At 40.6% G+C, this 72089-nt stretch overlaps 1 protein-coding gene and 2 long non-coding RNA genes across 3 annotated transcripts; 2 read left to right on the top strand and 1 right to left on the bottom strand.

Annotated features, from left to right (window-relative positions):
* Window positions 1-31667: 31667 nt before the first annotated feature.
* Window positions 31668-43760, top strand: LOC133247220 (uncharacterized). The gene is made up of 2 exons (XR_009736324.1): window positions 31668-32852; window positions 41577-43760. It is a non-coding gene; the product is annotated as an uncharacterized LOC133247220 (long non-coding RNA).
* On the bottom strand, window positions 32887-42127 carry LOC133247219 (uncharacterized). The gene is made up of 2 exons (XR_009736323.1): window positions 42041-42127; window positions 32887-36827 (listed from the first exon to the last, which is right to left on the bottom strand). It is a non-coding gene; the product is annotated as an uncharacterized LOC133247219 (long non-coding RNA).
* A 2063-nt stretch (window positions 43761-45823) lies between the features above and the next one.
* BTG1 (BTG anti-proliferation factor 1) lies at window positions 45824-48555 on the top strand. The gene is made up of 2 exons (XM_061415734.1): window positions 45824-46298; window positions 47244-48555. The coding sequence occupies exons 1-2, from the start codon at window positions 46151-46153 to the stop codon at window positions 47609-47611; spliced, it is 516 nt and encodes a 171-aa protein (XP_061271718.1). The 5' UTR covers window positions 45824-46150; the 3' UTR covers window positions 47612-48555.
* The last annotated feature ends 23534 nt before the right edge of the window (window positions 48556-72089 follow it).

Genomic DNA, 72089 nt, shown 5'->3' with positions numbered 1-72089 from the left:
ACTTGATCTCAGAGAAAATCTGCAACCACGGACAACAAAACTTTAAGAATTCACTTTCTCTTTGCCACATGTGGAAAACATTATAGCCAACATCTTTGGAACTTTACAGCTCTGAGTAGAAAGACCAGCTTATTTTCTTTGTCCCAAGGGGAAAAAAATATCCCACTTCATTAGCCAACCCCAAACCAGTCACCTCTGACCTGGGATCAGAATTACAATGTAATATGTTTATCTTTACTATACCCTGTGGATAGAAGCAGTAAGAAGAGAGTAAAGATTCTAGAAAAAGGGAAAGGGGGCAAGGAAGCTAATAAATATCACCATATAGATTCATTATATCTCCAAAACATATCACTGTACAATTTCTCAATTCAGTGAAAGAGGGGAGGCAGGTTTAGCTTGGAAAGCAGCTCTAAGATTATAACCTTATTGTGACAGAGAGTGTGTGTGTGTGTGTGTGTGTGTGTGCGCACGCTCGCACATGCACAACCCAAAGGAAAAGGATGGAAAAGATAAAGCAGGAAGTAAAGTCTGGTTCATTGGGGAAGCTAAAACTTGCCTCACTTAAGCCGGAAATTAATTTCTTCTTGATGACGATGACTGAAGGAGATTGAAAGAGTAGGTAATGAAAAAGCTTAAGATACATTTTTCTGATGGTATTGTGCATGAAATTCTAAGAGAAATTAAGAAGCGAGCTTATGCCTCCCTTGGAAGTGAGTTAATAATCAGATATATACTTTATTAACATAGGCTTCAAACCATTTCCACTCCAGCCTGGCCCAAGGGGCTCCCCAGAGGAGCAGGGTTTCTCTCCAGGCCCAGCTGCGGACTGAGTCGCACACCCACCTTCGCACTGCGCAAGAGAACAAAAGGGCCTTTCATTCCGTCCTCCCTAGAAGGACTCGAGGTGGAAAATGGCTATTTGTTCCCTCTGCGACATATATGTCTGATAATATGCGTGGGCATGCATACTGACTGCCTGCATTATGTATGAATCAGACCCCACTCCTGTTCAGCAACAGCTGGAGAGATTTTTCTCCTCCAGATACCCAGCTGCAGTAGAGCCCCTCCCCCCAACACGTGCCTGCGCCACACACACACCCTATACATGGGCACTGGGGACAATTGCCCTAATTTACCAGAACCTAAGGACCACTAGAGCCAGCGCATTGTGTTTTTGAGTTGCTTTCCTTTTATTAAAATGTGTTTTTCTTCCATAGTGACTGCTGCCATTTTATTAATGGAACAAAGACTCTGGCCAAACAAGCACCCTAGTAATCACCTCAATTCATTCTCACAACCAAAGGCTTCTAAAAAACAGTTTTTTTTCAAGCTATTGGTTGGATGATCCCCCTGGGGAAATGCTTGCCACTTTTAAAGATGTTTTGAGCCAAGAGAAACTAGGATAAAGGCACTATTGGGTAGTTTTTCTTGTTGCTGTGTCTTTGTTTTCACAATCCATTATCACCAAGTTCCTGAACTCTTTTACTGAAAACAAGATGTTGTTTAAAAAAAAAAAAGAATTATAATACCACTTACCCAGGCCTAAGTTGAAGCACCATCTAAATGATATTGTTTTTAGGATGAAAGCTGCAAAACCACTGTAAAAAACAGTGGTCTCCCAAAAATTCAAATTATCTGGCCATTTGCAAAATATTTTAATGAAATGAATATTAAAATATTTTGGGGTTAGAAGATCTGAGTAAATTGCTTGAATTTTGCAATTCCTGCTGGATGTGTGCCATCTTACAAAATTGTATGTCAAAGAAAGAAACATTATATGTTAGAAAATGTTATGGAGAGTGATGTAAGTTTGTTTCACTCTATTTAACAGAAAGGAATGTGTTTGTGGGCTTATAAACAACCTAATCTATGGGCTGAAAATATCCTGCCAAAACTGACCCCTGGCCATCTTCTCTCCCCAAGAAAGCCTCCTAGAGTAAGCTCCTTGTAAAATGTTTCCCAAATAGACGAGACTTTATACAGTGGCCTCCTGAAGATTCAAAGGAAAACATAATAATCCTTGATAAACTTGGCTGCCTAGTTGAAAAAGCTATATGAAGAGTCTAATGACCGTTTTCTTGCTGGAATGTCCTCTATAGCAGAGGTCAATCATCCATCCACTTTCTCCATCAGACAGCTCGAAAAAATAAGATCATAAAGGTAATCTCCTCTATCTCACCAGATTTCTGAGGTCAAAGCATTTATGCAGTGAGGTCTTTCAGTGCCATTAACCGTGAAAATAGCCAATATCAAAATAATTCTGAATTTCAAAACCAATTTGAGTTTTAATCTGAGTATTCAGGCTATTCACCCTTGATACTGACGCATCCAGCCATTGGTTCACCTTAAATTGGTCAAATTGATGAGGTCAGTGACATTCGATAAGAGACTGCAAGGTACTGTCTCCATTGTTTGTATGACTGTTTTGCTTTTCTCATTCTTCCCTCAGTACAGAGCTTTGAGATGGTGGATTGGGAATATATTAGAAACTTTGGAGGCTTCTGGCTGTTTGGGCTCTGGGCCTTCCTCCCTTTCAGCAGCGGTGTGAGGGTTGTGGAGAAGGTGAGCCTCTTGGAGAGGGAAATGGGGACAGAGGGTTATTTAATGTCGGCGGGAACATGGAATAGCGCTCATCAACATGGTGTTGAGCCAGACCATCCTTGGAATTAAAAAAGACATGAGTTTTAACGTTTAGCTTCACTCATAACAGATTTTTCTCTGAGCCTCATTTCTTTTTTTTTTTTTTCCCTGCTGCAATGGGTCTTCGTTATAGCACATGGGATCTTTGTTACCCAGTAGTTGCCTGGTGGCATATGGGATCTCAGTTCCCTGACCAAGGATCAAACCCAAGTCCTCAATGTTGGAAGGTGGCCTCTAAACCACTGGGCCACCGGGGAAGTCCTTGCACCTTGTTTCTAAAACAGAGATAATATCTTCCTTTTTAAGTATTAAATCTGATCTTGGAAGGGAAGTGCCTAGCATGGTGCTTGGCACGGAGTAAATGCTCAATAAATCAAAGTTACTCTCTCCACTGCCGTTCAGCTGTCTGCTGCCACCATCTAGAACTCCAGCCTATTTGTCTAGGGCCCTGTAAATCACCACTTTTATATATCGTCTATTTTAATTCTTACAGGAATCAAAAGAAACAATTATTATATCACCATATTAGAAATTAAGATGCTGAAACTTAAATAATTTGCCAAACTTGAATCCAGACGTTTCTCTCCAGAGTCAGGATTCTTTGGTACTGTAAAAATTTTACGTGATAGATTTCACCACTTCTCCTTGCCATTATAACCCTTTCCTTCCATGTTTTCTAATATTGGATGTATAATGCTTTTGAATACAAATGGATAAAAGGCTACAACTCATTGTATATATTGTAAAAGGGTCTCCCTGGATAACTATGCAAGGGACCAGTTAAATTCATTTACTAGTCTATTGAGGCCAACTTCTCCATTCTCAAGCTCAAAACACATTGTATTCTAAGCCCATGCTTTGAAGAAATCTAGTAATAAAGAGTTGTCTGTGGGAGGTCTGTTCCTTGTTGTTTCCGAATTATCATTAAATGGACATATGGTAAGTTGAATTCAGACCAACATTTCTGAACCTATTCAATTTCTTTGAGTGAATTAAAGGGTAACATCAGTTTGTAAGCATTTTCAGAAGTATTCCACTGAAATTAGGTTTTACTGATCCCAGTTCTTCTCATGATATGAATTAAGAGTTGAGTATAAAAGAAAATGGATCTTTTCAAAAAGAGAGCCAAATGAAACATGCCAGGTATAGGATTTGGGATTATGTATGTTGCTCCTAAATTAAATGCTTTCAATGGTGAGCTGTCATTAAAAATTACAGCTTTAGCATTGCTTTTCCAGCATTTGCAAATCACGAAGATGACTTATGGAAAACAATTTTCTTCAGTGGCTGGGCTCTCCAGCTGCCTGTAATTTGATTATAAATTTCAAATATACTTTGTGTGGCAGAGGGTATATGCTGAGAAAGGAGTGTTAGTGGGGAAGGAGACAGGGACTATAGTCTTTCCTGAGTAACTGAGTAACAGAAGTGAGCATTAGATATTTACATTTAGCATTTCAAAGCCTATAGATCAAGGGCGAATTTTCACCATCTTGATAACATTAGTCTCAGTAAATACTATTCCCTTTGTGCCCCAGAGGAAAAGATCAAATTACCCCAAGAAACTTATACAGTTGAGAGATTTTAGTAATTTTCCCATCCTATTTTCTTTCTCTCCCTCTTTCTCTCTCTCTCTCTCACAGACAACATAAATTGCTCTTACGGAAAGTTATAATGTGATGAAATTAGATTACTCTTCAATAAGAAATGATTATTCAAACCTTTTGGAGACATGTCATTCTAGTGTACACAATAGTAGATCTCCTTTGTGTTTTTGGAGAATGAGAAAGGGCTTCTGAAAGAGACATGGAGTTCCAGCCTTTAATGGGCTTTGAAAAATACCAGACTTGAGGGTAGTAAGTTGACGCCATTAGGAAAATTCAATAATATTCTTATTTTCCTATTATCATAGAGGCATCTGCTGCTTGGGGGGAAATAATGAAATAAAGGTTTCTTTCCTACACATCAGTGCCATTCAGAGATCTCATGGAAACCTGTTTCTGCAGCAAAGAAAGTGTAATTCTGCAAGTCAAGAGCAGACCGTGTCCTGTGTGACCAGACACACTGACTCCTGCTTGCCTAATATTTAAGGGGAAAGTTGACACTTGGCTCTCTGACACAAATTCTGACCTGACAAAGCAATATAATCTTCTCAAATAAGGTCAAAATATCTAGAAAAACTCAGCTATTTACTATTGAGCTGATTTTCAGAGCCAAAGAGCCTGTTTGTTTTAAAACAACATACTCCCGTCAACCTTGCCTTAAAAAATCAATAAACTTGGAGAATGTCTGAGATTTTTTTTTTCCAAATTATGAACATCCTTTTGATTTTATTCTCTAATTTGTATAGCACAATAAATATAAGTGTAAATGCATTTCTTTTCAAAATAGAGTCTCAACCCAACCAGAATTCACTGTTTTCAATTATGATTTCCAATGGATCTCTTTTCTGGGGATCAGGTTTTAGAAAGCAGAATAAATTAATGGCAGATACTAGTCAAAATTTTGTGTTCCTTCAGGACCCAGTTTCTGCAAACTCTTCTTGGTAAAAAAATTAAAGTTCACTACAGTAAAGGGAACATATCAGTAAAAATCCCTGCTCGGGGCATTTCATTAATATGTTTGGAATTGTAAGAGAGAGGGGATTTTCTCTTCAAACTCCAGCCTCACATACCTTGGAGCTGATGAATTCTGCACATCTCTGGGATTTGCAGGAGGTTACAGAACAAGATTACGCACCATGGTGATATATTTACTGCAAGGACAACCCGGGCACAGCTGCAGCTTGAAACCAGAAATGTGTGGAAAGAGTCTAACCGTGAAATACTTAAGGCTATTATTTCTTCAGAGCATCATTCCGTACCCAGGAAATGAAACCGATCAATTCTGCTTTTCTTTTTCATTGTTGTTGTTAGTTTAATGCAATTTAGTCTGAGAGGATGGAAACTGGTACCTGACTTTATTATTTACTTATGTAAAATCAGGGCCGAGGAAAAGTTGGGTCCAGTTGATAGAGATGATATGTAATTAACTGATTTGCAAAGAATGAGAAGGAGGCAAAGCTCTCTGTTTGTGGTGCAAGAATGGATGGTTTGCCTCTCCTTTCAGGATTAAATTGCAAATATCATTTAATGTTGAAAGGCTTTTTGGAAATAATATCACACTGAATTTCTCAAGTGGACTCCCCAGACTTTTTTATTTCCTGGTTCCTAAATAATTGCCGAGGGCACCACAGATAGAGCAGCTAACAAAGACAGACAATGCCCTCATGGAATCCATAACCTTGCAAGGAAAAGAGACTTGAGAAGGAGAAGAAGGACATAGATAATAATAGAGTTACAAGCCTTGATAAAGCTAGAAAGACTAAGTACTCCAAGAGAGTGCATTATAAGCCTTGCATATTCGTGTTAATTTGTCTGCTTTCTCTTATCAGTCTATAAGATTCTTGACCAAAACAATGTGTTATTTAAAATAATTGCTTAAAAACGTCTATTTGTTAACAATCTGTTCCTAGAGCCTTGCACTGTGCATGGCACACAGCAGACACTTAGCAAACTTGGTTAGTTGTGTTTGTTGAGGCAAAGGAAATGGCAACCCACTCCAGTACTCTTGCCTAGCAAATCCCATGGATGGAGGAGCCTGGTGGGCTACAGTCCCCGGGGTCGCAAAGAGTCGGACATGACTGAGCAACTTCATGGATGGAGCATTACTCATGGAACCCTTACAGAAATCCCAGGAACTAAATTTCAGGGATTGAAAGTGAAAGTGTTAGTAGCTCAGTCGTGTCTGAGTCTTTGAGACTCCATTGAGCCTGCCAGGCTCCTCTGTCCATAGAATTCTCCAGGCAAGAATACTGGAGTGGGCTGCCATGCCATCCTCCAAGGGATCTTCCAGACCTAGGGAATGAGTCTGGGTCTCCTGCCTTGAAGGCAGATTCTTTACCATCTGAGCCACCAGGGAAGCCCTTTTCAGGTATTAATGATCTTATTTTGTTGTTGTTCAGTTCCTTAGCTGTGCCGGACTCTTTGTGAACCCATGGACCATCAGGCTCCTCTGTCCATGGGATTTCCTAGGCAAGTATACTGGAGTGGGTTGCCATTTCCTTCTCCAGGTGATCTTCCTGACTCAAGGATCGAACCCATGTCACCTGCAGGCAGATTCTTTACCACTGAGCCACCCGGGAAGCTGGCCTCATTTTACTGATAAGAAAACAAAGGAAAAATGAACTGACTTGCTCAAACCATCTCAGCTAATAAAACAGAATGAAAACAGGTCTTTGAATTCTGAAACCAGTGTTCTTTCACTACACAACACTGCCTCCAGAAAAAAATAGATAAGATAAAGAATGGAAATAATACTAAGACTATATACATATATTTGTTTGCATGTTCATGAAAGGGGGAAGAAAAAGGGGAGGGAGAAACTTCAGAGTTGTACATGAATTAAAATGAACTCAATTCATCTTCACATAAAAATACTATGGGATAAAAGCCAAAAACTTTTCTGAGAATTTTGTATCTCCAGCAACCTATATTTAAACAGTTGTAATTCTTTTTAAAGAGCCCTTCTATTCAAACTTTTCAAAGAGAAGATTTGCCTTTTAGTGGGAAATCTCTTTTCCATCATAGAGTTAAAATAAAACTTCACAAGTTTGGTTATTTGTTGTCAATTTTAGCAGACTTTTTCCCCCCTAAACTACTAAACTTAGTATATAAAAGAAAAAAAAAGTACAGGCTACAATATATTTGAGGCCAGACTGGAAATGTCCATAGGAGGTGTCTTAGTCAACTTGGGCTTGCCATGACCAAGTACCAGAAACTTGGTAGCTTAAAAAACAGAAATTTATTTCTCACAGTTCTAGAGACTGGTGAGTCCAAGCTCAAGGTGTCAGCTGATGGGAGTTCTTTTCCTGGTTTGCAAAGCTCCCTCTCTTGCTGTATCATTATGTTGCAGAGAGTTGTCTTTCTCTTCTTCATCTAAAGCCACTAATCTTATCATTCAGTTCAGTTCAGTTCAGTCGCTCAGTCTTGTCCGACTCTTTGCAACCCCATGAATCGCAGCACACCAGGCCTCCCCTGTCCATCACCAACTCCCGGAGTTCACTCAGACTCACATCCATCGAGTCAGTGGTGCCATCCAGCCATCTCATCCTCTGTCGTCCCCTTCTCCTCCTGCCCCCAATCCCTCTCAGCATCAGAGTCTTTTCCAATGAATCAACTCTTCATATGAGGTGGCCAAAGTACTGGAGTTTCAGCTTTAGCATCATTCCTTCCAAAGAAATCCCAGGGCTGATCTCCTTCAGAATGGACTGGTTGGATCTCCTTGCAGTCCAAGGGACTCTCAAGAGTCTTCTTATTTGAAACATCTTCTTCTTAATGATCTTATCATTAGGTCCTTACACTCGTGATCTACTCTAACTCCAATTACCTCCCAAAGGCCATTGTTCAGTTGCTCAGTCCTGTCTGACTCTTTGCGACCTCATGGACTGCAGCATGCCAGGCTTCCCCGTCTTTCACCATCTCCTGGAGTTTGCTCAAACTCATGTCCATTGAGTCGGTGATGCCATCCTCTGTCACCCCCTTCTCCTCCTGCCTCTTCGCATCTGGTGCCCACAGTATTGGAGCTTCAGCTTCAGCATCAGTCCTACCAATGAATATTCAAGGTTGATTTCCTTTAGGATGGACTGGTTTGATCTCCTTGCAGTCCAAGGGACTCTCAAGAGTCTTCTCCAGCACCACAGTTTGAAGTCATCAGTTCTTCAGCGCTCAGTCTTTTTTACTGTCCAGCTCTCACATCCATATATGACTCCTGGAAACACCATAGCTTTGACTAGACAGACCTTTGTAGGTGCCTCCCAGGATTGCTGTTGCCAGAGACTCTATCCTCCCTGTAGGACACTGCTGACTTATGCTCTGCCTCAACACTTAAAGGCAGGTCAGGCTCAGTCTCTGTGGGGGTCACTGCTCCTTTCCCTGGGTCCTGGTGTGAACCAGGTTTTGTTTGTGCCCTCCAAGCGTCTCTGGTGAATATGAAGTTTGATTTTAAATGCAGTTGTGCCCCTCCTACCATCTTGTTGTGGCTTCTCCTTTGCCCTTGGTCATGGGGTATTTTTTTTTGGTGGCTTCCAACATTCTCCTGTTGATGGTTATTCAACAGCTAGTTGCAATTTGGGTGTTCTCACAGGAGAAGATTAGCACACATCCTTCTACTCTGTCATCTCCTATCCCAGATTTGCCTACAAAGGTCCCAAAATCCACATCTCCAAATATTATCCCATTGGAAGTTAGCTCTTCAAGATAAGGCTTGGAAGTCGGCCACAGGGGAGGCAGAGGGGAGACAGAAACATTCAGTTCATAATAGGATGTATAACTAAAAGAAATAAAACCAGTTCTATTTTACAAACACCCACACATACATACTAGACTTTGTCATACTCCACACCTTTGACAAGAAAAGTCAGGGATGAGATTATGCCTAATCTTGAGGAACTACATCTGAATAATTGAAATAAACAATCCACAATGGAAGACCAAAGAAAGCTAAACTGGAATGAATCATGCATTTAACATTATTTTTAAAGAAATCAGAAATATTCAGACATAAATAAGTCAGCGGGAAAGTCAAACACTGATATAACTGGCCCAGAAGAGCCTTTTGAATTTAACTTGAGTATTTTGGAGCTATAAGAACTGAAACATCTTTATTTTAAAAGGGTACAGTATTCATCAGAGAAGGCAATGGCACCCCACTCCAGTAGTCTTGCCTGGAAAATCCCATGGACGGAGGACCCTGGTGGGCTGCAGTCCATGGGGTTGCTAAGAGTCGGACATGACTGAGCGACTTCACTTTCACTTTTCACTTTTATGCACTGGAGAAGGAAATGGCAACCCATTCCAGTGTTCTTGCCTGGAGAATCCCAGGGTCAGGGGAGCCTGGTGGGCTGCCATCTATGGGATCGCACAGAGTCAAACACGACTGAAGCGACTTAGCAGCAGCAGCACAGTATTCATAGAAATAGATAAGGTTTGAAATTTAAAACTACTCTCTCAACTATTACCAAAGTGGAAAAAAAATGAGCATGTTTTACATTTTGCTGTCTTCTACCTAATTAGCAAAATCCAAACAAAGAGGGACTTCCCTGGTGGTCCAGTGGTTAAGAATCTGCCTGCCAATGCAGGGGCCTCGGGTTCAACCCCTGAACTGGGAAGATTCCTCGTGCAGCAGGGCAAGTAACCCCATGCGCCACAGCTACTGAAGCCTGGGGCCCCTCGGGCTCACGCTCTGCAACAAGAGAAGCCCCGCAATGAGAAGCCCGTGCACCACAACTAGAGGGTCGCCCATCCACCACAACCAGAGAAAGCCCGCACGCAGCAACAAAGACCCAGCACAGACCTAAACAGTAACAATAACCACAGGAAGCATATACTGTAACGCTGCTTTATTTTGGGCCTTGTAAACAAAGGTTGATGACCAATATAACCACCAGATAATCAAAAACTTGTCTTGGTTAGTTGTGATATTAAGGATAAAACCTTGCACATAATGTGTATTTATTTTGATTTGTGTCCTGCCTGCTTTCAACTAGAATTTGTGGTGGTAAAATAAATAAATAAATAAATCACTATATTTGTCAACACATATTGGATTGCACAATCCAGAAAACCCCAACCCCAATGCGTTAAGCATAAAAGGGCATTTATTGGCCCACATAGTTGAAGTCTTGAGGTAGAACCCACATCTAACACAAGAATTCAAAGAGGTCAACTGGCCTTGGTCTGCCTGTCTTCATATCTCAGATCTGCTTTCCTTTGGGCTGGCCCCATTCTCAGGCATTCTACTGAGGAATAAGATGGGGGTCAGACGCTCTGCTTTTTTCATCCCACCCTGTTGGCCATTCTACTGGAAAATCAACACTTCCTTTACAGTGATGCTCATAAAAACATTTGAATGCCCTCTGATGGGCCTGATTTGTGTCATGTCATGGCTTCATTCTTGATCCAATTACTGAGGCCAGGGCAATACAGCACAGTCAATGGCCTGGCCTGGGTTAGGTTTCCACCCTCGGCTCTAAAAAACCAGAATGAATTCCCTCTAAGCCACAAGGACTAAGATTGGGATAAAGACAATAAGCAGGAAGCATTGAGATTCCATTATCACAAAAGAGGGAAATATCCTTAATGTAGTTGAACGCTTTGGGTGTCTACCACAACCCAAGTACAATAAAACTGAACCACTGACAAACTCTAGAAAGTGGAAGTCATGCATAAACGAGGGGGTAGTCTTGAGAATAAGGGGAAGCAGGGGAGATGGTATGTCGTAGAAATATGGATTGAGAAAATCCGGAATGATCACGTATAAAACTTTGCTCTGAGTTTCTTAGAAGCCAAGGCAGAGTGACATTCAATGGAAAGAAAACACCTCATCTAAACAAAGGAAGTTCCCAGCTTGCTGGATGATATAGATACTTTTCTGGCTCTGAATTCTCAAAAGAACTTGTCTCCAAGACCTTTAAATAAGACTGAGCAACATAATGAGGTCCTATTTTTTTTTTAAAGTAAGTTTTTAAAAAGAGCTGGTACACATTCTGCTCAGTGAAAGCCAAGGACATAGCATTACACAGTGGCTCTGGAAAGTCAATTATTCAAAAGGCTGTAGTGACTCTGTCCAAGTATGTAACCTAATGAAGCACTCAAAGGTAGAAAACCGGCAATGAAATACTAGCCCTGCACTTATTAGCAGAGCCACCATAGCTTAGTCCCTCTCATTCTCTGAGCTTATGTTTTTTTAAGTGTAAAGAAGTGGTAATAATACCAATACTTGCTTTGTGTGAGAATTAAATTAATATATAAAAGTACTTTTAACTCTCTAATGTATGTGCAAATAGGTAACATATTTTCATCAAACGATACTCTAGGATCATCTAGATAAAGGATAAAGTCAGATCAGATTATACATAATTTATAATTAATTGCATAAAAAGTTCAACCAATGAGTCATTAAATAGTAAAAGGTTTTTAAGTTTTCATTGCAGCTCTAATAAAAAACCTTTTTTTACTCCTCCATATTTATTATTATTTTATTATTTCCCATGTTTCAAATAGGTGAGATGTCATCCACCAAAAAAACAGTTGTTTGAGGACATTATTACCAATGTGATCCCTACCACCACCATTACTTCTACCAATTGCTACAATTTATTGAGCATTTACTATGGGTGAGGCAGGAAATGAAATGCTTCATATACATTTCAAACACAATCCCGGAACTAGGAGTGACAAGGTGAATTTTATAATGCCCCTCAAGAGCAGTAAAACATTAAACTAGTTACTTATCTCTGGTCCTGCTTTTCTCTAGGCTTGGATCAATATTGATTGTACATCTTAGAAGTTTCCTTCCAGACTTTAGTATTCTATTACTTTGTTAGGGTCAATTTTATGGTACAAATTCTCACATTCATGTCTTTTTTTTTTGCTATAAAGTGAGGCATATGGGATCTTAGTGCCCCAGCTAGGGATCAAACCTGAGCCCTGTGCAATGAAAGTGCAGTGTCTCAAACATTGGACTGCAAGGGAAGTCCCTGTGTTATATGATAAGTGCTTTTACCTCAATTATGAATGTATACTTTTCTTAGAATGTTCTCTTTGGTAGTATATCAAAAGCAGCACCATCATTTTTATTCAACAAACCTGATGGGGTATTCTTCCCTAAGAGTGAAGGGCATATTTACCACAATTTGTGGAATTTTGTGGAATGTTTTCCCTGAAAAAAAATAGCAAGGAGTCAATGAGTTTGCATTATTGCCTTAAATTAGTGAGTGGACATTCTATTTCAAGAAAAAAAAAAAAACTTATTTTTTTGCCTTTATTTAAAAATTTGAGATATAATTGGCATAACATGATTTCTTAAACCCCCCAGCAGTTCAGCGGCTTTCATCAGTTAAGATCACAGCTATCAGTAGTATACCAAAACGGTACCTATCAATGGTTTCTCAATTTTGGTTACACATTATAGTCACTGAGGAATTTTTAAAAAATATGAATGCCTGAATCCCACCACAGAGATTCTGCTGATATTGGTCCAGGGGGCATTTTGGATATTGGGATTATTTTTGCCAGCGCTTTTCCAGATGATTTTAAGGTAGAGTCAAGACTGAAATTGACCGGCCCATCTGGTGTTATCTGTGAGGCAGGGCATCACATACTTAAAGAAGATCTGCCAATCTGGAAGAGGTGGGGGATGCTCTGTTGGAAAAAAATCAGCAGGATCAACCAGTTGAGCCTCATCCAATACTTACATGCTATGCAAAACAGGCAGTATAGAAAACATTTGCTTTTTAAGAAGGATTTTTTACTTATGTGTGTTACTTGGGAAGCTCATTGACTGAGTGGAGAAGAAACGTGATGTCATTTTGTCAGTGGGAACCTGTGTCCTTTTTCTTTTTCTCTACTGGTTTTTAATTGTCAAAATCCAGAGGTTAAGAAGCTGCCTTCCAATACAAGGGACACTGGTCTGATCCCTGGTCAGGGAACTAAGGTTCCACGTGTCACAGGGCAGCTAAGCCTGAGCACAATTCACAACTCCACAACTCCCTATGGGCTCTGGAGCCTCTGTGTTGTAACAAAGACCTGGTGCAGTCAAATAAACAGATAAATATGTATTTTTAAAAAGACTTAAAAAAAAAAAACAAAAAGCCAGAGGGGGCACCTGGGTAGGGTGATTTTTATTTACCACATTCTCCTGACCCTCTAACCCTTATTGGGCATCAAATTTCTTTTTCTCATTCCAAGGTTTTTTGGACATGGTATATAATAACTTTGTTTCCTGCAAGCTCTATTTTAATTGACAGAACCAATAGACACAAGAAATCATGACCAAAATAAGAAACCAACTCAAGTAATCCCTTGGGGATTGCTTTGCTTTCTTAAATAAAATCCAACCCATGGTCCTGCTCAGGCATGTTTGGGAAATTACACCCATTATGTCTTTTTGTTTGCTTTTAAAACCTGCTTCTTTCATTTCTTGCAAATTTTTCTGTCCAAAGCTAAATTGATTCTGCACAGCAAAGATAAACTCCAATCCAGAAACTGGAAAGAAAATGTTTATGTGGTTGAGGTGCACATTTATAGAATTCCTGATTGGGTGGTGAGACCTAGAAGATCAGCAGTCCAGCTTCTGGTGGATACAATAGCCCTTTTTCAGTTCATTGACATGAGAAGTTTTCATCTCCACCATGAAGCTTGTCAGGTCTAGTCTACGGATGGCTGATATTTTTGTTCTTATATCTGCTTGTGACTTCTTAGATGAAATTTTGAGGTTACATGTATAAATAATATGGAAGGAAGTGAATGCTTGAGGTTAATGTTCACAGGAAAAACCAGGGAGGGGACTTTTTGCTAAAGGTTTTTTTTGAAAAGCTGCTCTACTTTCTACAGACTGAGGTAGTAACCCCAAGATAAGGGGTTTTCACAAAATTTTTGTCAGTTTTTATAATGAACACAAAACTATATCCCATAATCTGAAGCGGAAATATTCAAATTAGTCACAGTGTTATACAAATTTTTTGTCTTTCCATTTTACAATATGATTAGAGAAAACTAAGATGTTTCAAAGAGCAAAAGCAAAATAAATAAATAAATAAATAAATGTCCTCCATTTAGGGGTAAAAAAAAAAGGCCACTAATAATAAGTCATATACTCACCGACTACTTGAAGATTTCAGAATTTTTCTTTTCTTGTATTGATTTTCCTATTGGTAAGAGTCCTTAATAATTTTCTCATGTCTCAGCCTTTATCACTATTAAATAATCTGTTAGATATGTGTGTGTGTGTGTATGTGGGTGTGGGACTAACATAGTGTTGTAGGTTGATTGTACTTCAAAAAGCAAATACACAGATTTGTAGAAAAAGAGATCAGAGGACCTTCCCTGGTGGTCCAGTGCTTAAGTTGCTGAACTTCCTTTGCAGGAGACAAACGTCCAATCCCTGGTCAGGGAACTAACATCCTGCATGCTACACGGTGTGGCCGGAAAACAGAAAAAAATTAAAATTTTTATAAAAATGTAAAAAAAACCCCAAGAGATCAGACTTATGGTTACCAGAGATGAGGGTGGGGGAAAAAAAACTCAATAAAGGCAGTCAAAAGCTACACATCTCCAATTATAAAATAAATAGGGATGTAATGTACAACATGATTAATAGAATTAGTACCGCTGTATATTATGTATGAAAGTCATTAAGAGAGTAAATCCTGAGTTCTCATCACAAAGAGAATGTTTTTCTTTTCATTGTATGTATCTATATGAGATGATGGATGTTCACTAAATTTTTGTGGTAATCATTTTGTACTGTATGTAAGTCAAATCATTACGTTGTACATCTTAAATTTATACAGTGCTGTATGCCAATTACTTCTCAAAAAAACTGTAAGAAAAAAAAGTTTGGGCTGTAAATAATAGAAACCAATTTTTGGTTAGTTTAAGCAAAAAATTAAGCTTCATTGTAGAGTAACTGGGATTATTTCATGGTACCTAAGAGCTAAGATACGTCTCTTAGTGTTTTAGGGTGCCTTTAAAATGGTCTCAATGATCCCTGACTTCTGGTATTTACACCGTGTATTATCTCCTCCTCATAAGTGTAGACTGGAAATGCTGACTTCTAACAAATAAAGTACAGCAAAGTGATGGGATGTCTCTTCTAAGATCAAGTTATAAAATTCTGTAGCTTCCACCTTGTTCTTACTCTTTCCACTCTGATGAAGGCAGATGCTGTGATGTGAGCTGCCCTCTGAAAAGCTTATATAGCAAGGAGTTGACGACAGCCTCTACCCACAATTTAGAGGAGCTCAGATTCTTGATGTAACAGTCTGCGAGGAACTGAATCCTGCCAACAACCATGTGAAAGCTTGGAAAATATCCTTTCCGAGGTGAGAATTCAGATGAAGCCACAGCCGTGGTCAGCACCCTGACTGTAACCTTGTGAGAGACCCTGAGATGGAGTGTCCAATTAAGCCGTGTCTAGATTCCTGACCCACCAAAATTGTGGGATAATACATGCTGTTGTTTTAAGTCACTTCGTTTTGAGATAACGTGTTACCTGACAATAGGTAATACAGTCAGCAACAGAATGCAGGAACACTGGGGGAATCTATAAAATATTTCTTTCTGCTCCTTGATTCTCTTTTCTTCTGGTTGTCTGTCTCACTGAGCTCTCGTTACCAAACCACTTTGCTTTCTCCTCAGTGCAAAATATACCAATAGTTCCCGCATTTACCTGCTCTCTGTTTCTGTCATACAGAAAGAAATCAATGTCTTTTTAGGCACATTTTCAAAACTATCATGGCAGGAATCAGACTGGCTGACCTAGGCTCAGAAGCCCATCTCTGAACCCATCATCTCTCTCAGGAGGGAAACACAAGGAAGAGATTGTGATTGATCTTGCTTGGATCCAGTGTACTAATGCAGCAGTGTTTATAGTAGGTATGAAGACTGGAAAAGGTAGATTTGTAATTTGCTTCACAATTTTGCTCACTTTGGCCTATTTAAATAATTTGAATTGCTAATATGTGTTCTATTTGAATGAATAATCTAACAGGCACCATTACTCTAAAAAGTAAATAAAGGGGGGAAAAAAGACCTTTAAAACATTTCCCACCTAGAAAATGCATCATATAAAACTTGGCATTTGTGCAAGGTACATGCCAAGAAGTGGAAAGTAATGGACACTGACATGCTTGATTATTCAGGAAGGATATGGTTTGACATTTACGCCAACTGAAGGTTCTTACTCCCATTGTATCACAGGCTCCTTTGGGCCTCCACTCTCTGCCTATTGTCCTACATGTGTAGAAAAACTGATAAAATTCCAGCAAAGTGGGGGTGGGGGGTGGGGGCGGATGTACGATGAGTTGTTAAACCAGGATGGTGAGCACTTACCAAGCTACGGTGTTTCTCCAGTTACACTTGTGTAATTGTGACACATGAAAAGATCCCTTCAGAACTGCCAGTACATAAAAGAGCAGAACACTGACTACGATCAAACAATGTACACAAAACAAAGTGGCTTTGCTGCCCTCTCAGTGGGATCCAAACGAAACAAATGATGCAAGGTTGTATGTTTATTTATTTTTTCTTTTTTGGAGGGGACACCCAGATGGTTATATTTTGACCATCAGACTTGCTTTGTGTATCAATACACCCGTGGCGGATTCATGTTGATGTATGGCAAAACCAATACAATATTGTAAAGTAATTAGCCTCCAATTAAAATAAATAAATTTATATTTAAAAAAGTGTTTTATAAAAATTAGCTCTGAAATCAGAGAAAATAAGCATATTTTTTCCTGCACTTTTGGTGTACTAGGAGTATCAGTGAGAGGTTTCCAAAAAAAAAAAAAGCATCCTGTTGAAAATGGATAACCTCCATTCCATTTCCAACCATCCTGTTGGAAATGGAAATTATATAACCTCCATCCGAGGTTATGTAATTATGCGTGCATGATGCTAAAGGGCAGTTAGTCTGTGCATGGGCTGCCCTTGGAATCAGAGGTAGGAATGGTGGGGTGACGAGCACACAGCATCCGTATACAACACAGCGGACATCTGAGGCACCTGGGCTGTAGAACCACTTGGGTACAAGTCCTGCTTTTGCCAAGTACTAGACTTCAGGCACATAGTTTATATTCTGTGCCTTGGTTTCTTCATCTTTGAAGTAGGGAAAATTTTCAGAGTACCTACCTTTACACTCTTGTTGTTAAGATGAGATAATATAATTGATACAGAGAGTCTGGCACAATGCCTAATATACACCAAGCACTCAAATGTTAGCTAATGTTATTACTTACTTTTGATGATATCAGTTATTTAAACTCCCTCAACCCTAATGTCCTCATTTGTCAAATAGGGAACTGAGTGTAGCAATGGCACATACAAAGTTACGTGTGTGACTCAGCATATGATATTATGCACACATTTCATATGTTTTCTTAATTCTTTGAAAGTGAGATGGGAAACTGAGCTGAGAGTTGCTTTGCAATGATCTAGGGTCACAGCTGCAGTCAACATGGTGGTGAATTAGTTTTCATGACAAAGGACCACAAACTAGACGGCTCGAAACAACAGAAGTGTATTCTTGCTCAATTTTGGAAGCCAGGAGTCCAAAGTCAAGGTTAGGTTATAGCAGGGCCATGTTCCTTCTAGAGGCCTTTGGGGAGAATCCTTCCTTGATTCTTCCAGCTTCTGGTGGTTTCTGGTGTTCTTTGGTCTCTGGCTGAATAACTCCAGTCTCTGTTCCTGTCTCCACATGGCCATTTTCTCCGTATGTTGTAGTGATGGTGTAGTTGCTAAATCATGTCTGACTCTTGTGACCCTATGGACTGTCAATTGCCAGGCTCCTCTGTCCCTACAATTTCCCAGGCAAGAATACTGGAGTGGGTTGCTATTTCCTTCTGGGGATCTTCCCAACCCTGGGATTGAACCCGCATCTCCTGCATTGCAGGCAGATTCTTTACCGCTGAGCCACCAGGGATGCCCTCTTCCCTGTGTCCTGTCTCCAACCTCCTATCTGTTCACTAGTCTCTTATAAAAACACCAGTCATTGGATTTAGACTCCACCCCAAATCGAGTATGGGCTTCCCTGGTGGCTCAGAGGTTAAAGAGTCTGCCTGCAATGTAGGAGACCTGGGTTCGATCCCTGGGTTGGGAAGATTCACTCGAGAAGGAAATGGCAACCCACTCCAGTATTCTTGCCTGGAGAATCCCATGGATGGAGGAGCCTGGTAGGCTACAGTCCATGGGGTCGCAAAGAGTCAGACATGACATCGAGTACAGTTTCATCTGGAGATTCTAAACTGATTACATCTGTTAAGACTTTATTTTAAAATAAAGTCACATTCTGAGGTTCTGGGTGGAAATTAATTTGGGGGAGGGCACTATAGTATCTAGCTCACTCAGTTCAGTTCAGTTCAGTTCAGTTGCTCAGTCATGTCCGACTCTTTGCGACCGCATGAATTGCAGCACGCCGGGCCTCCTTGTCCATCACCAACTCCCGGGGTTCACTCATTTCCAGACACCTCTGACTCTTTGCCATTTATCTTACTTTTACTTCAACCCATTTACTGAACACACATTTGGGGAGTACCTACTGTGTGTCAGATCCAGGGACACAAAGGTAGTTCCTTAAAAGAGTTCGTAATATTTTGAGAAAGATGCACACTAAACAAGTCTATAGTGACAGAGAGAGAAAAGTGGGGTTTTATCTCCAAGTGGTTAGAGAGAGCTTCCTGAAGGAAGTGAAACCTGCAGCTGTCACAAGTTCTTGGCTCGTCTATACTCGAAGTACACATGTCAGATGAGGGTATGTGAGAGGAAAGAAAAAAAATGAACTTGATCAGACAGGCCGCGCTTTCCCTCTGGATAATACAAAACTAGCCAACAACTAGTACCCAACCAACATACGTCACATAGAATCGCATCCAAAATTCCAGGGAAATGAATATCAACGAATAGCAAATTAGAACGCTGCATTGTGACATTTAATTTAAAATAGAGCATTGATGTTGACTCTTCTAAGCATGAGAAATACATATTTATTTAAAAAGGGAAAAGTATATTGCAAAATGTTTCTATTTCTGATTATTACTTCACTGGGACAGAATGTCACTGATTTCTGAGTTATTTAATTGATTACAGATTGCCATAATACACAGTGTTATAAGCTCTCTTTATGGTTATGTTTCTTTTCTTTTTTTATAACCTCATAAATATGATAGTTTAAAATACGCCCCTGCAGCTAACTGGTAACTTAGATGTTAACTTGTCATTGCACCTCAATTTTGTGAGAATAACTTTGGAGGTGCAAGAACACTTATTTTCAGTGCTTTGGAGGTGACAAATGTGTTATCTCTAGACTTTGTGAAGCTCACCCCCACTTCCCTCACGCCACCTAGATTCGTAGTGAGTGTAGGTGTTATGTATTTTGTGATAGAGGATGTGTCCTCAGACAAAATTGCATGTGCAATGTGCGTCACAAGGATTCTATTATATTTCTACAATGACTACTTCATAGCTGCCTTAGGCTATGGCACTCCAAGCTTTGGAGCCGTATTGAAGACCCTCTTTGCTTTGGTATCTACTAAGAGTAATTGTTTAATTAACTAATTAATTTGGCTGTGCTGGGTCTTTGTTGCTGTGCACAGGCTCTCACTAGTTGCAGCAAGCAGGGCTTACTGGTCGCTGTGGTGTAAGGGCTTCTCCTTGAGGCGGTTCCTCTCGTCGAGGAGCACAGGCTCTAGGTGCGTGGGCTTCAGTACTTGCAGAATGAGGGCTCAGTAGTTGTGGTATGTGGGCTCTAGGGTTTGCAGACTTCAGTAGTTGCAGCACATAGGCTCAGTAGTTACGGCTCACAGGCCCTAGAGTGAGGGCTCAGTAATTGTGGCTCATGGGGTTAGCTGCTACATGGCATGTGGCATCTTCCTGGACCAGAGATTGAACCCATTTCCCTGCATTGGCAGGTGGATTCTTATCCACTGCGTCACCAGGGAAGTTCTAAACAGTAATTTTTTAATCTGAGGTAGTTAAATAGAGAGGACAGACATTGAATGAAATTGTGAAGTATGTAAAATTTTTCATCATCTTCTTGCTTCTCTTTGCTCTACACTCAGTATCTGAATAGGCGAATAGAACACCAAGATTTTCAAAGACGGTTAATAAGCCTTGAATATACTTAAAGTTGCAATTAACCTTTTGTTTTAAGAATTAGAAAAATGGTAAGGAACCAATATGGCTGCCATGAAAAATAAATGCAACAATGGCATCTTATTGCTTCCAAGAGCAAGCAGAGTTTTTCACAAGTGTCCTTCAAGGCCAATTTTTACCTATCCAACTTTTAGTCATAGCCATCTTTACTATTTCTTTAAAATATGATAGAAGATATGGACTTTCTTATCAAAATAATGCATAAGTACAATTTTAAAATATTTTCAGTGGATTTTTAATAGATCCCCATCTCCCTGCCCCAAGGATCAAGCCCATTCTCCTACCAGTTTTAGACTCAAACACACCAGGGGATTGGGGCTGGGGAGGCAGTAATATTAATACTTCTCCTCTCCCAGTTCAGACTAGCTTCTGAATATCTTCTTTCAAGTTGTCATTGCAGACAGACCCACTGATCCTTCTTATTTTAGAGGTCTGTCTGTCAATCCTATGGAAAAGCACTGTGCGGAAATAATAGCAGGAGGATTCCAAAAACAATAAAAGGACAGTTAAAAAGCTCAGCCCTTAAAAGGCCCTCACTCCTTGCTGAGAGGGTTATAGGAACGCTGATGCCTGATTTTTTTTTCTTTCAAGATGGATCTCTTCTGATGAACTTGTTGAATTCTTTCTCCTTCATCCTAGGAAAAACTCAAGAGTATTTTGAAAGTAATCCTAGGAGAAGATTTATCTCAAGTAGATACTTGGCATCCCTGAGCTCCTATGGGCTGGGTGACCACTACTTAATGGCTCTGGGGACTTTTTCAGAACACAGATTCATTGATCTTTTTCCTAAGGAACAGGTAAGTGTCATGAAAGTAAAAGTCACTCAGTCATGTTGGACTCTTTGTGATCCCATGGACTATACAGTCCATGGAATTCTCTACACCAAAATACTGGAGTAGGTAGCCTTTCCCTTCTCCAGGGGATCTTCCCAACCCAGGGATCAAACACAGTGATCAAATCCAGGTCTCCCGCATTGCAGGCGGATTCTTTGCCAGCTGAGCCACAAGGGAAGCCCAAGACTACTGGAGTGGGTAGCCTATCCCTTTGCCAGCGGATGTTTATGACCCAGGAATCGAACTGTGGTTTTCCTGCATTGCAGGCGGATTCTTTACCAACTGAGCTATCAGGGAAGCCCATGAACTCCTTATAAAAGAAAGCCAATGTTTTTTAAGAACCTTGTAGGTGCCCTCTGGAGTAGGAAATGGCAATCCATTCTAGTATTCTTGCCTGGAAACTTCCATGGACAAAGGAGCCTGGTGGGCTGCAGTTCCTGAGGCCGCAAAGAATCGGACATGACTGAGTGTGCACGCACACACACACACACACACACACACACACACACGAGGGCACTGGAAAGAAATATCTTTAAGGAAAGAACTCATTCAGTCAAAACACAACTTAATGCTCATGTTGCAGCCTGGAAATAAAAAGAAAACTACCCTTAAGGAGCTCACAATCAAAAGTTTCATTGTTTTCCTATCTTTTTTAAACAGCAGCTTATTTTAAATAATATTTTATCATCTTATTGTTATTTATATATTTTCATTTTTTGGCCATGCTGCATGGCATGTGGGATCTTAGTTCCCTGGAATCGAACCTGCACCCACTACATCAAAGCACAGAGTCTTAACCACTGAACCACCAGGGGAGTCCACATTTTCTTTTCTGTCTTACATTCTTCACCCACTCAACTTCATTGTGTTTCAGCCTAAGTATTTATTGGATTATTTTGAGTTCTAAAAGAAGATGCTTCCCACTCTAAATTTCCTACCTTTTTAAGTAAAAATCACTGTTTAGATTCTTTTCCTTCATAACTCCCCTATCTCTGGTTGCCTGATTTAGGGATAAAAAAACACAGGACACACAGTTCAATTTGAATTTTAGATAAATAGCAAGCAATTTTTTAGTATGAATGTGCCCCAAATGTTGTGTGGGACATACTTATACCAAAAAAAAAAAAAAAAGATGTTTATCCGATTCTGACTTACCCGGACACCTTGTATTTTACTTAGCAACCTTACCCTTACCCCAGCCCACCTCTACAGAATAAGTTGGCATTCAAGTTAGTGACATCAACACACTTAGAGCATCTTCTTTATTGTGTAATCCTGATCACAGAGGAACATGGTAAACTCCCTAGAAAACCAAACACCCCCTGCCAGACTGTACTAACTCACTCCCCTCCGACACAGACCCTCCCTGCTGAATGGGACACTTGAGCCACTGCAATCCCACATAACACTGTTAGCGACTGGAGGACATATTATTTCTTCCCTTTACTCACAGATGTGACTTTTTAACTTCATTTTTCTATAAAACAAATCCTGTGGGTCTAGTTCGCCTATCACCTATCCTCATTTGTCTTTTACATTTTGAAAGGAAACTAAATGAGGATAATGTTGGTCATTACCAAGCGCAGATCTTCAGAGTCTCTGTGTGGCAACAATGCAGGAAAGACTAAAGTCTGCAAGTAAATTCAAGCTACATTTTAGTCTTCTCTAAAAAGACAAGAAGAAATTATTGGGCAGAACAACGGATTTGAATGTCACTTACAATCTGGTAAAGATTTAGAAGGTTTCAAATGAAGCCTGAGCTCCTCTGACAGAGCTGGCTGTTTTGAGCACAACAGATACCATAGTTATCGCGCAGAGAAGTGAACACCAAATATGTAATTTATTTAATGCAGCACTTTTACAGGTAGAGTACCATGCCAACAGATATGATTTTTTTAATTGAAACCTAACCGTAATTGAAATATGTGGTCACTAATATCTGCAATCAGCCATTTCTACGGTAGTTTAATATGCAGCTGCTTTGAAATGTGCTTGCAGATTAGCAAAATGTCAGACCCCACTTTCAAAGAAAGCTGTCTTCTGGGACATCACTTATTCTTGCTCATAACTTTAATACGATTACCTCCCACTGTAGCAAACCAATTTTTTATAACATTCTAAAGAGACGTTATGCACAGAAGAGCCTGGGATATTTCCAGTTAGGATGGCCATCTCTGAGACAGGTAATAGAGACTGAAAAATGCCATGACACCCATATCCTGGGTCCTTGTTAGATTAATTAAATGCGGAGGCCATTAGATGAGGTGGTTCTAACACCTTAAAAGCCTACATGAACAAACCAAAACCTAAGACTATAAATGCCTCATGATTAAGAAATAGAAACCTCAGGACAACCAATCACAAACAGCCAGCTAGGATTGTCCCAAATCATGCTTAAGCTGTAATCAAAGAACTTCCTTGCTTTGCTCTTTCCTTTTCTCTCTGTCTTTCCCTGGCTCCTGTAGTTGGAGCACTTCTAACCACTTTTGTTTTGTTGCTGCCTGGTTTTAATAGATTTTTGATCAAATAAACTCAACATTTGTAATATGCCTAAGTTATTCTTCTAACACCATACAGAAGTCATTTATGGACCTGGCATTTGGATGCTCTGAGAAATGGGGTGTAGGTCCAGATAATTATTCCCCAAGAGCAGAGTCTAAAATAAGAGAGCTGTTTGTACCACTGGTATGTAAACCTCACTTTTTAGGGAAACATACAAGAGCTCTATAGTTCTGAAATCTGCATGTGACTTTTTAGGGGTTAAGGAAAAGTTCAGAGAATTTGTAAACAGCTTAAAACTTGCAAATAAGGCTGTTCAAACCCAAGAGTAAATCAGAATGCACAGGCTCTTAGGGCAGTCAAAGACAGTTTTAAGGCCTGAGACTTGAGGCATTAAGGACCTTGCCTTGTAACCTGATTAAGAAATGCCCCTGCCTGCCTATCTTATCTGTTTCTCAGGATAAGTCACAATGCCTTTAGCTATTTCTGATTTAGGCCTGGCTGGGTGTGGATCCGTACTATTTTGATTATATATCAGCTGGTTCTGATGATCTCATTACTTTGTTAATTAAATTTTTAGCTTATTTTAATCTCCCTTTAACAGTTCACTTTTAACCATGGGGAAGAGGAAGTACCTCCTCAGAGAATAGTGTCTGCCCCAAAGGTGGTTCTGCAGCCTTCCTTCCTGTGCTTCAAATTATAGCCTCCTGTCAGGTCTGCTAGAGAACCCCAAAGGCCCAGGTTAAACATATTCATTCAGGGGATTTCCCTGGTGATCCAGTGGTTAAGAAACCACACTTCCACTGCAGGGGATACAGGTGTGATCCCCGGTAGAGGAACTAAGATCCTGCATGTTGCGAAAAATAATTATCCAGGGACTTCCTGGTGGTCCATTGAGTTAAAAATCTAACTCCCATTGCAAGGGATGAGGGTTCGATCCCTGGTTGGGGAAACTAAGAGCCCAAGCTGGAGAGCCTGGGCGCTGCAATGCAAGATCCCACATGCCCCGAGGAATATTTTGCTTACTCCAGCTAAGACCCAACACAGCCAATAAATGAGTAAAATAAGTAAATATTTTTTAAAAATTCATCCAGGTAATTTAGGAAGACCACAAATTACACTTTCTGGGGAGAAGTGCAAATAGCCCTAAAACTCTCAAAATTGCCAGAATGAAATGCCCCGGAGGCCGTACATGGACCAAAAGCAAGACCTCCAGCAAGTGTCATGGTCCCTACTGTCCTTCTCTTGCTACTTATTCCTCTCTCCCTCATCATTCGATTTTGTTTGGGAATTATCTGTTCATATCCTCTGCCCATTTCGTGGATGTACACTGCATGTGTTAAATTGGCTTTTCTGTGTGATTTATCATTTGCAATACAGTGCTAGCTCCCTGATTGATCTCTTCAGGCCGAAGACAGACTCCGAAAGGACTCTTTTCAGGTGCACTTATCTACTAGCACCTATTCTTGCCACTTTATGTGATGCTAAGGCTATGGTTTTTCCAGTGGTCATGTATGGATGTGAGAGTTGGACTGTGAAGAAGGCTGAGCGCCGAAGAATTGATGCTTTTGAACTGTGGTGTTGGAGAAGACTCTTCAGAGTCCCTTGGACTGCAAGGAGATCCAGCCAGTCCATTCTGAAGGAGATCAGCCCTGGGATTTCTTTGGAAGGAATGATACTAAAGCTGAAACTCCAGGACTCTGGCCACCTCATGCGAAGAGTTGACTCATTGGAAAAGACTGTGATGCTGGGAGGGATTGGGGGCAGGAGGAGAAGGGGACAACAGAGGATGAGATGGCTAGATGGTGTCACTGACTCGATGGACGTGAGTCTGAGTGAACTCCGGGAGTTGGTGATGGACAGGGAGGCCTGGCGTGCTGCGATTCATGGGGTCGCAAAGCGTCGGACACGACTGAGCGACTGAACTGAACTGAACTGAATGCAGAATATATGCCCCTGGACACTGGCTCTTTTAGATGAATAGGAAAAAAAAAATGTCAGCTCTTTGTTCATTCTGTCTAGGCCAACACATTAAGAATATCAACTCTGTTAAAGCTTAAAAAATATTTTTGCTTTGTTGTCATTAGTCCTTCCTTTTGTTCCTTGTGGGGTTTGGTGGCTAGAGGTTTTAAAGTTTCATGCAGTCAAATCTATGCTTCTCGTTAGAGTGTATTTCCACATCAAGAGTTTCTTGCAGTTCCTGCTTTGAAAACCATTATGAATATAAATCTTAAAATATATAATTAATAAAAGACAGTTTAAATATTGTAACTATATATGTACATGATTGTATATATACGTAATTATATAGCTATAATAGCCCAAACCAGCAGAGTGCTTCCTAGCGTTTAGCAGTATGACAATGGACACAGAGTCAGGAACTCGCTTGTCTGATCTCTAACCACATGCCGCCTATTGTGTGTTCTTGATGTTCTATAGGAAACTCTTAAGAACCTTCCTATTCTCTCCTTTTTCCTCAAAAAAGTCAGTCCTAAAGAAGTAGAATAGAGCAAAGTAGGTATGGGCTTCAGGGCAGGACTTTGGGGGCTGGGGAGCTGGAGTGCTTCAGAGGTACTACTGTCAGAGCACAGGTGGAAAGGGGACTTCCCAGTCTGGCCAGGGGTAAAGACTCTGCCCTTCCAATGCAGGGGTTGTGGCTTCAATCCCTGGTCTGGGAACTAAGATTAATATCATTAATCTTTTTAATATTCATCAATCTGATAGGTATTAAATGCAACTTGTTTGCATTTTCCTGACTACTAGTAAGATTGAGTATCTTCTACTTTATTAATTATCCACTTTCCTTGTTATTTAATAAATATCTGTTCCTGTATTTTGGCTATTTTTCTCTTGTTGGTTTTTGTCAACTTGTAAGAGTTCATTGTGCAAAGATATTAATTTATCACACTTTAATTTTTACTATATATTTAATATTAATAATTTCTTGGGGTAAAACTCCCTGGTGGTCCTGTGGTTAGGGCTCCATGCTCCCACCTCTGGGCACACTGGGTCAAGCCCTTGTTGGGGAACTAAGATCACGAGTGCCTGTGGCATGGCCAAAAGATAAATTAACTTTTAAAAATCTCGTTTTTCTGTCACCAAAGATCTGCTGGAGAAGTGATAGGCTACCCACTCCAGTATTCTTGGGCTTCCCTTGTGGCTCTGTTGGTAAAGAATCCACCTACAATGTGGGAGACCTGGGTTCGATCCCTGGTTTGGGAAAATACCCTGAAGAAGGGAAAGTCTACCCACTCTAGTATTCTGGCCTGGAGAATTCCATGTACTGTATAGTCCATGGGGTCGCGAAGAGTTGGACACAACTGAGTGACTTTCACCTTCATTATAGATGCTTATCTTCCAGCCTTAAGAAAAATTTCCCACCCATCCCTACTCTTGTGGATCTATCTACACATTTTAAAACTTTTCTTCTACTGGATTTTATTTCAGTGATGTAGTCCAAGTGGATTTTATTTTGTATATAATATAGCAGTCTAACTTGCAACTGGAAACCCATTATTCAGGACTATATAAAATAAATCAATCTCCACCTTTCCACAGTGTTTGATGTTAACCTTAGACTTTTTCCTATGCACATATAATCCTTTGATATGTGTATGTGTGTGTGTTTACATGTACACACATACATAGACACACAAATACTACACGTTTACCATGATGTTTTTGTTTTATTCTTCTTCACTTTGCTTTCTTTGCTTAAAATGCTGAGAAGGAACTCCAGTGTATGGCTCCACCTCATTCTTTTAAAAGCATCCTGTCTTAAGAATTGACAAATCTGACTCATTAAGCCATAGCCAATTAACTGTTCCCAGATGAAGAAGTCCCCACGGTAACATTTTCAGTTGCCCCAGCTTTCTAGGTCCTGCTCTGAATTGCTGTTGTTTAGTCTCGAAGTTGTGTTCAACTCTTTTGAAACCCCATGGACTGTAGGCCACCAGGTTCATCTGTCCATGGATTTCCCAGGTGAGAATACTGGAGTGGGTTGCAATTTCCTTCTCCAGGGGATCGTCCCGACCCAGAGATCAAACCCACATCTCTTGCATTGCAGGCGGATTCTTTACCACTGAGCCACCAGGGATGCTTGCTCTGAATGGTGAGCCCAAATCTCTATAGGGTTCTTTACTCAATTCCCCAAGAAGGGAATCACAGTACCTGCCTCTACAAAAAAGGACAGCCTTCTACTGGGTCACCTTCCATCAGTCAGCTCCACAGTCTCTCAACATTCTGCGCTTGCTGGCTTTCTTAATGAGTTGCAGGTCTGACTCCTCCCTGCATGAAAAAGGAGAATTTAAAGTACCACTGTTCTACTGCTGACCTTTTTTGGTGCTTTTTAATCTATGGGAGGTTTGGGGATAGATATAGTTAAAAATAACTGAAGACTCCTGCAATATTTATTGATCTCTCATCAATCTTTGATTCCATAGACAGGTACCACTTAGCCAAGCCATATGATTTTGATATTGATTCAAGGTTTTTAATCTTCCCTCAGAGCTTTTACTGCCACAGAATTGCAAGCAGGGTTCATTCATTCCTCAAATATGTATTGATGCCACTGTTTACCAAGCCCTGTGTTAAGTACTGTGTATATACTGGTGAGCAGAATCATCACAATGCTGGGTAGTTACGGATTGCTTTGAACAAATTCTAATCCCAAATGTGATTAAAAACATACTTTGTCCTCAACTCTCCTTTGAAGCATCTATTTAAATATTTGATGCAGATTTAGCCTCCCTTATGTCTTCCTGCCACAAGAAACAACAAGCTCAGCATCTTTTCCTATTGAAAAGAGAAGGTATTTAATGCTGTAGGCACCACCATGGCACTTTCCAAATGATTTTTGTCTGAATAGTTCAGTGTCTTTTTAACAGAACTAATATTGTTGATATTGTTGATATGGGTTAAAGATCATTTGGTGTTCTAAAAATATTTATTGAGTCCTTATTATATGTTAGACACACTATTCTAGGATCTAGACCCAGAGGCTATATTTTTTTTTTTCTGCCATGGACTCCTTTAGCTTAAATATATGAACTCCTTCTCAGAACAATATTTTTATAAATTCGTAAGTTAAAATACATTCTGCTGCAAAGAAAACCAATTGCCCTATACCTTGGTTAACAATGTTAACTCATTTATTTAAGCCCTGATATTGTCTTTAAATTAAAAAAACTATTAATTTTAATGGGAAATTTTATTATGTATTACATCTTACATCTTAACCTAAGACATTCAAATAATTTTCAAAGATTTAAATATATATGGGATATTTATACAGATATATATCCTATATAACCAGACATGCAAATGTAATAAAACTTTGTATAAGCAATAACAACTAATTTGAAAGTAAGCTAACAAATAATCCAATGAAGGCTTATTGTACTCATCCAAAGAAGGAGTGAAGACTGGATAATGGATGCTGTATGTACAGGGCAAGATGAGGGCGTTTGACATTAGAAATCTCATTATTCTTCGTACATTATTTTCTTCATAGACTTTTCAATCTTCTGGAGGTTCATTGTTACTGAGGTCAAATTTTGCTTAAAATAAGCTTAACATTTTATCTCTACAGCAAAAATAAAAAAGCAAAACACATGCACACAACAGACCAAAGGGTTGTAAGAAATGAAGATGCTATGTCTTCATCTCTTGCTCAGTTGTCATCGTTCCATTGCTAACCTGTGTCCGACTCTGCGACCCCATGGACTGCAGCACGCCAGGCTCCTATGTCCTCTACTATCTCCTGGAGTTTGCTCAAGTTCATGTCCATTCACAGGCAAAGCAAACATGTTTGTGTTCATCAGAACAGGGCAATTTGTTCTGATATAAATTTGTTTCCCAAGATACTCTGACTACAGAAACCTCTTTTGAGTGAACTGATGAGTGTGTCTTTGCCTGCAATTATAATATTGACACAATTTCTCATACTGTGTGTATTTCATGTATTTTGGGTAAAATTTTCTTTATATTGGGCATAAAATGAAGTTTGCCAAAAGACTTTTTTATGAGTTATATTGCTGAAAAGTCATTAACTGAACATTCATTTGGTGAGATACATCTTTTATTAGCCATTGGCATATGACTCTATAGACAAAACTTGAGGGTCCATGGATTCAGCTAGGGGTTAAAAAGAAAAACTGAACAAAACAGACACAAATACTTGCCTCTAAGGATCTCATATTCCTCACAATCTACACAGATGATAATCCCATTCACAAGGTCAATTTGTTCAGCTCATAGGAGGTGCAATTTGTTCCTTTTTTATAGTCCCAAGTCCCAAGTTCCAACACAGTCCTCCTCAAAATCAAAGTCCCAAGGAAGTACAATTATTCTGTTAAAGGTTTGTTTACTTAGATGTTTACCATAGCCTCCAAAATCTTCCATCCAGATCGTCTTTGATGCTACTTGATCTAGATTAAGGATAGGCAAAGTATTGCCCCAGGGCTAAACCCATTACCTCCTGTGTTTTGCAAACAAAGTGTCATGGGATCACAGCCAAGCTCATATAGTTGATGGCTGCCTCTACACTATACTAGCAAGAGTTGAATACATGTGACAAAGACCCTCTACCCACAAAGTCAAAATGTATATTCTGACTCTCTATTTTAAAAAGTTTGCCCATCTGACCTAAATTTCTAGAGTTGCAAGTGTTATTGAATATTTGAGCAGATCTAAAGAAGCTTCTTTAAAGACACTTTTAAAGAAGCGTCAGCCTACAATGCAGGACATCTGGGTTCGATTCCTGGGTTGGGAAGATCCCTTGGAAAAGGAAATGGCAACCCACTCCAGTATTCTTGCCTGGAAAATTCCATGGACAGAGGAGCCTGGTAGGCTACAGTCCATGGGGTTGCAAAGAGTCAGACACGACTGAGCGACTTCACTCACTCACTAAAGAAGCTTCTTAAGAGAAGCGGCCTTGGTTACAGATTTTCCTATAGCTCTCTTACAAAGCAAATAAGAAATAAAACTTCTTAAGAATGAATTGTCACTTTCTAATTTTCTAATACTAATACCAGAATTCTCATTGCTCTGGTGCTTAATGGGTGTAATAATACACTTAGAACTCGAGGGTGACTTCTTCCTTATTCTTTTGGATAAGATTAACATCTTAAATGCACCTTAAATGCAATTTACAAGGTGCCTCTGGTTCTAGCCTCACATACTTTGGTCTGTTTCTTCTCACTCCCCGTTAGGACCACATGATCCTGCTTTGGGCAAACCTGTGTCCTCTTTGTAAATTTGTTTCCTTAGTCTAGAGAGTAATTTTCACCCCCCCATGTCTTATGTGGGTTAATTCCTACTCATTTTCAGATTTCTGACTTCTTGTTGCTGTGGGAAAGATTTTTCTGATTGTTTTTTCTGTCCCATCTCTCTAAAAGTTAGACTTTCAGAGCACCTGTATGGCTCAGCAGTAATAAATCCACCTGCAATGCAAGAGGTGCAGTTTTGATCCCTGGGTTGGGAAGATCCCCTGGAGAAGGAAATGGCAACCCACTCCAGTATTCTTGCCTGGAGAATCCCATGGACAGAGTTGCCTGTGGTGGTCACAAAAAGAGTTGGACAGGACTTAGTGCCTAAAAACAACAACAAATTTCTCTTTTACAGTAATTTTCAGAATCTGCTATAAAAATGTCACACTTACACTATTTAATTTCTGTCTTCCTATCAGATTCCATAATGTGTGGGACCATTCTGTTCTGTTTGTGGCCAGATCTTCAATGCTTAGCTAGTACCTTATTAGTTAATCAAATTTATGAAATGAACTTATGAATATCACAGAACACTCATACATCAGATATTTAACAGTGAACTTATTCTCAGCTCTTGCGAGGAGGGTCAAAGTAAGAATGTACCACCTAAATGTTTTCCTGAATTTCTTATAAAATTATGTAAAATTGTTCCATATTATAAATTGATAAATGTATCAGAATTTAATGCTAATATAGTTTGGAGGGAATAGTGTCTTTTTCTTAAGTTAGCAAAAGAACAATATAGTTTGTTGTGTTTCTCTTTCTCCTGGACGCCAAGAAGTTCAAAAGTAAATTTATTTCTTATTTACAAGAATGTTCTTCAAACCCAGATTCCCGGTAAAAATTCTTTCTTCTTTCTTTACATGTTGTGTTAGGCTTTTATTCACTTAAAAAATCTGTTAGATATTTGCTTCATGTCAAGTTGCCTCAATTTTGCGTAATTATAACTTGATCCTGTTTAAGACTCATAACTGTTCTCATTAGAGCAAGTCCAGATCTGAAAAACTGCTAGGAATGAAAGCTACACCTGGTGGTTCTGAGTGTCCTGAATTAAATTATATGACTGCCTTCAGTGTGGGAAAGAGGGGCTGGGGAGGGATGGTGTCCTTGAAGTCACTTTTGTTTTTTTAAAGCAGCAAACTAAACTGGAGTCAGTTATCCACTCCTCATGGAATTCGAACAACTTAGTACTGATTAGTGCACTGCGGAAGCAATTCAGCAAAAACCCAGAGCTTCTTGAGCCGTAAGTGTGGGACACAGCCTTGCCTCTGTGTATCTAGTTTGAAACTAGGACCTGCTGGGTCACTTCTTGCTTCCATGATAGGCTGGTTTTCAAATTACTTCTCTTGCCTCCTTAAACAGAGCCAGGGGATGGGGGTGGATGGGAGAGGAGGTGACCTAAGAGATCTCATCCCTTTACGAGGTGGGGGGACTTAATCACAAGTCTGCACTTGCTTCAGATGATTAAACAATGAGTGTTTATGAAATCAAGAAAAATATTTTCCCCCCAGAGTTTTCTTTTCAAAGAGTTCTCTGTGCGCTCTGGCTAATTTAAAAAGAGCCCCATAGGGTGCTTATTTTTTTTACACATATATTGCCAGAGTAGTTCCTGTTTTGGTTTAAATGTGTTCCTTCTTTTTAGTCAGATGAAAGAGAACTTTCTTTAAAAAGAACTTGTCTGCTGATCCTGTTTGTTAGAATGAGCCTAAATAAAGCTTCTGTTAAGAGTTTAACTGTTGAGCTAAGTCCTCTCAGCTAAATTATCTGGCAATTTTCATTCTTGGTTGGGCTATGTAACTGGAGTGCCCTTATTATCCTCTTTCCTACCTGCAATGTCTGCCTCCCCTGAGGACTCCTCTGAAGTAAGTATCTTGAGGAAAGGGCTTTTTCTTTCAATTCATTTGGCTTATTCTGCGTGGAGTGTGATGTTGGGGTGTGGGTGTGGGGAATATGCCAGGCACCTTAAGTGAGTAAGTCATTAATTCTGCAGCAGGCAATGACCTAAGAGAGGAGTGACTCAGTCTACCCATGAAAAAATGACATACCGAAGGCTTTAGAGGTGGTACACAGAAGTCTAAAGGGGAAGGGGCATGGAAAGAGGATGTAGAAGCCCCCAGAGCTGGCCCCCATCAGCCTCCTACCAGGCTCCCCCGTCCCTGGCATTCTCCAGGCAAGAACACTGGAGTGGGTTGCCATTTCCTTCTCCAACGCATGAAAGTGAAAAGTGAAAGTGAAGTCGCTCAGTCGTGTCCGACTCTTAGCGACACCATGGACTGCAAGCCTACCAGGTTCCTCCGTCCATGGATTTTCCAGGCAAGAGTACTGGAGTGGGGTGCCATTGCCTTCTCCGCCCGTCAGCCTAGGAGGCAACTATAACAAGAAGCTTTCTTAATGTAGCATTTCATTCAAGAGGAAATTCTGGTATGATACAACAGGAAAAATAAATTAAACAAGCAAGCAAACAGAGAAACAACACGCTGAACGTGGATGAAACTCAAAACTTTATGCTAAGTGGAAGAAGTGTGATACAAGATACAGGTCTGAGACAGAGGGCAAGAGGACAGGGCACAATCATTAAAAGAAAGACACAGCTGTTAAGGATGCAACATAAACTGGTTAGAACCTGCTAGGTACAAGATGGCAGAAGATTTGACTTCCTGTGGACCTTGAGCCTCATTATATGCTCATTGTAATATACCAGCATGCTGAATGACACACCCACAGGCACCATGACAGTTCCAAGGCCAACCATGAAAAGCCAAAAAGTGGCCAAATTCTTTAAATCACTGTTCCTTGTTCAAAATAGTTGGGATAATCCTGCCATTTGTTAGCCTATGAAATTACCCAGCCCATAAAAACTAACCACCCCATATTTGGTGCCCACTCTTGCCTTCTGAGGAGAAGGCAATGGCACCCTACTCCAGTACTCTTGCCTGGAAAATCCCATGGATGGAGGAGCCTGGTGGGCTACAGTCCATGGGGTCGCTAAGAGTCGGACACGACTCAGCGACTTCACTTTTACTTTTCACTTTCATGCATTGGAGAAGGAAATGGCAACCCACTCCAGTATTCTTGCCTGGAGAATCCCAGGGACTGCGGAGCCTGGTGGGCTGCCGTCTATGGGGTCACACAGTCGGACATGACTGAAGTGACTTAGCAGCAGCAGCAGCAGCATGCCTTCTGAAACTCCAATACTTTGGCCACCTGATGCAAAGAACTGACTCACTGAAAAAGACCCTGATGCTGGGGAAGATTGAAGGCAAGAGGAGAAGGGGATGACAGAGGATGAGGTGGTTGGCTGGCATCACTGACTTGATGGACATGAGTTTGAGCAAGCTTCGGGAGTTGGTGATGGACAGGGAAGCCTGGCGTGCTGCAGTCTGTGGGGTCGCAGAGAGTCAGACATAACTGAGTGAATGAACTGACTGACTTGCCTTCTGAGGAGCTTCCCAGGTAGTGCTAGTGGTAAAGAACCCGCTTGTCAATGCAAGAGACGTAAGAGATGGGTTTTGATCCCTGGGTCGGGAAGATGCCCTGGAGAAGGAAATGGCAACCCACTCCAGTATTCTTGTCTGGAGAATCCCATGGAGAAAGGAGCCTGGTGGGCTACAGTCCATGGGATCACAAAGAGTTGGACACGACTGAATGACTAAGCAGCAGCCACTGAGATGAACCACATTCTGCCTATGGAATGTGTATCTCTCTAAATAAGTCCCAATGGCTTGCTTTTGAATTCTTTCCTGACGGAAGCCAAGGAACCTCACTTGGTGGCCTTACCCAGGGCCTCGCCTGAGACCTGGGACATGACCATCCTCTCTGTGTTCTATTCTCCCGCAACAAGGCCATGGATTCTATGACTTCCATACAGAAAATGTCCAGAATGAGCAAATCTATAGACAGAAAGTAGGTTATTGGTTTCCTGGGACTGGGAGGGCCAAGGTTAAGATTGAGATTTTGTTGAGGGAGATGAAAATGTTCTGAAACTGATTATGGTGATGGTTGCACAAGTTGATACGTTATCTCAAAATTATTGAAAGGTACACTTGAAACAGATGAATTTTATGGAAAATATATCTCAATAAAGCTCTTTTTCCAAAAGGTGAGATCATCCATTCAAGGGGACTAAAGATAGAAATTTCAAGGATAAAGATAAAAGTGCTCATTTTAACTCTCACAGCTCCCACCATCTAAAGACTATACAGAGAGGTTTGTTTCTACAGGGAGATCCATTCCTGAGTGCTGTATGTCTTACTACGGTTTCAATGTTTGAAATCTACTTATGCAATAAAGAGTAAGGTCAGTCATTATAAACAACAGGGAGACAGACCATTTCTTGAGTTTGACGGTGGTCACCACAAACTTCAAATCAGTTTTCAGAAGCTGAGAATGTTTCCTATGTTTTGTTGAAAATGATGGAAAGACTTAAAGAGACTTCTATTAAAACACATGCAAATACAGAATGTTTCCAGCACATGCAGTAATGCTAATGATGGACCCTTTACTTTTGCATTTGACTACATCAAACTGTATTATAACTATTATCTAGGCTGAAGATTGCTTTTGCTTCATTTATAAGAATTTACTAGCCAAGTGGATGAGAACATAATAGGAAGTTTCTTACTTTATTCCCTTTAGAAAATATAATGCAATTTGACATGCTAATCATAGCCTCCCCATTCCCTTTTTTTTTCTTTAGAGGACTTCTCTATAGCTAGAACATAGTCTTTTTCAGAAATTTGTATCTAACTTGCTATGCCTTATAGATGAATACATCCTAAATTGCATTTTCCAATGGGATTTCAACCCTTGAATTTCCTGCTAAAGTATATCCAAATGCGTGATGATGGTTTTCACAATCACGTTGGATATCTATATGTAGGGCTTCGTATTTGTTTATCACACTTACTTTTGCAACTTGGATGCTCCTTTGTTTTAGCTGGACATTTAGAAAGGGATGAAGCGACATTACTTAATGCATGTAAACCTTAATTTACTTTGAGATTTTATCTCTTTATTTATTTTGGCCACACAGAGTGGCATGTAGGGTCTGCATGTGGGCCAGGCCGGGGTCAAACCCATACTCCCTGCAGTGGAAACCTGGAGTCTTAACTATTGGACCTCCAGGGAAGTCCCTACTTATTTTAAATTCAAGTTCCTTAAAAAGGACGTTACTGCTTTTCCTAAAAGTGAAAATAAAGGCCTGGACTATACCAACATTTGATGAGATGATTATCTTATCAAGCTTCCTGAATATTAGCTTCTCTTTTGAGAGTAACATAGGGACATCACTGTACACTCTCACTTGCCTATTGTTTCAGAAGCTGAGAAAAATGCATTTTACCCAGACTGCAGAACCTCAGAAAAGCAAATAACCACTCACTTAGAACATATTTGATACTTAAAAGGCAGCTTTTACATATTAAATGAGTATGCTAGTTTTTTTCTTTTAAGGGACAAGATTTCTATTTGAGATAGTATATGCCTGGCTATGAAGTTTGTTTGCTGATTTTATTTATTTATCTTTAGTGAGAAGAGAGATTTTATTTACTTAGTTTTGGGCTGACCTGGGTCTCCACTGTTGCATGTGGGGTTTCTCTAGTTGCAGTGATCGGGGGCTACTTTTTGTCGCAGTGCGCAAGCTTCTCAATGCTGTAGCTTTTCTTGTGGGGCACAGGTTCTAGGCATACGGGCTTCAGCAGCTGTGATTGCACAGGGGCTCAGTTGCTCCAAGGCATGTGGAATCTTCCCGGACCAGGGATCAAATCCATGTCCCTTGCATTAGCAGATGGATTCCTTTATTCACTGTGCCACCTGGGAAGTAAGTCCTATTTGCTGAACTTAAATTAGAAATGTTGTCCTTACTTTTTAAAGCAGTTGTCCTGGAACATTAGTGCTAAACTGTTGAACCCCACCCCTCGAGTTTCTCTATTAGCAGGTCTAGAGCCCAAAGTTTGCATTTCTATCAGTTTCCTGGGGTGATGTTGAGATGGCTAGCCTGGGTTCACACTTTGAAACCTGGCTGCCCTATGGGTTTGGCAGGAAAGGGACATCTGTGTCTTCCATATTCAGAAAGTTATAACTACTATAGTTAGGCCAGGGCCTTAACTTATAAGAACTTTGTATGATTCCTTAAGGCTTTCAATTTTCCAAAGTTGATTCTTATCATCTCTTTCCCCACACTGTTGTTAAACTGTAAAACTGAAGTAGACTGTTGGTGCTGGGAAGATGCAGATAAACATCCAATAAGCCTGAACAGTGGGGGATTGCCCCAGGAGACAGAGTAGATGGTGGCAGCTTTACAAAGAAAAAAAAGTAAGTGAAATCATAGGGTCTGCTAAAAGGAAGGATGAGAAGCAGCAGCATGTTACACCCTCAGTCGTGTCTGACTCTTTGCAACTCTATTGACTGTAGCCCGCCAGGCTCCTCTGTCCATGGGATTCTCCAGGCAAGAATACTGGAGTGAGTTGCCATGCCCTCCTCCAGGGGATCTCCCCCACCCAGGGATGGAACCCCTGTCTCTAGCATCTCCTGCATTGCAGGAGGAGTCTTTACCACTGAGCCACCAGGGAAGCTGGCGAGAAGAAGAGATAGACACAAAAGCAACCCTTCTTGCTGCTCTCCAGCTCTTTCACCAAAGCCCTCAAAGCTCACTGGACTCCACTTAATTGTTGGAGGACTGTGGGGCCGACCCACTTCCTAGTTCCTTCTGCCAATTTAAGTCAAAGGAGAAGCGAGATGCTAAAATAGTCTAAAATAGAAGGTATTTTTTTTTCTACTTTCTCTTATCTGCCCCTAGGGATAGTTTTCATTCCAGTGAACTTATTTTATTTGGCAGATTAATGTTTTAATATGTCCTTTGATTCATTTTTCAGGGAGCCTTTTAAGAAATATAGCTGTATTTTCCAGGATATGTCAGCCATGAGAACTCTCCTAAGCAGCCTTGAGTTTTTTTTTTTTTTCCTTTCTACCATCTCTACTAATTTCCAAAATGTTTTATACCTTTATAAGATTTTATTTCTCCTGATCCCTTTAGAAAAGGTATCAGGAATTTGCCTCCAAGTTTTGTAGTGTAGACTTGAGGGTTTAAATCTGGTTGTTAAGACCTTGAGTAAATTACTTATTTTCTTTAGGACTGAAACCTCACATGTTAAATGCAGACAATTATACTTACCTGGTGGTATTTCTGGGAGAATTAAATGGGATGCCTCTAAAATACTTAGTACACGGGAATTCTCTGCTGGTACACTGGTTAGGACTATATGGTCTTACTGCTGAGGGCCCAGGTTCATTCCCTGGTTGGGGAATTAAAATCCCACAAGTAGAGTGGCACGGCCAAAAATAAATAGATACATAAATAAATAAAAAGTAAAAATAAAATGGGCTTCCCAGGTGGCCTAATGGTAAAGAACCCGCCTGCCAATGCAAGAGATGTAAGAGATGCAGGTTCGATCCCTGGATGGGGAAGATCCCCTGGAGAAGGGCATGGCAACCTCCTCTAGTATTCTTGCCTGTAAAATCCTATGGACAGAGCAGCTTGGCGGGCTTCAGTCCATAGGGTCACAAATAGTCGTACATGACTGAATTGATTTTGCAAATGCAAAAAATTAAATAAAATACCTAGTACAGTGTCTGGTTCACCTTCAATGATGTTAATTTGTATGATCTTTGTTCAGTTCAGTTCAGTTCAGTCGCTCATCATGTCCGACTCTTTGCGACCTCATGAATCACAGCACACCAGGCCTCCCTGTCCATCACCAACTCCCAGAGTTCACTCAGACTCACGTCCATCGAGTCAGTGATGCCATCTAGCCATCTCATCCTCTGTCGTCCCCTTCTCCTCCTGCCCCCAATCCCTCCCAGCATCAGAGTCTTTTCCAATGAGTCAACTCTTCGCATGAGGTGGCCAAAGTACTGGAGTTTCAGCTTTAGCATCATTCCTTCCAAAGAAATCCCAGGGCTGATCTCCTTCAGAATGGACTGGTTGGATCTCTTTGCAGTCCAAGGGACTTGCAAGAGTCTTCTCCAACACTACAGTTCAAAAGCATCAATTCTTCGGCACTCAGCCTTCTTCACAGTCCAACTCTCACATCCATACATGACCACTGGAAAAACCACAGTCTTGACTAGACGAAACTTTGTTGGCAAAGTAATGTCTCTGCTTTTGAATATGCTATCTAGGTTGGTCATAACTTTCCTTCCAAGGAGTAAGCGTCTTTTAATTTCATGGCTGCAGTCACCATCTGCAGTGATTTTGGAGCCCCCAAAAATAAAGTCTGACACTGCTTCCACTGTTTCCCCATCTATTTCCCATGAAGTGATGGGACCGGATGCCATGATCTTTGTTTTCTGAATGTTGAGCTTTAAGCCAACTTTTTCACTCTCCTCTTTCACTTTCATCAAGAGGCTTTTGAGTTCCTCTTCACTTTCTGCCATAAGGGTGGTGTCATCTGCATATCTGAGGTTATTGATATTTCTCCCGGCAATCTCGATTCCAGCTTGTGCTTCTTCCAGCCCAGCGTTTCTCATGATGTACTCTGCATGTAAGTTAAATAAGCAGGGTGACAATATACAGCCTTGACATACTCCTTTTCCGATTTGGAACCAGTCTGTTGTTCCATGTCCAGTTCTAACTGTTGCTTCCTGACCTGCATATAGGTTTCTCAAGAGGCAGGTCAGGTGGTCTGGGATTCCCATCTCTTTCAGAATTTTCCACAGTTTATTGTGATCCACACAGTCAAAGGCTTTAGTATAGTCAATCAAGCAGAAATAGATGTTTTTCTGGAACTCGCTTACTTTTTCGATGATCCAGCGAGTGTTGGCAATTTGATCTCTGGTTCCTCTGCCTTTTCTCAAACCAGCTTGAACATCTGGAAGTTCACGGTTCACGTACGGTTGAAGCCTGGCTTGGAGAATTTTGAGCATTACTTTTACTAGCGTGTGAGATGAGTGCACCTGTGTGGTAGTTTGAGCATTCTTTGGCATTGCCTTTCTTTGGGACTGGAATGAAAACTGACCTTTTCCAGTCCTGTGGCCACTGCTGAGTTTTCCAAATTGTTACTGCTACTCAGAAGCAACTCTTTAATCCTTTTTCCCAATTGCTTTAACAAGAAGAACAGTTTTGCCCCAAATCTATACTTGTCACTGTCTGATTTCTAGTTCTCTTATGTTTCTTGATCTAAACCTAGTACAAGGCTCTTAGTTCGTGCCCTTGAATTCATATCTAAGCAAAGCAAAGCAGGTTGGCAGGTGGGGAGGCTCCTAAAAGTGGTCTGATTCCCATGGATAATCAAGAAAAGAATAAACAAAAGGCATTAAGTCTCTAGTTGAAGAGATGAAAGCTTAATTATTTAAAGGTTTAAATAAGAATTAGAGACAAAGATATGTCACTTCAAATGACCCCAATTTAATTCATCATCCTTGAAAAGTGAAAGTGAAGTCGCTCAGTCGTGTCCGACTCTTTGTGACCCCAGAGACACCAGGCTCCTCTGTCTATGGGATTTTCCACGCAAGAGTACTGGAGTGGGTTGCCATTTCCTTCTCCAGGGAACTTCCCGACCCAGGGATCAAACCTAGGTCTCCCACATTGTAGACAGATGCTTTATCGTCTGAGCCACCAGGGAAGTCTTTTTGATGGGCATCATCCTTAGGACTTTCCAAAAAATAAATGTGATCATTTCACTTCCCTGCCCAAAACACTCACTCTCCCCTCACTGCCAGGTAACTATGGCCCTATTTACTCACCAGTTTTTTCAGCAATGTTTATCTTCCTCATAGTGGTTTAAGTCTTTAAAATACTTCCAGATCAGGTCCCCTCTTTTTCTTCCTTCCAGAGACTTATCTATGGGCCAACTTCACTGACCAGAGATCACTTAGCAGAGATCACTCACTTTGGGGACTGGCTTCCTTATCTCCTTCTGTCCCCATACACACCCCAAAATAAATACCCTGTCTCTATTTGCTATTAACAGTCTGTAAAGATCTCTCCTGCTTGAACCAGCTGTGAGTTTTCTAAAGCTAGCACCAAGGACACCTAGGACTCTGGAAGTAAATTCACAACAGAGGACACAATAGATAATACTTTAGTGAATGCCTTCAGCAACAAGGAGGCTCATCCAGCTCAGCAAGGGAGTCTCTGGGCCTAAAGGTGCCTTTGGAGAGGGAGGGGCCAGATAAAGAGTAAAACCTTTGCTGAGCGGGAATTTAAGGAAGGGGACATGAAAGGGTGGTGGCGGAGGCCTACTGGACAACCTTGTGAACTGTAATACAGCCATTTAAAAAAAAAAAAAAAAATCTGGGACTTCCCTAGCAATAATGCAGGAAGCCAGCATCACAGGGATGAAGTGGAAGCCCGGAGCTTAGGAAGGACTCCTTGTGAACAACTTCAGGAGAGAAGGGTAATGTGAGAGACTGGCAGATGACAGCCCTGTGTAATCTGATATATAAAAATACTAAAATGTGTCTACATAACACGTGGAGAAATAAGATAAGAAACCTTAAATGGGAGCGATGTGGAGACTTCCACAGTGTTTCTTAAGCAGCATATCCAAGTGACTTTGGTCTCCATTTCATTTGCTTTGGAAATGCAGCCTATCCTAAAACAACATTTATCTAAAACACTATGGAGTAATCTAACACTCATGGGAGCCAGAAAGACAGTGCCACAGAGGTGAGTTACTTATCTTCTCAAATATTGACTGTCCGATTTTAAGCAAGACAACTTGCTCTGTGTGATCTGTCAGCTGACAAACTGCAAGTCACGTTGTTTTTTGTTATTGTTTGTTTTTTTGTGGGTTTTGTGTGTGTGTGTGTTTGCAAGTCATGGTTTTGATGGACTCATTTGTATTTAGATGTCTATTTAACATCAGTCAACAGCATTTACTATGTCTTGGCCTGTTTCTTGGGCATTCATAATAGTGAATGACAGAAGATACCTGCCCTGTGAGAATGTACAGACCAGAAAGGAAAAGGGATTAATAAACACAGTAAATCTAGTATGTCTGATCAGTACCAGGGCGAGGGCAAGGGGAAGCAGAATACTGTAGACACTTACACAAGTCCAGAGAGTCAGGGAAGTCTTCTCGGACGATAAGCAGATATTAGCTAGGGAAAAAAAAGGGGGGGGAGGGGATCTTCCAGGCAGTAGGAATAGCATATCCAATGAATAGCATAAAAGCCTAATTTAGTGTTCTCTTATTCATAGATTAATAGTTTTGATGAGTTCCCAAAGGCTGAAATGCAAAAGGTGACATTTAGTAACTTAAAATGTATTAACTTAAAAAGACCATGCTTTATTTTCTGATATGGATACCTTTCTTACTTTGGGGGTGTTAAAACATCATCTTTGCCCCAAAATGATAGTGACAGCAGATGATAATGTAATTCTTTAAATAACGTCTTTGGCAAAATAAGATTTTCAAACTTGTGTTGATTCCTAAATTTTACTAGTCTATGAAATAGAGAAAGAAGTTCATTCCCTCACCCTATATAAAATTTTCTTTTTTTATCTATCCCTTTCTTGGTTAACACAATTACTCAAAAAGTCTACAGGGTGCTATGATTTGTTAGTTCAGAGCAAACTGTTCAGGTAACAGTTGAACTAAGGGATGGGAATATAATCCAGCCCTTTGAGGACTCTAGTTGCTTGATTGTTTCCTCTATAGAAAGTACCTTCTGAACTCTTAAGCATTCCAAAGATCTGACATTTGTCACTCGCAGATTTATTTTGAAACCCAGGTTTCTGGATTGTTTTGACATATTCCTTAAGGTGTTTTTTTTGTTGTTTTTTTTTTAATAGTGCTTTGAAAATTTTATAGGTTTTAGAAATTAATTTGATAATTATATATATCACAGGCAATTTAATATACCTATCTATCTATCTAAGGACTTCCCTGGTGGCTCAGACAGTGAAGAAGCTGTCTGTAATGTGGGAGACCCAAGTTCGATCCCTGGGTGGGGAAGAGCTCCTGGAGAAGGGAATGGCAATCCACTCCAGTATTCTTGCCTAGAGAATTACATGGATAGAAGCTACAGGCCATGGGGTCGCAAAGAGTCAGATGCGACTGAGTGACATTTTCAGAAGGCAGGAGGAGAAAGAACAGTTCTCACTCCTTGCCCCACTCTGCCTGTCTTCTGTCTATGTATGTGGCTTCCCTGGTGACTCAGATAGTAAAGAATCCACCTGCAAAGTGGGAGACCTGGGTTTGATCCCTAGGTTGGGAAGATCCCCTGGAGGAGGACATGGCAACCCACTCCAGTATTCTTGCCTGGGAAATCCCAAGGACCGAAGAGCCTGCCAGTCCATGGGGTCAAAAACAGTCAGACCCGACTGAGCTACTAAACAACAAAGTTATTCCACTTAGTCCTCATAACAACCTTTACATTCTTTGGAGATTACGATGCAGAGAAGTTAAATAACTTGCCTAACGACACAGAATGAAGAGTTGGGTTTCTAAGTAGTTGGGAGTACCCTATAGTTTAGCATATTAACAAGATGAGAAAGTGCCTTTACAAATTCAAGATGTCAAGAAATACCTCCTAGTTTCTTGGATGGGAACAGCCTCACCAAATTTCTGGAAAAAATATTACTAAACATATATATGTCCAGATTTGAAAACCATTAGCTATTAACATTGTCCACTATCTAAAGCTTGCATTTAGGACCAATATTTACCTTCTTTTTTCCCTCCTGAGTACTCCCTAGATCACCCTCGTCTAAAAGAGTAATTTCTTAAATCCATTTCTCTCTTAAAGGAATGATTTAAAGTGGGAAACACACACATACAATAGAAAACAGTGGGAGGAAAACCCCTTCTAGAATATGTGAGTTCAACTTTCTGTTAAACTCTATTCTACTGATTTTAAGAAGCATTTAGAAAGGGTCCAGCTGCTGTCTGGGAAGGCAGTTAAAAGTAGTGACCATTTCATAGTGTGTGCAAATGCTAAATCACTATGTAGTACACTTGAAACTAGAATAATATTGTACCTCAAATACATTTCAATGAAAGAAAAAAAAAGCAGTGGAGAAAACATGGGCTGGGAGACAGGAATGAATTCGGATCCTAACATTTTGTTAATTTCATTATTTCTATTTTGTAGATGAGTCAGTTCAAGCTCAAAATTTTTGAAGAAGAAAAACTCACCTGACTTCTAATCTAATGCTCGAATGACTGATGGTGTATGGAAACGAACGGAGCAGAGGAGTAAGGGTGGTGGGGGTTAGAAGGATATCAGAAAATCTAAATCTAGGGCTATAGTAATTTTAAAGATTTACTTGTTTTCCTATCTCCATTTTGAGTAATGCAAGAGGTTTCACATCCGTAGGGAAGTAATTACCATGACATTTACTTTTAAGCACAGTTCTATCTGCAGAGTCCTAGAAGGAAACGAATGTATCTATTTACCATTATTTTTTATGCACTGATGCATTTATTCAAAGAAAACACTTTCATGTCAACGCTTTTAAATAATTCAGTTTTACTATCTTTTAAAGTATTTATTTCACGTGTAATTATTGTGTATAAATGAAAAAAATAACCTAAAAGCTATTCTTTCAAGCCCAGTTTAACATATTTCATTCAAACAACAAGTATTTTTCTCCTACTGCTTTATGGTGAATTGTACTTTCCCCTTCATTTCTATACCCTTTGGCTCAGCAGTGTTTTGCAATATTGATGACCAGCTAAGCTCAGGATATTTATTTCCATCTGGTAGAGTTCAACTTCTGCCTCTTGTTTGCTTTCTCCATCTGCCCAGCTCACCATCTTTTTTTTTTTTTCTTTTCCCCTCCTCTTTAATGGAGTTCGGGTTAACCCTCTCGCAGGCCTAATCGCTTTAGCAGGCTCATGCCTTCGTATTCCCGCGGACCCCCCGGCCCCCCAGTTTGGCAAGTAGGACTTCAAGTAACCTTAAATGTCTGCCCTAGTACTCTCACAACCTTCAAATTTTATCTTTATTTTCTTGTTTTATAAAGAACAGCAAAAGGCGAAGGCTGAGACAGTTACTTAGCTTAGAAAAACAAACAACCTTCGGTTTTGTGCGTAAACGGTGTAAAACGCATTATATAGATTTTTTTCTGTTTATAGATTAAACGTTACGGTTACCATACTTATCTTCAGTAACAGGCTTTCTTATCAGTTTTAAGATGGGTTCAGTAAGGACTCCATTCTTCTCTCCTTTTGACTCTTGATGTCACTGAACAGCAACCATAAAAGGCTTACTAACCCTCGAGAGCCGGTTCGCTCCACTTTTCTCCACACTCCCTGTATCCTCAGCACTGGTACCCGCACCCCGCTGCTCATCCTGTCCGTGGAGCCAGCCACGTAGACTAGGCGTCGGGGACAGGATGTAAACACCGAGTACAGTCAGCGGGCCACTGCCATGCAGACGTATCCGTGCCGCTGGCGCGGGTGTACACAGCCTAAGCCGGGCTGCTTTTATCTGCACAGCATTAAGCCTCCTCGCAGGCTAGCCCGGGCAGAGTACTCTTGCAGAGGATGCGCTGGCGCGGTGCCTGGAGTTGCTGGAGCGGGAAGGAGGAGCTAGGGCTGGGGGGGGCGGGGCTTTCACACGCGCACCCCTAGTTTCTTCCTTCCCCCGCCACTTGCTCCCCCTTCTCCTGCTGCCACTCCGGGGTTTATTTGTTTACAAGCGGATTACGTCAGCTCCTCCCTCTCTTCCCAGTCTATGGACCCGCCCCCTGGCCCCTTTTTCCCGCCCCCTCCGACTCCGAATCTGCTTGCGTCACAATGGTGCGATCTCTGGATTGGCTAGACTCGGCCGTCACGCTCCAGCTACGCCACTTCCTTTCCGTGGCTTTATAAAAAGTGCTGCACCACCCCTTTATCTCTTAGCCCGTCGGAGCTGGAAATGCAACTGTTGGGAGCTTCGGAGGCTGCGGAGCTGGTGGCGGAGGCGGCTGGGGAGGTCCGAGCGATGTGACCAGGCCGCCGTCGCTCGTTTCTTCCACTTTCCTGCCGCCTCCTGTGTCGAAAATAACTTTTTTTACTATAAAGAAAGGAGAAAAAAAAGTAGCCGTACGCCGCTCACGCCCTCTCTCCCTCTCAGCCCTCTGACTTGTGAGGGAGCCCGGGGTGGCCGCTCCTCCGTCGGGGCCGCGCCGCCGAGCCCCGGCCGCCCCGGGCCGCCCCCGCCCGCCGCCCCCATGCATCCCTTCTACAGTCGGGCCGCCACCATGATAGGCGAGATCGCCGCCGCCGTGTCCTTCATCTCTAAGTTCCTCCGCACCAAGGGGCTCACGAGCGAGCGACAACTGCAGACCTTCAGCCAGAGCCTGCAGGAGCTGCTGGCAGGTGAGCGGGCATTGGTGGCAGGAGGGCGAGGAACGCCGCGGGGGGAGGGACGCGGCCGCATTTGCCGGGGCCGGGCCGTCGGGGCCGCTGGAGTGTCCGTAGCGCCCCGGGCGACCGCGCTCGAGTCCGGCCGCGGGATGGTGGCTGGCGCGCCGGGCGGCCGCTAACGGCGGGTCCCGGGGAGGGTTTGGGGATTGGGTCGAGGGCGCTCCCTGTCCCCCCACGGTTGGCTAACGGAGGGGAGAAGAAAACTGACGCACAACAAAGAAACTAAAGCCGACCGAGGCGGGAGCTGCGGTCCTCGGACGTTCCGCGGATTTCGGGGGACAAAGGACCCGCGGGCCTGGGGTGGGTTCGACGCTCCCTCCCCCCACTCCGATCCAACCGTTGCGGGCTCGGCTGTCGGGCCCGGGGGTAAAACGGCGCGGCTGCCCCGAAGCCCGCTCGGGACGGACGTGCGGTCTCCCCGCGCCTCCTAACCTTGCCCATTAATCATCGGATTTGTCACCGGCACAATTACAGCCCTGCCCAGAGTGTGGTTTAGGGTGGCTTGTTTTCCTTCCCTTCGGGGTTAACACTCCGGTGGCGTTTCTCCTCCAAAGTCATAAACCCCATTGTGTGCGGCCAGGGTTGGGTGGAGAAAGTAAACAGGTTCCCGCCTGGCCGCCGGTGCCGTCCGGCTGGCGCAGGCTGCGCGCCTGATTCCCGTTTTGGCGGCTCAGCCGGTTGGTTCCCGGAGATTGTTTTGTCCCGTGCAACTGTTATTTCTAAAACCCTGCCCTGCTCGTTTTCCATCCACACACATCCGCGAATGCGATGCTGGGCTTTTAAAAAAAAGGTTGATATTCGGCATTTTCACTCAAAGGAGCCAACGGAAGGAGGAGACTAAGGCGGGAGCCGGCAGTAACGGCGTCTAAGCATTGTTTTCTCTCTTTTCTTCTGTAGAACATTATAAACATCACTGGTTCCCAGAGAAGCCCTGCAAGGGATCAGGTTACCGTTGTATTCGCATCAACCATAAAATGGATCCTCTGATTGGACAGGCAGCGCAGCGGATTGGACTGAGCAGTCAGGAGCTGTTCAGGCTTCTCCCAAGTGAACTCACGCTCTGGGTTGACCCGTACGAAGTGTCCTACAGAATCGGCGAGGATGGCTCCATCTGTGTGCTGTACGAAGCCTCACCAGCAGGAGGTAGCACCCAAAACAGCACCAACGTGCAAATGGTAGACAGCAGAATCAGCTGTAAGGAGGAACTTCTCTTGGGCAGAACAAGCCCTTCGAAAAACTACAATATGATGACTGTATCAGGTTAAGATATAGTCTATGGATGGATCATCTTATAATGGATGGATAAATTTGATTTTTGCTTTGGGTGGGCTCCCCTTGGGGATGGATTATGGAATTTAAACCATGTCACAGCTGTGAAGATCTGGCACAAGATAGAGTGGTAAAAAAATTTTTTTTTAAGTGACAGTGCCATAGTTTGGACAGTACCTTTCAATGATTTTAATAGCCTGTGAGTCCAAGTAAATGATCATCTTATTTGCTAGGAGTGAAGTCCTAGGATGGTTTCAGTTTCTCCCAGACATGATACCTAAATTTTTACGTCAGTCCCTTTAATGCAAATCTGTATTTCTTTGCAGTAGAACTTGCAGAGAAGATTTGCACTATTACACTTAAAACTTGTTATCCTTTTTGGCAGCTCAATAGGAAAGCTCAACATTTTAAACATGGAAATACTGGAAATTTTATGACAAGACTTTTACCTAGCACTTAAATATGTATAAATGTATATAAGACAAACTAGTAAGCATGACCTGGGGAAATGGTCAGACCTTGTATTGTGTTTTTGGCCTTGAAAGTAGCAAGTGACCAGAATCTGCCTTGGCAACAGGCTTTAAAAAAAAAAAAAAAGACCCTTAAAAAGACACTGTCTCAACTGTGGTGTTAGCACCAGCCAGCTCTCTGTACATTTGCTAGCTTGTAGTTTTCTAAGACTGAGTAAACTTCTTATTTTTAGAAAGTGGAGGTCTGGTTTGTAACTCTCCTTGTACTTAATTGGGTAAAAGTCTTTTCCACAAACCACCATCTATTTTGTGAACTTTGTTAGTCATCTTTTATTTGGTAAATTATGAACTGGTGTAAATTTGTACAGTTCATGTATATTGATTGTGGCAAAGTTGTACAGATTTCTATATTTTGGATGAGAAATTTTTCTTCTCTCTATAATAAATTGTTTCTTATCTTGGCATTTTAATCAATCTCTTGTCATGATTATAGAGGTTCAGCTAAAAGAAATACATTTCTCAAAAGACTCAGGTTCTGTAAGCCATGTGAATGTCAGTTGCACACTGGTCATGCTGAAAAACATTTGTTAAGGAGTAAAGATGATTTTTGTATACAAATTTAGGTGTTAGAGGGGTAACATACTTTTTCTAAGAAAAGTTCTAAAGTTGAAACATTGGACACAGTCCCAAGCTAATGGCATGAAATGAGGATGAGACAAAGGTAACATCAACCAAAAAGAGTTACTCAAAGGATTACATTTCACTGCTTCCCTGTTGAAGTGAAGAGAGAAACGTTCCATTCTGGCCCACCTTTGAAAAAAGTTATTTTGCCCCATGGATTCCTTGTTCATTTAGAAAATCCTGGGGCAGGTGACCCATAGTCTTAAAGACCAGACTAATCACTGCAGAGATTGGTTGCTATTTTGCCTTTCGTCAGCTGCAAGATTTACATAAAAAATCACTTAAGCTGGAATTCAACAAAAGGTATGTTTGCATTTTTATTCTCAAGTTGAAATGCTGAGTTCTTGATGCATCATTTTCAGACTTCAGATAAATACAAAGAACCTAAATGAAACAAACGAACACTTCTTGCTGGAGTGTAGATTGCCCCACTAACCCGTATGATAAAGCTCTTTAATAATTCTTTGGCTGTAGGAAGAATAACATGGTTTTTCAGTACAAGTTGAAAATGAAAAATTTCTTGAGTTTTTCTCTACGCAAGTATGTTACTAACATAGTGTCTTTTGGGTGGTATCCATGTAAACATGTTCAAACTGGAAATAACACAATCTAGGTTATTTGGAAATCGGTAGTCTGAAATAAGTTTGGAGTTTCATTTCTCCCTGTACATTCTGATTTTTGTAGAGACAAAGGAATACCCGGCTAAACAAGCAGGTATTAAGAATACAGAGGGTGTTTGTGTACTTTTACCAGCAGGCTGTCCTTGAGAGTTTGGATTAAAACCACAGCACATGGACTATCCTTGCCACTTACTAATGGTGTTATTTTTCAGTCTGTTTTTCGGAATCCTATCCCCACCCCCTCTAGTTTTTCAAACAATACAATAAAATAGCTGGTAGTATAGTTTTTACACAGATCTTAACCCAGTGCTGACTGCTACTGTTTACCAACTCCAATTCATCTGGTAACTCATTTGAAGTTGTGTGAGCCTGTGTTCAGAAGCCAGTAACTGGTAAAGCTTTGCACACTGGGATCTGGGGCGAAGGATGACTTTCGGACAGTTTAGGGGGATATATTTTAGTACCTAAAACTTCTGTCAAGGCTTTTCTCAGATGGGGAGTCATTCTTGAAGATACTGACATCAAACTTTTTGGTATTTTAAAGAAATTTGAAGCAAGGAGAACTTAAAACAATTCAGGTGATGCCTGGCATATAAGGAACTGGTAAAATTTCCTCTTTAAAAGGCTTGCAAACATCACGAAGACCTAGCATCCAGCTGTTTCCTGTGACTTTAACCTTAACATTCCCTGGACAATTGTCTCCAGTTTAGTAACTATTTAATACATCTTTTTCATTGCTTCTGAGAATGTTTTACTGAGCCATTTTGATAAAAGCATTTGAGTCTCTTGTATGCACACCTGTGTGTCAGGCTTATACACATAGACATTTGTAACAGTGTGTTGTGTACTTTTTAAAAAAACTTTGATAGAATTTAAAGGGCATTTTACACTGCTTGAGTGAAGAGTTTCTTAGGGATCCTATCTTTAAAGGATCTGCTTTTTTTTCTCTTTAACTGCTTTCAATATTGTTAGTTGCCACTGGCCCCAAGGTTTGTATTTATTAGCACTAAGTTTAGAAATAATTACTTTGAATTTTAACAGGTAGTTTTTAAATTGCTTTCTTTTCTTCAAATGTAAATACTGTCTTGCTCTATAATGCAAGAATGAAGAAGGCTTAAAGTGGATTGTATGGACAGAGTTACCCTATTTCCTGCAGGATAATGGGGCTGTTTGCTTTCCCCCTGCAATCTGGAATGACAGTCACATGTTAATCACTCTTAATTTCCAATATTTTTGTAATGATAGACTGGATAGGCCACTAGAAAATTGCTTTCTGGTACAATTGCACAAATGATTTCTCCCACATTGTAGGCAGACACTTAACCGTCTGAACCACCAGGGAAGTCCTTAAGTCACTATAACTCAAATTGCAAGTAATGTTGTTTTGTATAGGTGTTAGACATCACAGGATTGGCCTTCAAATTAAAAAGAAGCAGTATGCCTGACTCTTCTTGAGTTTCATGACCAAAGGTTTCAAACTCCCTTTAATCTTAGAAACAAATGTATCTACTATTGACATTTTCTTTGGCGATTTTTAACATATCTGATACTGTCCTTCCTCTTTGTAGAAGAGAAATAAGATAACTGCAACAGTCTTCTTCAGTATATTGAAGTTTAAAGATACTGCCTCTCCCCTTTGCCTTATTTCAGGCGATATGATAAGAGGCTATTGATAAACTTTGTGGGGAGATTTTGTCCATAGTTAATGTATATATACATATATATATATACTTCAAAAAGTGTATTTTGGATTGTCTGAAATGCTGAATTTTGTACTTATCTGAAGGTATGCAAATAATTTAGTCTCGTCTCTCAGTCTCTGCAATCAAACTTTTGTATATGACTGCTGCCAAAAGTATAGCAATGGTTTATTTTTCCTGTTTGGAAACGTAAGTTTGAAAAAAATCTTTTGTGGTGAAATGGTTAGTAGTTTGTGCTACTAACCAAATCCAATCCAAGCTGCTTCACGGAGTCCTTAGTTCATTCACATGAATACAAAGGGGCCAGAGGAATTCATAGGTTGAATTACTTGTTATTTCTATAAATCTTTGTTTTCTTCTGAAAGTGAAGGAAAGTCATTAAGCAAGATGTTAAGTTTGGTGATTTTGAGATGCTCCTGAGCAAGTAAGCCTTAGATTGTATTAATAGTGAGGGTTGGCACCATTTCCTCAAGAGACAATTTGTGGAGTATAGTTGCCAGTTACTTTAACTGCCATCTTGACTTGATGTACCAGTTTTTTTTTGGCATTAATCAGTGTGTCAAACAGGAGTGGAAAAATGGTAAGGCTTCTGTCACAGGATACTCAATTTTCTTTCTTTTTTTTTTTTTCCTTAATGCTTTGTCATCTCATAGTTGAATAATCTTACGGGGAACATTTGGAAGTTCAACTTTTGACTTTTATAATGAGTCTTCATGTTAATTTGTCGTTTTAGTGTGGACGATGCAGTGATCTTTTAGGAATTCTATAATTATAGATTATTAATATTGAGAGAACTGATTCACGGCCAGGGTTGGATAAAAAGGGAAAGAATGGAGAAAACGAAAAGTAGGAAACTTAGCTGAAATGGAGGAATTGAAAGGTTTAGTAGTAAAAATGAATTTGCTGTGGTCATAGGTGTTCATCAAGAGAGGTTTGTGCACCTTGGTCTTTGGCAGAGAGTTTGGGAAATACTACTGTAGGGATTCTGTAATTCATGAATCGAGGACAAAGTCTACATTGAGTTTGTTTGTGAACAAGCAAGTCAAAGTGGTAGTGAGGTTTATGGCCCATATTAGGTGGAGACTGAGCTTGGGGTAAGAGTGATGAGACGCATAAATAAACCACATTCCTACAGGCATTTTTAAAGAAGTTCAAATGTAGCGCTCAATGCCTTTGTCTCAGTGTTTTATAAAGGGAGAAGATTTAAGCTGTCTACTAGACTTTGATGGTGATAGCCTCGTTCCTGGTACCTTTAAGTTGTGAAGGCGTTTGTGACTGCATTCCTCATGATAGAAGGATAATTGAGTGTAGGCCAGACACCTATCTTCATAACAGGGGCCACACAACGGAGAAAAACTGTCATTAACTGCATTCCTGTGTTTGGAGAATATTACATCAAACACTGATTATTTCAAACTGTACATTGATAAAGACATGTTTGCTCATGGGTATTCTTTAGTAATTAGATAGGTCGTCCCCAGAGTTATGTCATTCTTTTAAAATATTGTTGCTTGTGTTTTCACGTGTGTATGCAAAAGCACGTGGTACATTTTATAAATGCATGTATATTAGGGATATACTAAAAATTGTATTGATGGGGTGCATGAACAAAAAATTGAAACTATTTCTCTAGGTTATCACTAAAGTAGATGAGTGTTTTTTCTCTCGAGAGTAAGTTGATCATTATGTTCTTTAAGTGATGATATTGTCTTAAAAGAAGAAGCTGTTGTAGCAATCCAGAGAAAGTTGTTTAATTTTCGTTAATCTGCTTGAGTACTTAGTTGTAAAATTAAGACATCTTTTGACACCCAACAGGTACCCCAAATTAACTGCTAATACCCATTCAAAGTCCATGTGCTCCTATATATTAAATTATGTATTGACATGTTTTAGAATTCACATTTTATGTTCTTAGAAATTTTCTTTTTAAACATTAGGGTTCTTGTAACATTTCATTTATTTGCATGGTTGTAAAAGAATGGACTTAATGTAGTAGTAGGTCAGTGCTTATTTACTTTTTGCAATTATGATTTAGCCAGAAATCTTGTTTCTTTTCCCTCTTGTTCTGAGCAATCCCTAAATTTTTAGGAAAGAAAAATGACTAACCAGTTGGACTTTATTTGAGAAGATTCTATATATGGGCATAAACCTAAAATGGTCATATGTAACAGTTACGCTATAAGTTAGACTGAGTGCATTTTTCAGTCTTGGTTTATGGCAGTTTGTCCCCTCAAGTCAATAGACTAAATGGAGTTGTATTTTCTATAAGTTGCACTTGTAAGCCTTCAGGTTACCAATGTACATTTTTATTTGACCACCCAACAACTGGGTGAGATTGGTAGTAGGTAGATCGGTATTTTTAATCTTTATTTCATGGATAGAAAACTTGAGGTTTAGGGAGTTAAATTTGCACCAAAGGTAAATAGCTAGTAAATGGTTAATTCATAATTTGAACTCAGGCCTTACTGAACCCAGAATCCAAGTTGTTAACTCTTAGTATATTGTGATATAGATTGATTTACCTTGTTTTGACATTGTTAGAACATGCATGCCTTAACTTCTCATGGCTAATTAGTCATCTTTGGTCATTTTCAGCCTTGAAATCATAATCTTTTTACCCTCTATGCTCAGGAAGCATAAAACTGTCTTAAACTAGGCTTCTTTCTTTGGGAGGCAGTTAGAATTTAGTATAAAGAATACTTGTCTTGGACTTCCCTGGTGGCTTAGATGGTAAAGAATCCACCTACAGTGTGGGAGACCTGGGTTCAATCCCTGGGTTGGGAAGAGGAGGGCATAGCAACCCACTCCAGTATTCTTGCCTGGAGAATCCCCATGGACAGAGGAGCCTGGGGTCGCAGAGAGTCAGACACGATTGACCAACCAAGCACAGCACGCCATCTTGGACTTCAAAGAATGAATAGGAGTCCAAGGTGTACGGCTCGCACCTTGTGGCTTTGGACAAATTGCTTAGTCTCTCTGGGCCTATTCACTTCATCTGTGAAACTGGAGATAAAACCCAGTCTGTTGTTAAGGTCAAACACCTAGGAAAACTCCAAGCACCGAATGGCTGGATTCCTAGAAGTGGGATGAACACTCCATATCATGGGAGCAGATGAACTATGGTGGGATGGATGCTCTGTATCACGGAAGCAGATGAAGTATGGAAGATGGTTTTCTTGCTTTCTTGAAAATTAGACGGTGTCACCTGCCAGTGCTTGGAGTTTTTTGAAAGTCTTGCTTTTCCAATAGCTGTGAGAAATATGCTTGTGTTTTTGAAATAATATAGGAAGGAAAATGTCCCCCTGCTCCCCTCTGTCTTTTAAGGGTGAAGATACAGATAACCTAGGACTTGCATATTTATTTTACAGACTTTCCCTTAACATTGCAGTTTTCAGAGCTATATTCTCAGTAAAGTTGGGGGGGACAACATTTTTCAGATCTTTTATTTATATTGAAGATACTTTAAGTTGGGACAGGGAGTGAAATGATCAATTACCACTATCTGTGTATAGTGTATAGCAGTGGAACCCACATGGTGCACATTTGCATCCATTATCTTGTTTAATCCTTATAGCTCTTTGCTATATTAAAAGAAGTTGACTTTTCCCAGGGTTTGCAGTCCTTTGAGCCATATGTATTTGACTGTGTTTTTGCAAGAGATTTTCAAACAGAGCTCAGTGGTTCTCAATCTCCTTAATCTAGAGTGGTTTGAGTACCTCCTTTACTGCAAAGAAAAGCAGTCTTTTTAAATAAGTTATCAGTTTGGGTTTGAGTTTCTCCTTGTGATGTAACCTGATACAACCTTTGCTTGAATCACTATCAATATAATTGATATTTTTCTAGTCAGCCATTGGTGACTCAATGACCATGAGTTCTTTCTGGTTTAAACTCAAGTCCCTTTTTCTGTGAAGGTGTCTTCATTGAGCTAGATAGTGTAACACTGCATAGCTCTATGAAGGAGGCACACTGAGCCAGCAGAGCTTCTTGCTATTTTGCAATAGTATATATTGGACACTATATATATATATATATATATAGGAAACAAAAGGCTTCAAGAGACTTAGAGGCAAAATTCCTTAAACCCTTTCAGAAGTCTTGCATCTTAAAGTCCCTGTGTGGCTCAGACCTTGCTTGGAGTTGTGTGTAGCTTTGTAAATGAGTCATTGTGTTCCTGTCATGTTTAAGGTTGCGAGGTAAGAGTAAGAGCTGGGAACTAACTGAAACAAGGTTTGGGTGGCCAGTGCTATCAGTGAGTCATGAGTTATCCCATGAGACCGCAGTTACGGTTGTGGAGTTAGAGATGGGGTACTTGTGCAATATTAAAATAATAGATGTCTGCTGTCTTCTACTTCCCAGATTCTTGCATTTCCTCATTTCCCTGACCTTTTAAGTCTGCTGGGATCCTTTCTAGTGGTTAACGAATGATCAGTGTTTTGTCTTGTATCTGTTACATTTATTGAACAAATACTGAGCCCTTCTATGTGCTAAGTACTGTGCTATAAGCACTGAGGATACAAAAATAGTCACTGTCTCTGCTCTCAAGGGGCTTGGAGTCCAGTGGCAGAGAGAGAGTTACCTAACAAACATAAAAATTGGACCTGAGAGATACTCAGGGAAGGAACATGGTGGAGTGGTGTCCTGAGAGACCTGACTACTGTAGAAAGCCTTCCCAGAGAAAGGGCTACTTGAGCTGAGACTGAAGGATGAGTAGGGGTTTTCAGTGAAGAAGGCAGGGAAGAGTTAAGTGTGTGGCTACATTCCCAGGTGGTTCAGTTCAGTTCAGTCATTCAGTTGTGTCCAGCTCTTTGCGACCTCATGGACTGCAGCACGCCAGGCCTCCCTGTCCATCACCAACTCCCGGAGTTTACTCAGATTCATGTCCATTGAGTTGGTGATACCATCCAACCATCTCATCCTTTGTCATCCCCTTCTCCTCCCACCTTCAATCTTTCCCAGCATCAGGGGCTTTTCAAATGAGTCAGTTCTTCGCATTAGGTGGCCAGAGTACTGGAGTTTCAGCTTCAGCATCAGTCCTTCCAGTGAATATTCAGGATTGATTTCCTTTAGGATGGACTGGTTAGATTTCCTTGCAGTCCAAGTGACTCGCAAGAGTTTTCTCCCAACCACAGTTCAAAAGCATCAGTTCTTCAGTGCTCAGCTTTATAGTGCAACTCTCACATCCATACATGACCACTGGAAAAACCATAGCTTTGACTAGATGGACTTTTATTGGCAAAGTAATGTCTCTGCTTTTTAATATGTTGTCTAATCATAACTTTTCTTCCAAGGAGTAAGTGTCTTTCAATTTTGTGGCTGCAGTCACCATCTGCAATGATTTTGGAGCCCCCAAAAATAAAGTCTGTCACTGTTTCCATTGTTTCCCCATCTATTTGCCATGAAGTGATGGGACCAGATGCCATAATCTTCATTTTCTGAATGTTGAGCTTTAAACCAACTTGTTCATTCTTTCACTTTCATCAAGAGGCTCTTTAGTTCTTCTTTGCTTTCTGCCAGAAGGGTGGTATCATCTGCGTATCTGAGGTTATTGATATTTCTCCCAGCAGTCTTGATTCCAGCTTGTGCTTCATCCAGCCCAGCGTTTCTCATGATGTACTCTGCATATAAGTTAAATAAGCAGGGTGACAATATACAGCCTTGATGTGCTCCTTTCCCAATTTGGAACCAGTCTGTTGTTCCATGTCCAGTTCTAACTATTGCTCTTGACCTGCATACAGATTTCTCAAGAGGCAGGTCAGGTGGTCTGGTATTCCCAACTCTTTCAGAATTTTCCACAGTTTATTGTGATCCACACAGTCAAAGGCTTTGGCTTAATCAATAAAGCAGAAATAGATGTTTTTCTGGAACTTGCTTTTTTGATGATCCAACGGATGTTGGCAATTTGATCTCTGGTTCCTCTGCCTTTTCTAAATCCTGCTTGAACATTTGGAAGTTCACGGTTCATGTACTTTACCAGGTGGTACTAATGGTAAAGAACCCGCCTCCCAATGTGGGACACCCAAGAGATACAGGTTCGATCCCTGGATCACGAAGATTCCCTGGAGGAGGAAATGGCAACCCCCTCCAGTATTCTTGCTGGGAGAATCCCATGGACAGAGGACCCTGGTGGGCTACACAGTCCATAGGGTCTCACAGAGTCAGACATGACTGAAAGCAACTTGGCACAGGTATACAGAGGAAGACCAGTGTGTCTGGAGAGGAGAGGAAATGAGGAATGAGGCCAAATCATGTGGGGTTTCTAGGTAGAGGAGTACCCATGTAATTTGATCAATAAGTTTATCAACCAGACTGTGACTTTTTAGAATACAGCAGGGTGCTGTTAATAATTAAACGCAGACTATGAGCATCGGCCAGAACATGCTCACTTTTATGAGCCATGTTGATAGCATCTCTTTGAATAAGGGCAGGGCAACCAACAGTGCCTGTATTTCCTGGTGAACAGGTCAGAGAACTAGAACGCCTTATCCAGTCCAAAAGGAACTCAAATAGAATTCAAAGGAGTGTTTTTCAGAACAGCTAGATTTGTGATTTGCTTTAGTACGGACATAAGTGACTTTCATGTTATAAACATTTAGCATGGAAAGTTGGGTTTTCACGTGAGGTATTTCCGTGGTATATGATTCAAATATTTCTCGAGTATTTTCCACATTTTTTTTTGTTGTTATTACAGCACTTGTCATTTGCAATGAGTGTTTATTTAAATGAATTTTTTTTTAAAGTTTCATTCTGGGTTTACATGTTGAGTATAAGTGAACCACTTAAATTTTTTTCCTTTAAATTGCTGTAAAAACTTTATATACAGTTAAATGTGTCAAGTCCAGTGAATTTTGCACCCTCATGTGATCCACACTCAGATCCAGAGATGTAACATCTCTCTTTTACCCCAGAATACTCCCTTTTGAGGCACTTAAAATTTGATTAAGAAATAAGGTTGTGGAGCCAGGCCTCAAATTAGAAATGAGTTGTTTTCTCTCTCCTTTTATAATGTTATTTTTGCTTCCTAAACATGCGGTAGTGGTTTCTTTAAACATGAAGGAAATTGTCCCCAGAAGAAACCGTTGCCTTTCAACTAGTTATGATTTAGTGGTTACTAATATGGTTCATCCCTGCCCAATTGGCTATGGCTTTTTAGTCTTTTAAAGTGAGTAGTAACATTTGAGTCATATCTCTATCAGTGACTCAGAAACTTACTAAGGGTTGCTAGTGTTTATTATTACACTGAAATTTTAGAATCTTGAGCAACAGAAAAAGATTGTGATAATGCCAAATTTACATAACATTCTCCCCTGGTCCCCACCTTTTTTGTTTAGCCCAATGATGTCAGTCTGTAGTAGACTGCAGATAAGGAGAGGAGACAAGCCGATGTTAAACCTGTATGTAGAGCTGAATCCTAGCCTTGAGTACTTCCATCTCAATGTTCTCAGCTCCAGTTGCCAAGGAGCAGTTAGAATATCGACCTGAGTTATAGCACAATTAGTTGTGAAATTGATTGAACTTAAGAGCTGTATGTCACTGTCTTTAAAGATTCTTAAATGTAGAGATGGAAAGACTTGTTCTGAAGAGACTGTTAATGAGTTTGGGATCTATGGAGGGACGGGGAAAGAGGGTAATTCATCAGTGATTGAAAAGGGAGTTTTTACTCCCTCTTTTCCTGTAGCTTTAATGTTCTAATTTGTAGCCTGATCTGGAACCAGACCGTTTTTTTCCTCCAACTGTTCCGGGTCTTTGTTGCATCCCGTGGGCTCTGTAGTTTGCGGTACGCAGGCTCTCTAGTTGGGGCACGTGGGGTTCTTAGTTCCCTGACCAGGGATTGAACCGACATCCCCTGCATTGCAAGGCAGAGTCTTAACCATTGGACTACAAGGGAAGTCCTTGGAAGCAGGTCTTGAATTAACTATCTTTATTTTTCCTGAGGAAGATAATGTGTTTTCTTAGCAAGCCCTCTGCTGCCAAAGTAGTGCTGTGTTGTGATGGTGATGGTGGTTAATGGCTTAGACATTTCTTTCTCAGGGCAGTACCACCTAATATTTCAGTACTAGTTGGACTTCCCCGCCCCGCCGCCTGTACTGTGTTTTAAACAGAGTGAGTTTAGATGTATGGAAGGTTAAAGCCATATTTGGTTAAGATGAGGCTTGTCAATAACACTTCCAGTTGGAGAGGCTGCTACTCTGATCACATATTACTAGCACCTTCATTCCTCATTTTCAAAAACTTTTGTGCATTAAGCACAGGAAAATTGAATACAGCATTTCCATTGTATGTACATTGAGGAATTTTCCTTCCTTCTTACTGCAATCCTCTTACTGGCAAGCCTTCTGGTAGCACCAGACAGCTTTAGACTTCCTGCTCTGCTTCTCTGCTTCCATAAAAATCAGACCTGAAGCTTCAGGCACTTCCTGTAGACTTCCTGAGTGCCAGGACTGGGCACCTATGTGCGCCCCTTCACTGACTCCATCACGGGCCTCTAAGATAGACAAATTGTTACTGTCGTCATTTCTGATTCTGGTGGTGTAGCAATGTTATAAAACAGAGCTGTGGGACAGTTTGAGGCTGGAATCCAGGTTTGTTTGAGGTCAAGCACCCTGGAGAAGGAATTGGCAACCCACTGTAATATTCTTGCCTGGAAAATTCCATGGACAGAGGAGCCTGGTGGGCTGCAGTTCATAGGGTTGTGAAGAGTTGGACACGACTGAGAATGCACACACTGGCTTCTAACTGATATCACATCCCAGTGTCTTGCTGTCTGAGCCCATAGTATTGTAATGGTTTGTATTCATGTCTGATTTTCCCATTAGATGAAAAATCTAAAGGTCAGGAAACTCAGCCAGAGCTTTAGAAGAGGCTACAATTGGTTAATGTGCTGATTCATAAGTATTTATTGAGCACCTACTCTGTGCTCAGCCTCATTCTAGGCACTTGGAGTTACAGCAGCGAACCAAAGCAAAATCGTACCCTTAGAACCGGAGGGAAGGAGGCCAGTAAAATGTATGGTATCTCAGACTGCTGGTGCTTAGGAACAGGGCTGCTGTGTTGGTATGCGGATATTGCTCTGTGGGGGCCCAGCAGAAAAGGGTGTGATCTAGGGAAGGGGTGCTTGGGAGAGAGGGGGCAAATTGCTATGTTAAGTAATATAGTCAGGAAAGGCCTTACTGATAAGGTGACATTTGAGCAGAAACTTGAAGGAGACCAGAGAAACACCCTAGGAGATATCTGGGAAAAGAACATTCCATTCAAATAATTGAATGAATTCCCAGATCCCTCTAGGCTCATTTCTCCCCAAGTACATAATTGTAATTTGGCATTCTTGGACGCCGCTCTAAAGTCAACTCACCTGGTTTATGGCAATGTTTTCCTGATCACTTGTTACTTAGTTTTCTGGTTGGTGTATGCCCCAGGAATCAGTACAACTTTGATTACTGGAAAACTCAGCTGGATTTTTTTTTTTTCCTTCTCTCCATCTTAGAATTGCAAATCATAATAAACAGGCTGATAAGAAGACTTGAACTTTTTACAAAAAGGGTCTGGTTTCTTTAAACTCTGTATCTACAATAAATATGAAATGGGAGCTGATGCTCGGTATGATTAAGCAAGGTGCTCAATATTTTGTTAGGATGTTTAGCTAGGCAAGCTAACACACAAGCTCTGAAAACACAAAGGTTTTTCGTGCTGACATTTGGATAACTGGAAAATTCAGTTATCCAAAATGCCTAGTTCTTACAGAATGTGAGATTACAGAGACTTGTTATCATTTAGAGCCCCAGGTCTTTCATATATGAGATGTGATAAAAGCAAGGGTAACATTACCTTCATCATACAATCACTTAAAAATCATGGAATACTTACTCTTTAAGATTCTGGAGCGGAATCTGGTCTATTCTTGAGTTACAGAAAGTCCCTGGTGTTAAGATATGAAAATGGACGTTTCTTTGGTTCCACTTGCCTTATCAAAGATGAATGAAATGTACTTTCTCAAATACGTTCCCCATGAATTTTACCCCATCCTTGATCCCAGCCCAAGAAGTAATATATTCTTTCAGTTTGAAACTTGCTGTATCCATCCAGTCTAGGTCGTCTTCCTTTTGCTGTATAAAAATTGGAGTGCTTTAGGCATTGTTGAGTCCAGGTAAATACAAGATAATTCTGGCCATTTGACTAAATATGGTGGGGTGGAATTGTGGGGAAAGGGGAAGAGAAGGAATTTTAAAAGGGAAGTACACTTTGAAAAGCAATGGCAATCTTAGGTAGGATTTCATGCAGAACTTTAGAAACTTTTTATCCAAAGCATTGTGTTAAGTGCTAAGTCATTGCAGTTGTGTCCAGCTCTTTGTGACCCCATAGACTGTTGCCCGCCAGCCTCTCCCTTGTTCGTGGGGTTCTCCAGGCAAGAATACTGGACTGGGTTGCTGTGCCTTCCTTCGAGGGATCTTTCCTACCCAGGGGTCAAAACCCACGTCTCTTAAGTCTCCTACATAGGCAGGTTCTTTACCATTAGTGCCACCTGGGAAGCCCTGTCCAAAGCAAATATTTACCAAAAGTGCCATGAGGCCTTTTTGGGGGTCCAATAAGTAGACTCCCCCAGACTTGTTGTTCTTGCAAATGCTAACTTGTCTTGTACTATCTGATTATCTGAGTTCTGTGTATTGGCCTGATGATGACAGGCCCACAACCAAAGTTCCCTAATATTGCATTTGGGGACAGAAGTAAGATAGCCATGTTATCTGAAACTTGGTATGTATACAGGCAGTGATTAGAGCCTGTGAATCTGGTAACAATAATTATTGCAATAATCTATGACTTCTCTCCTGAAAGATTTCCCAGATTCATCTGTGCGGATTAACATTCATTCTCTTATCAAGATGCTGGCTCTGAGTCTCTGGCTATGAAAGGTGTGTCTTTGCCCTTCTGTTTCCATGAGAAAAACCCTGCCTTCATTTCTTAATGAACGTTCCCTTGTGTTTCTTCCTTCCACCTACTCACGCTGAACTTGTCAATTTAGACAGGAAGACACACTACTGTGTAGAATAAAGTAAAAACATTTAAAAGTGTGGTTGGACAAACTTATTTTTAACCTTTTGGTGTAACACTTTGTGTTAGGCAGTAACTAAAGTTCTGATAAAGCTAACTGAGATGGAGTTCTTTAGTTGAGTCTTTCATAGTTAAAAGGCTTTAGGGTGTTGTTAGAGTAAAACTATATTTCAGTATCTTGAGTATAACTCTCTGACCTAGTGTATTTTTTTGTGAAAACTCTCATTTCACTAGAAATTTATTTTGGGGGAATAAAACCCAGCATGGTTGTGTGAGTGGGTGTGTTACATATGTTTGCTGGAGGTTTGAGGTGGGTAGAGAGTAAGCATTGGAAAAAGAGGGTAAAATTCAAGAAATAGTACAAAAGGAACATTTCTGCATCCTTTGGGTGTCACATGTGTATGACTATGTATGGTCTTAAATCAATGCAGGGAAAGAAATGTGCTGATAAGCTTCAATTTTTTTTTTTAATAGGGTTTATACTGATGCCTGGCTACTGATTTTGATAAAAGCAAGTAACAGAGAAAGAAAAATATTTCTTTTACCCCAGTCTATCGTCACACCAGAAAAGTATGCCCCAGGGTCCATACCACTTAAAACCTTATCCTGTTTGATTGAGACTGGAGCGCCTGACAAAGTGTATGAACCAGGAGGATAGAACTCTCATAAGCTTTTCAAACCACCAACCTTTAGGAAGTGCCTACTATAGCAGGGACTCTCCTTCTTAGAATTGAGTTTTCCATGTTGGAAACAACTTGGCAAACTCAAAAGGTGTCCTAGTCAGTGTTGACTAAAAGCTATAGCGTTAAAGAGGACAGACTAGCAAGTGGAACCTCCCGTTACAGAAAGAAGAGGTGAAGTTAGAGCTGCCCTTTTATCCTTAGACCCGGATGAAATGTCCATCTATGAACTCAACTCCCAAGATAGTAACGTGGGAATCTGATTATAAGGTGGGCTGCTCCAATTTCAAGGACAGAAGGCTGCTGTGCCCATGCAAGCCTCTGATTCTGTGGGCTTGGGTTTTTGTTTTTTTTTTTTTGGCATTAGTTTGGCCACTAAGCTCAAATTTTGCTATTAGGATTTTCAAATTTAAAATGCCAATGATACCTGTGTTCCCCAACCTGAACCCTTCTCCCTCCTCCCTCCCCATACCCTCCCTCTGTGTCGTCCCAGTGTACCAGCCCCAAGCATCCAGTATCGTGCATCGAACCTGGACTGGCGACTCGTTTCCTACTTGTCTCAACCCTCTTCTGCTTTTCTAGGCCCTGGCAAAGAGCAGTCACAGACCACATGTTCCCATGATCATTTCAGGGTTATGTGTAATTTTGGAAACACTCCCTTCTCTCCCGGGAGAAACATATTAGAACATAGGAGGGAAGAGTAATGGTGTTGTAAGTAGCCTATCTCTGTATGTAAAAAAGCTAACCCTCCACACACCACGGTACCTACTATAACTTTGATGCCACCCAGGGTCACCTGGGAGCTCAAGAGCTGGATCGATCAGACCTGCATTCTTCTGGTGGGATAAAGTCCAGTGTCATTCTCAAAAGTTTTCTCACATTCCTAGGCAGCACACCCTCTCCTCTGAACTCTCCCCTAGAACCCTACCTCTGCTGGATGAGGTCAACTGGGTTAGCATTGTAGTAGCCTGCATGGACTGTGCCACCGAGCCCTGGAGCTTGGCCTTATCTGCATTTTGGGATCTTCTCTCATAGAAGTAGAAGCATCTCTTTGTGCATCCAGCTTTAGCAAAGGAACAAGAAGATGGAGGAGACTGACATTGCAGCAGCCAAGAAAGACACTGTGAATTCTTAGGATTTTTTTTTTTTTTTTTTTTTTAATGCTTTGGTCACTTCTGGATCCCAAGCCCTGCTGCTAGTGCCAAAGGACAAGGCACATTTCATCCTCACTGGGTTCTTGACCTGGACAATAGAGTTGAGAATACATCCAACCTTTTAACTCTGAAATTCAACCTCTGAAAGTAGATTTGGGGCTTTCTTCCATCCAGGTTTGGCAAAAACATTTTTGGCAATCAAACCTGACCTGATGTGAAGAAGCAGCCTTCTTCTTTCTGTGTCTGTCTACACATGGTGCTGCAGGAATGTTCACACAGTTGAGTTCCAGTCCCCAGGAAAGGCATTCATACCATGTGATACATGATCCGTATAGACTCTCCAACATCTGAAAAGTGCTGAATTGCAGAAACTCAAGTGGCCCTTAGGTGTGGAATAGAGTTATCCAACTCAGAAGGTATTGTTGTTGTTTATCGCTCGGTCGTGTCCAACTCTTTGTGACCCCTTGGACTGCAGCCCCCCAGGCTTCTCTGTCCATGCAATTTCCCAGGCAAGAATTCTGGAGTGGGTTGCTATTTCCTTCTCCAAGGGATCTTCCTGACCCAGGGATTGAACCTATGTCTTCTGCACCGGTAGGTGGATTCTTTACCTCTGAGCCCACCAGGGAAGCCCTCAGAGGGTATTAGGGGATAGCTAATAGCTGTGAGTGGGTTAGAAGATGATCATTTAGTGCTGGCCACTTTTGCCATCACACTGTGCTCTTGAATGACAGTGGGAGGCTATGTCTAGGTCAAAGAATAGCTACAAAATTTTGTTTTAGGAAGTACCTGCAAGCTTGCAGTTTATACATCGGCTTATTTTTGAATAAAATTTTAAAATATTATTGAGTTTTTAAATTTTATTGTATATTATTTAATAATAATATATTAATATCATTAGTATTATATAATATCAAATTATTTATTAAATTATATAATATTAATAAATAATATTAATGACAAAATATTTTATTTAAAATTTTTAAATATTGAATTTTTATTTTATTTTCGATTTATTTTTAATTGGGTATAATTGCTTTACAATGTTGTCTTAGTTTTTGCCATAGAACAACATGAGTCAGCTCTGAGTATATATATATATATAAGTATAACCTATAAGCCTCTTGAGCCTCCATTCCACCCCTCTAGGTCATCACAGAGCACCAAGCTGAGCTCCCTATGTTATGCAGCAGCTCCCCACTAGCTATCCCACTAGCTGGCTATTTTACACGTGGTGGTGTATATATGTCAGTGCTCCTCAGTGTTGAATTTGCTTGTGATTTTCTTGGGGGTGGCTTCTCAGTGCTCTCTAACTCCATTTTTTTTCATGAGGAAAAATAGCATTTTCTCTTTTCCCCCCATTTCTCTCTCTCCTAGCACTTAAATGCCCTTTCTTCCTGATCACAGGGAACCAGAGAGCTGATTACTGGTGATGCTGCAGAGCCTTTCTCTGACAGTGGTGATTAATGGCCAAAAGATGCTAAATGTGAAACAGTAATTCAGAAAAGCTCTCAGCACAGTTTCTCCAGAGGCAGGTGCTAAGGACTTTTCATCAGGGACAAATTAGTGGGGGAAACGGAAAATGAACATGCACGATGTAAACCTTTGGCTATAAATATAAACTGATTGCGGGAGAGTGGCATTCTGTTTGATGCTTTCTTTATGGTATAGTCTGTTGCCTGAGATAGCTAAAATTCTTTTCCTTGCACATAAACTTAGGAGCTTGAGTATGAGGAAGAATAAAGGGAGCTAAGGTAGAAGAGCTTGATTGATTGAAATAAAAAATTAAGCACTTTTTGTCCCACGGTGATAAGATAATCAAAATATCCTTCCATTGTGAGAAATGTTGGTGTTTAGTGAAAAACGAAAGGAAAAACAGGCAGAGAGTAGTGGATTCATTTTGCCTGTTGAAACCTGTTCCCCAAACTTCCTGAATGGAGACTGTTTTCTGAACATGCATTCTACCAAATATTTCAAGGTGTTAGAAGTATTTTTGTTTTTGTTGTGTTTTGTTACGATTTTGGAATCTCAGATTCTAAGATCTGAATTTCTATGTTTTCTTCATCAAAAGCAAAACAAAAAATGTAAATGAGCAAAATAAATCATAACAAGTGGAAAGATGTAAACAGCAATGAGAACTTAAAATTTTAATAATGTTTTACATTTACTTTGTAAACTCAGCCACAAGTCTTTTCATGCCGACAGCTGTTTTAGAGGCCAAAGAAATAAATTTGTCTTGAGCACAGTTGCTATGAATTTTCCATAGAATCTGTATTTTTTCTCTTTAATTGTCATGGCTTTCTGAGTTCTGAATGGCATACAGCTCCCCCACTTCCCTAGATTATATTGTCTCAAGACAAATAGAGAATTTGTTGAAAATTAAAGCACTCACAATTGGTGTTAAGGAAAAGGAGAAAATCACCAGAGCTCACTCCTTTTCCTGTAACAGAAGAGCACAGGTAACCATGTTTTTGTTGGCCTTCTCTAAGGGTACGCACAGACCATGGAATCAACTTGAAAATAAATCAGTATTACCCACTCCTCCAGCCCCCACCCAAAGTGATCAGGGTTCCATTTATATTCGGTCCTCAGGTATGGTACCACACCAGACAAAGTCTGATCTTCCCCTCAAACACAATAGAATTTAATCTCTTGTTTCTTAAATGTCTTAAAATTTCTGAGTCTCTGTTTCTTAATTTTCTTTTTCATTCAATGACTGTTTTAATTTGTATTTTTGATAAAAGGTAAAATCTACCTCCCAGTGTCCACCTCCTCCTTCTGTACTGAAAACACATCCATGATAACTTTCCAAAGAATAAGGAGAAAATGGCTCATTCTTGAGTGATGTATTCAGTAGAAAAAGAAGTTAAGATCTGCAATGTTTCTTATATATATGAAAGGATCTGCGCAATCTCTTGAGAGAGGATGTTGAGGCTGTTAAACTTTGAGGTTGTTAAACAAACTTTGAAGTTTGTTTCAAGCTGTTGTGGGGTCCACTTTAACCAGTCCAGGCCTATTCATTGTATCTAAACCAATTTTCCTTTCCTTTAATTTTTTTTTTAATTAAAAGAATTATTTATTTATTTGCTTGTGCTGAGTCTTCATGGCAGCACCCGGGATCTTTAGTTGTGGCATGTGGAATCTATTTCCCTGATCAGGGATTGAACCCGGGCCCCTTGCATTGGGAGCTCAGAGTCTTAAGCCACCAGGGAAGTCCTTCCTTTCTCTGTAAGCGTGTGTTCAATATGCGATTCAATATGCGATTTTATGAGCATCAGCCAACATGCAGGATTCGGCTCAGTTGAATTCAAAGGTCATGACAACATGGTTTATAATCTAATGCAGAAAAGGGATGTGACAGAATCTCACAGTAAGAGTATTTTGTGTCATGATAAAGGTACGGAGTGAAATGTCTACCTTAGGGAAGGTTTCGTAAGGGAAGTGCCATTTAAAGAAACCTGATGGGTTGAGGGAAGCTGATAGTGAAAAGGGAATGATGTCAAGACTGAAGGCTTGAGTTCAGTGAACAGAGTATTCCAGTGTACCTAGAGCTCAAGGTATGTGTTTAAGACCTTGTCCTTAAAAAAAAAAAAAAAAAAAAAAGCACAGTCTGGTGAGGGAGAAATGTAAATAAACGAATGAATGCAAGTACATTTTGCACTCTGAGTTATGCACAAAGACCTTTGGAACATCGAAGAAGAAACCCTAACTGTGATGGAGACTGGGGGTTAGTTGGAAAGCTTCACAGAGATTTGAAACTGGAAGGAGTAGTACTTTGCCCACAGAAATATTAATAAGGGGAAAGTGCATACAAGTTCCCCTTGTCCTTTGAACTTATAACAGACACACAACTTTTCTGGGACTTTCTAAGGAAATTTTATTCCCAGATTCTGCTAGGCAGTAGTTCTCCCTTCTCTGAATTGAAGTGCAAGGATGCCAAGTTCTGCTTTTTCTTTTCTTCCTGATTTGTCTCGGTTTTTTTCTCTCACTGTTATTTTTTGGTATTTATCTCTTTTCTTTCCTCAGCAAAGGTCCTTTTGCTTCTCAGCCTGGGCCCTGTAGGCAGTGTCCACGCTGTTTTACCTTCCAGAGGAAACTCTCAGGTCATCTTCCCCAACATCCCTTCAGTTTCATGAAGCAAGAAACCTAGTGATTACAAAAGCATGGTGGGACCCTTGCTCTCCGTGGCAGAGTGGTATAAGGGATGTTCTTAGGATTGCACCCGGAGATGGTGTTTGAAGTTGAGGCTCTGAAGTCACATTGCTCAATTCTGCCACTTACTATATCTTTAATCTCAAACTAGTTGCTCAACCCGTCAGTGCCTCAATTTCCTTTTCTGTTAAATGGAAACAATATAGTACCTATCTTACAGGGGTATTGTGAAAATTAAATGACATAATCCATGGAGAGCATTTAGAACTGTGGTTAGGATGTAGTCACATTTTAAGAAATACTGGCTATTTTTTAAATTTTTCGATGAGCCTTGTAGCACTTTCCTGCTTTGTATGCCGCATAATGCCAACCTTTGATAAGACTGTAGATGTTTTCTGTGTCACCTTGACTGGGCCCATGGGATGCTCAGATATATGGTTGTATGTATGTTTTTGGTTATATCCATGAGGGTGACTCTGGAAGAGATTAGCATTTGAATAGGTGCCCACAAAGACACGACTGAGCCACTGAACAATAACAACAGTGTGGACTGAATAAAGCAGATGGCCCTCTCCAGTGTGGGTGGGCATCATCCTATCTACTGAGGACCTGAATGAACAGAAAGGCTGAGGAAGGTTGTTCTGCTGACTGAGCTGAGGATCACAAGCTTCTGCCCTTGAGGATGATCAAACCTTTGAACTACATCCTAGGCTTTCTTGAATCTCCAGCTTTCAGACAGCCCATGCAGGACTTCTCAGCCTCCATAATTGTATGAGCTGATTCCTCACAGCAAATCTCTTTATATATATATATATATATATATATACACATATATGTATATATATATATATTCCTATTGGTTCTTCTCTTTGGAGAACCCTGACTAGTCCATAGCATTTCTAATCAAAGTGTGGTCTGCAGCAAACAACATCAGCATCATCTTGCTAGTTCATTAAGAATACCCATACTCAGGTCCCACCTTGCAGTTTTAACAAGATCCCTGAGTGAGTCCTATCCACATTAGAGCACACAGTTCCTTGTTCCCCATGAGAACTTCATGATTGTATCAATGCTCCAACTATGGAATAGCCACAGCCTCATACCCCAAATTGAGGATCAGCCAGTTAAAGACAATTTCAGCAAAGACACAGAATTAACAAAGATCAGGAAATGGCAACCCACTCCAGCGTTCTTGCCTGGAGAATCCCGGGTACGGGGGAGCCTGGTGGGCTGCCATCCCTGGGGTCGCACAGAGTCGGACACGACTGAAGCGACTTAGCAGCAGCAGCCCTATTTCAGATAGTACAGTTCTTGGGAAAAAACTACATGGTTTTTAAGGCCTAACAACTCCAGAAAGATGAGAACAGGAGGAATAGATCCATACTTTGAACATAGTTGCATACCACAGAGGAATAGAGGGGCTGGAGGGGAAGAGAAATCTAGTGACCAGGAACACTGTTCTTTACCCTGCTCTTAAAGCGCAACCTCTGGGACTTCTCTGGCGGTCCAGTGGTTAAGAATCTGCCTCCCCAGCCTGGATGGGAGGAGAGTTGGGGGAGAACGGATACATGTATATGTGTGGCTGAGACCCTTCACTACTTACCTGAAACTATCACAACATTGTTAATCGGCTATACTCCAATAAAAAATAAAAAGTTAAAAAAAAGGGATCTGCCTCCCAATACAGGAGATGCTGGTTCCATTTTTGGTTGGGGAACTAAGATCTGAAATGCCTTGGGGCCACTTGAGCCTACACACTGCAATTACAGAGCCCAGCAGTGAGACATCACACGTGAGGCTAGGAAGACCCTGTGTGCCACAGCTAAGACCCGACACAGACAAATTAATAAATGAATAAATGATCTTTTTTTTTTTTTTAAAGGGGCAACCTAGAAAAGAATCAAGGGGTCTGGGGAGAGGATTACCTAAGAGTCAAGCATCTACTGAGCAAAGTTGACCAGAGATAAGAACTAACAAAAGGCCTATGAGTCAAGAGCTCTTTCACTGACCTGGATTCCTGTCAGTTAACTTTTTGCCAAGAAAGGGGAAAATGACAAGAACTTAGGAGGTATTTTTCTTAATGGGATTGACTGGGATGGGAATCAAGACATTGATTGGAGAGGAACCTATGTCTACCTTCCCTTCCCTCCTCAGTTTTCCGAATGACTGAAAATAAACCACATTACATTCTCTCAAATGTTCAGATTTCCAGCCGGAGTCCTCAAGAACTATTCAAGAGGACCAGGAATCATTGAACGGATATGATGGTAATCTTCAAAGCTATTGGGCAATATCAGGACCAGATGAAACGGTGTCCAATAAAAGTCGAGTAAGTAGGAAAAAGTGGAATTTCCTTACAAATCATAAAAAAAAATGAAAAAAGAATGCAAATGTAAAAGAAAGGTGACACATAATACATGTTAAAATAGTACTTACTTCAGGAAATTAAAAACAATAGACTAAATTTCCTCCATCTTCTCAGAGGAATTTTAGTGCTGGTGAATGAATAGGCGAGCTGGAATACTGAAGAAGGAAACTGAAGGGAAGAATACGATCAGTTTTGAAATGAAAATGGCTTTAGAAGCAGAGAGGAGCAGAATCAACACTGAAAGAAGATCAGAGTTATGGAGGGCAGGCATGAGAAAAACCACACAGAAGGCAGTGGAAAAAGAGAGGGCAATGAAAGAAATTAACTTGGAGCTCATAAAACTGGAGACCCAACACAGGGCCGATGAAAATCTAGAATGAGCTGTTTTTAAAGCTTAAAAACATACTTCTATATGTCTAACATGTGAAAATATAAAGCAATGGATGGAAATAACTCCTAATTTGAAAGAGTGACTACCTTGAGGGATTGGGAAATGGAATCTGAACCGTACAGAGGGTGATGGCACTGGTTATGTCTTATTTATCTTTCAGGTAAGGTAGTGGGAGGGTGGGTATTCACTGTATTATTATTTATAGCTCTTTGTTTTATGCTCATGAAGATGTGGTAGACCAGACCTCCTCATACTTTATTGATTAGGAGTTCTAGTAAATTATTTCTGGAACTCAGCATTTTCAAAATTCATATTCAAAAATTTCTTTATTCAGAATTTCTTCTATTTTTATCTTAACATTTTTCTATTATAAAATGTTTATAAAGTCTATGCTGCTGCTGCTGCTGCTGCTGCTAAGTCGCTTCAGTCGTGTCCGACTCTGTGCGACCCCATAGACGGCAGCCCACCAGGCTCCCCTATCCCTGGGATTCTCCAGGCAAGAACACTGGAGTGGGTTGCCATTTCCTTCTCCAATGCATGAGAGTGAAAAGTGAAAGTGAAGCCGCTCAGTCGTGTCCGACTCTTAGCAACCCCATGGACTGCAGCCCACCAGCCTCCTCCGTCCATGGGATTTTCCAGGCAAGAGTACTAGAGTGGGGTGCCATTGCCTTCTCCATAAAGTCTATAACCAGGTTTAAAGAAAACCTGAAATTGTAGTTACATTAATTTTATATTCTTTTTGGAAGGTTAACATTTTAATGACATTAAGTCTTTCCATCTAGGACATGAAAAATACTGCAATATCTGATCATATTTGGTTTCTAAAGTCTGGATGAGAAAACCAAATAATCTGTTCTTAAAAATTGAGAGACCGAAGAATTTGTTAAAGTTTTCTGAATATATTCAGCTCCTAAATTGTATAGTGAGAGCTGAGGTTAGTAAAGAGAACGATCTGAACTTTTACTTGTTATTTTGCTAGTTAAATTCTGCAGTAAAATGAACTTTCTAATGGTAAATTGTTCATGAGTTTCTAATTTCTTCTTTGGTAAAGAAGAGAAAGAAAGTGTTATTTTTGTTTTACATTTTCTCTTTTGTATTATTTATATCTCCATGTCTTTGCTTTTTTTTTTTTTTTTTTTTTGGCTTCACTGAGTCTTCACTGCTGCATGCAAGCTTTCTCTAGTTGCAGCCAGCGGGGGCTTCTTCTCCAGTTGTGGT

The sequence above is a fragment of the Bos javanicus genome, chromosome 5, assembly GCF_032452875.1.
Source record: "Bos javanicus breed banteng chromosome 5, ARS-OSU_banteng_1.0, whole genome shotgun sequence".
Lineage (NCBI taxonomy): Eukaryota > Metazoa > Chordata > Mammalia > Artiodactyla > Bovidae > Bos > Bos javanicus.
The sequence above is the reverse complement of the archived record's forward strand: the minus strand, read 5'-3'. Positions and strand labels throughout refer to the sequence as shown.

What these genes read in the sequence shown, in the direction of transcription:
- BTG1 (XM_061415734.1), top strand. Translation starts at nt 46,151, where the DNA reads ATGCATCCCTTCTACAGTCGGGCCGCCACCATGATAGGCGAGATCGCC. An exon ending in CCTGCAGGAGCTGCTGGCAG is followed by an intron (nt 46,299 to 47,243) that starts GTGAGCGGGCAT and finishes TTTCTTCTGTAG; the next exon opens with AACATTATAAACATCACTGG.